The sequence below is a fragment of the Papilio machaon genome, chromosome 23, assembly GCF_912999745.1.
Source record: "Papilio machaon chromosome 23, ilPapMach1.1, whole genome shotgun sequence".
Taxonomy (NCBI): Eukaryota; Metazoa; Arthropoda; class Insecta; order Lepidoptera; family Papilionidae; genus Papilio; species Papilio machaon.
This window is the reverse complement of record NC_060008.1, coordinates 2,504,149-2,576,237: the sequence shown is the minus strand read 5'-3', so window position 1 is coordinate 2,576,237 and position 72,089 is coordinate 2,504,149. Positions and strand designations below refer to the sequence as shown.

At 34.4% G+C, this 72,089-nt stretch overlaps 2 protein-coding genes across 2 annotated transcripts; one reads left to right on the top strand and one right to left on the bottom strand.

Annotated features, from left to right (window-relative positions):
- Positions 1–41,596: 41,596 nt before the first annotated feature.
- Positions 41,597–43,546, bottom strand: LOC106711212 (cytochrome P450 6B1). Its single transcript, XM_014503473.2, has 2 exons — positions 42,214–43,546; positions 41,597–41,760 (listed from the first exon to the last, which is right to left on the bottom strand). The coding sequence occupies exons 1-2, from the start codon at positions 43,544–43,546 to the stop codon at positions 41,597–41,599; spliced, it is 1,497 nt and encodes a 498-aa protein (XP_014358959.2).
- Positions 43,547–51,103: 7,557 nt separating this feature from the next.
- On the top strand, positions 51,104–53,085 carry LOC106711205. Its single transcript, XM_014503468.2, has 2 exons — positions 51,104–51,251; positions 51,800–53,085. Exons 1-2 carry the CDS (start codon positions 51,104–51,106, stop codon positions 53,083–53,085), a joined length of 1,434 nt encoding a protein of 477 aa, XP_014358954.2.
- Positions 53,086–72,089: the final 19,004 nt, after the last annotated feature.

The following is a 72,089-nucleotide window of genomic DNA, read 5'->3' as shown; positions in this document are numbered from 1 at the left end:
AATATGACCCTCGAACTTGTTCAGATATCTATTATTCTAATATTCAGATTTGTGAACATATTTTACTTAATCTGCTGAGTATAAAGAAGAGAAAAACTGACATATGAGAGGGACTTCTGTTGCAGCAATATGGACATGTTATTTTAGCTTCAACTTAGTTAAAATAGCTTTAATGCGTTGCTTCGGACATCCCGAATCCGCTGTAGCAATCAGACTTCAACATTATAAGATAGTCACCGGAGAGGTTTTTATTATTAATAGTCAAGTCTTCTAAGAAAGCATAAAATATGGTCCCGATTGTCAACATATTTCTTATCAAATTTCTTTTCTCCTTCCTGCGGTCTTGTCTTTTGTCAAGTATCATCTACTATTTCAACATGCGACTCGTTTGATCCCAAGCCTCTTGAATATAACCAGCATCTGAAATAGAATGGGAGAGTTTACTGATAAAAATCAATCTCTTTTAAATATTGAACACGTTTATATTGAAATATAATTTTGTTGTTGTCCCAATTATTTTTGATTCTTACTTCTATTAATATGTATACCTGACCACTAACCGCAAAGATTCTATAGTTCAATGAAAACTTCATTCATATCTAGTAAGTTTAAAATGTGATATGTTTCGAATAATAACAATGATTTTTACACGAATCTAACACAATAATTAAAGCCAGCAAAAGCTTCCACGGACGCGGTCTACTTATTTCCTTTATCCAACAAAAACCACTGAGTATAATAACGAACGAAGAACCGCCTAATCTCGAAACTAAAATCAATACCTTTTTACCTCTACCCCTTGAAAATTTTCCAAACTACCCTCGACTCCCACCCCGATTTCAATTTAAACGACAAAGTATTATTTAATTTCTACCGTCTTTTCTCCATTGTAAGCTACGGGGGTGTGCTACCCTCTCTTAAGACGTCGCCCCTCTCGCTCCAACAACAACGTGTTTCCTTCCACACTGCAAGTGCGACAAGGATAGGTATAACCAAGATGTTGCTGCGACGTTTTCTTAATGACGTCATATAGATTTATAGATGTACGACTGCGGGGTGGCGTCGCCCGTCGGGCGAGGAGGCAAGAACTTTTTGCAACCCCTTTTATGAATGTTTTAATTTTTTTTTGGACTTTTTTCATACTTTATATGCTCAATTTAGTTTTTTTAGCACTGAAAAATTATGCAACACATAGTAAATAAAAATATGCTAGTTGGGTAACTTGTTATTAGCGATTTTTTCTTATTATTCACTGAATAAAGACCCCTAATCTAACCACAAATATTTCATGACAATGACGTTTTATAAAATGTAATATTTACAATGTCATTTATATTAGCAAACAAAAAAAAAACGAGTTGTTTAAAAAATTGATTTTGAAGTTTGAAGAATCTCCGGTATATTTTTTCAAATCTTTTATTAAGCTAACTTAATATGCCAATATTTTTGAAATCAAGGGAATCTTAATGGAGCTTAAAATATGGCAACTAATATGCATTATCAATTATTTATTTATAAAACTCACCCCCATTGAACCTAGTAAGCTAACAGTGCGAGGTTTTATTGTCTTAAATTACCGTATTTGCTTTTAATCCATTTAAATTCAGGGTGTTCGTATAACGTTAGGTATAAAACGTGGAGGCGTTCTGTTCAGAAATACGAAAAAGCCGATGTAAATCGCGTAATCTTGAGACCACGACCTCATGACGTATGTGAGGCACGTCGCGATACAAGTCCCCTGTTCGTATTGAGCTGTTATATGACACAGACTAAAAAAATGATAGTATAAAGTGAATATTTTTATTGTACAAAAATTTCTGAATAACTGTCGCATAAAGTCTTCATGGATTCCAATTTTCAAATAATACGTTCATAATACTATAATGTTTTTTTAAAGGAGGAGATTACTATGGTTTAGTTTTTTTTTTTCAATTTCGACAAAACGTGCTCACGAAAAATAATCGATCCAAGAATAACATTTTTGCCCAATGACAAAAGTAAATAAGAAAACTTTCTTGTCTATATTTTTAATCTATGGCTACAAGGCAGCGTGCCAGTCGGAACACAGGCATGGCGGCAAATGGAGGAATCTTGGGCGGACTAATCCAGCAATTACGCATTTTAATGGCGTTCGTTCGTCGCGCTCGGGCTTTTAATATTCAGTTCCTTGTTTTAGGGCTCATGGCTCAGTTCACCTTTGCTCTGAACCCTTCAAAATTAATGTATTTATTTTAATTATTATCCCAATGTGTACTTTAATACATGTCGTTAGCGACGACTGAATTTTAACTAAGGAAAAGACAACATACAAGATTACAGCAACAATGGTTACGAAAATACACTTCTGTATGTCTATCTCTTCCCTTTAGCCGAGGGAATAGTGGATAAATGTGTATAACTATTATCTAAAAAACTCACAATACTAAATCGATGAAATCATTAAAGAAAATGTAAGTTGAAAAATACTGAATTTGATATAAAGAGAATAAAATGGTAGTATAATACAACATCAAAATGAAATCTAGCAAAATTCTCCTGCAAGCGATCACGTCTCACCTAAAACAAGAGCACATAAATTTTCAGGACGTCAAAAAACATAACACGAAAACTAATTAGCCACAATAAAACTAAACGTAACAGGGCGCGTCTCGGGAGCGACATTAAACGAAAATCCCCATTTGGAAAACGGCAAAAGGTTGGTGGCCGGGGCATAAAATTCTGAACGCGAAAGACGGGACCGGCATTATTAAAACACCAGTTTCGCAAAGTTAAAATTAAACATGAAAAACGGGGTCCGTGCCTCCACTCGGCAGGCGGGAGTCGCGCCGCCTCGCACTATCCTCTATCCAGCGCTTCTCCAACTTTATTCCTTTCACAAATTCCAAAAAATGTTTAAGCCAAATCTAACGTAAATCAGTTTATGCCTGCATACAACATCACATTATATATCCGGAATATGTATTAGGAGACTATCAAAATAAAAAAAAAAATCTAACTAATTTTGTACTCAATAAAGCTCCATTTATATAATACGAGGTAAAATTATATGTGCTTTATTAAATAGTAATATATTTTTTATTTTATAAATTTTGAAACATAACTAGAAGCATACATATTTATATAATTTTTCATATCTGTTAATTAATAGATAGTAGAGAGAATTTTTTTTAAATACAGTGAACATTTCTAGTAACAATTCTTTGAAGGATGTGAAAGTTTAAGAAACTCTGTCATACTTTATTTGGTAGCGAAATTTGTAAATTTATGTAAATTTTCCGCGTCTTGGTGGAATGAAAAGTTACACCGGATGTGGTTTAAGACTTCTAACTTTAGATATGAGGGAGTAGGCATTGTTTTGACATTTACTGTTCCCTCATTTGTTTAACAAATGATTTAAACATTAAAATTTAAACACAATTAAAGTTCAGATATGGCTGAATATTTTTGTGTTATGTTCAGCAGTTCTGGAATTTCATGATCAGAACTATTCAAGAAGTTAGTCTTGGGAGTTGTAGATACTACTTAAGTATACTATGCAAATAAACAAAGACAGTTTTTCATCAAAATCAAATTATTATTTATTCAAAGAAAATGGAGACTAAGTAAATTTTCAATGCACCAGGGACCGTCTAAGTCTAAATAGGAATTAATTGCATTTGACGAAAATTCCATTAGTAGTGAAGTGGGGGTTGCGAAGAAATGGTCTAGTCTACCTTTGTATATGTAAAGTACATTTAAATTTAAATAAATTAGTGTTCATGAACTTTCGTGTGTCTTTATCTGTATTAAATAAGATTAATAAATATTTATTTCATTATAACGTGTGATGATTTCAAAGTTATTTTTTGTATTATTAGAAAGATATAACATCCAGAATAAAATGTGAATTATTTTTTATTAATAACTAATAGTTGAAGGCGACTTCGTCGACGCCGAATTTAAAAAAAAAAACTACAAATAAATATAGAAAACATATTGTATAAAATGTATTGTATTTCACCTGGGGATAGTGTAGCTTCCTAACAGTGAAAGAATTTTTCAACAGGGTTCAGTAGTTTAGTACCCAATTTAATGCAAACAAAAAAAAAGAATCAAATCTTTCCTCTTTATATTAGTTTACTAGCTTTTACCCGCGACTCCGTCCGCGCGGAATAAAAAAAAAATAGAAACCGGGGTAAAAATTATCCTATGTCCGTTTCCTGGTTCTAAGCTACCTGCCCACCAATTTTCAGTCAAATCGATTCAGCCGTTCTTGAGTTATAAATAGTGTAACTTACACGACTTTCTTTTATATATATAGATATAATATCCATTCTATTAGGATCTCATTTATTCATTCCGCTTGTCATATTCGCATTGGTAATATTTTTTCCTTATTTCCTCACTCTATAATATTGGCAACATACATATATCTATTTTTTTTTTTTGTAAATGGGTCGTTTATTAATTTTACTATTAATTTAAAATGTGGTGAGTGGAATAGCTTATTTAACGGCTATTATAAGTTGACGATAGCGTAAAGCGATGCATTCACGTCTATATATAGCGGGGTTATGTTCTACATAAAACATTGTGATTGCGTTTGACAGAGCGCGCCGCGACTCGCAAGTTTTAATAGAAATTTAAATTAGCTTAGGTTGTTTCTGCCGTTCGCGACTTGAGATGTTGCACCTAAATAATATTCGAAAATGATGCAAAGAATGGAACTAAAGAACGTGTTTTTAAAACTTTAATTTGAATGTTGTGTTTTTTTTAAGAAACAATCATAACCTAGGTCTGACAAACACAGACTTGGTAGCAATGAGTGCTTGAATAAAGTCCCTGAGGAAGTATGTAAGGAAAAATTTTGTAATGTTTTCTAAATAGACAACAAAACTTTTTCTTGAATTTGAAATACGCACGAAAATACCGAAGCATAGAAATTCTTTTCCAATTATTGACATTCTCACATTAAAGGTTCAAATTGCGCGTTAAGACTTTTTAGGCAACTTAAAAACTCATCGAAATAAGTCTGTACTAGAATTGTGAAACGAGTGCGCTCGAAGTCGAGGTATCGAGCGCTACGGCGACGACGAGCTCGCTTGGCTCAAGTTTTGATAGAATTTTCAATTACCTTGCTTTGTTTCAAGAGTCTCGCTCGCGATGTGTCTGAACAAGTGTTCGAATAGTTAGAAATAAACATACAATGTAAATATTTTTTTGTTTAAAATTTCATATTCTTGACTTAACTTGCTATATGATGACCTAATAATATAAATCATCTTCTTTTTTATGTTTTTTTATAGAAATATATAGGGGGCAAACGAGCAGCGGGAACACTAAGGTGTTCATCGAAGCCCATGGTCATCTGCAATACTAGAGGAATCGCAGATGCGATTCCGGCCTTTAAATGTTTTTATATGCTGTAAATATGTATAATTATATAATCTGAATGTTACTGTATAATATAGGTATATATTTATTATTATAAGTAACTTCTTCTTATTCTCTTTCCATTATGCCATTTTCCTTCTGTATGTAACAAAATGTGCCTTTATTGGACAGGTATTTGAAAACCACTCTCAATTGTCCTTTATTGAATTGTCTAAAAAAATCCATTTCCAGGACTTCATAAAAAACGTATTAGAATGAATCGAGTGTTCCAGATGCTATCACTATCCAGGCTTTGCCAAAGAGTTGCCGATTGCCGGGCCTGCAGGCGAGTTCTAATTTTAAACTTCCCCGATCCGTCTTCAGTGCTCGTGGCTCATTTTTGCCCCCTTTTCTCCCCGAGACTCCCAGCCTCACCCCTCCCCTGCCTCGCCTCCCGCGCGCCCCCTCGCGAAACTTTGACGTTTCCGTGTAGCGGCGGAACTAACTCACGCCGAGAACGCTCCGTGCGGTCGGCGCGAGCTTTAATCAATTTTTCAACTTCATTTTCGGCTTGTTTAATTAATTTTGGGCAAATCTTGTGTGTGAGAGAGATAGATGGGTATATTTCATGAATATAGATGCCAGAGACTTAGGCAAGAAATAAGTAGATAGAACGAAGCAGAAAAATGTCAGGATGTACGTAAACATACGGAACTTCGTCAGCCGTGACACTTGTATTAGTGCAAGATACTAAAACACTCTATAGATACTACAAGTATTAGTACAACTGACACGTCAGTGGAGTCCAACTGTAAAAATAGTGTTAGACAAGCGAAATGTTATAATCTTCACTTAATATTCTTAAGGGTGTAGAGAGAGTGTTAATTAATTACTTCACGGCACTTTACCATTACCGTATACCAGAGCTTTTCTTTTCTTTAACTACTATTGATTCAACAAAAAATTCGTTAGTGTGATCATTTAAATAACAAAAAGGGACCCACATCACACTTTATAGAGCTCGTTATCAAGCAAAATATTACAAAAGCCGAAACTATCGGTCGAAACTCACAGCGACATTTCGAATAAAACGACCCAAATCTACAGGGTTATCACCAAAACGAATTCCAATATTATTTTTACTTTAACATATTTTTTCGCAACATCTCTTTCAATTCAACAAAATATGAAGAAAAACGATTTACAAGCAAGGGCAGGACAATCGGAACAATCTTTGATACGTTACCAACGTCGTCGTCCGTTAAACACGTGAGCCTCGAAAGGGTAGAGGTCCCGAAAAATCACAAAACATCACCAGAAGGGATGGGGGCTAAAATAAGATATCACGTGTATTTATTTTCCGACTGGTGACAAACAATATTAATAATACAGAATAAAGTAAGGAGAAGTATTCAATAATTTATCGTGTTTATAAACTGATCAGAGCACTACATATGTACTAGCTCAATTATGACAAAATGTAACATACTCATCGTGTTCATCCCTAATTTATATTTCTTAACGATTGCCAGCCCTGTATTACGACCGTCCGCCGAAAGAACTTTCCGATTGTAATTCGCAGAGTTTGTCCGAAAACTATCCGGGTAAAAAAGGTCCGCCTAACCAAACATCGACCCTTATAAAATAGCCGACCGCGTGCGCTAAAAAGCGCCCAAAAAGGCAGTAAAACTAAAGGAATTAGAATAGGCCCCGGCAACTACTTTTCAAAACACTTTTCGACCCCCGAACTGAAATATATGAAACCCTATTTATATTTTCTAGCCTGAGATAAGCAGGGCCGTATTTACGTATTATTTTAAATAGAACCAAGTTGTTTAAATTGATATATGTTGAGATTTGGTGTTTTTTTTTTTGTTATATACAATTCAATTAGAAACGTACGACGGTGTTCAGTAAATTATAAACTACAACTTAATTAGACTTTTATGTAGTACGACATAGTTTAAGTAAAAGCCTTAGCACCTTTTACATTCATCAAAAAATAACGTAACTATTACATAACCTTCGTAGTATTGCCTCATTTTATAATTTTTTCGATGTCAGCTATAGTACTACTCAGGCATCAGACATTTAGTTACAATGTCTCATTTATTTATTAATGCGATAGTTTTATTAATTCAGATTGATATTGTAAATTTACAACTAAATACGTCCCTGCACAATGTACGAATAAATACCGGAATTCGGAACACACGTTATGCCGCGCGGTTCGATACTAATTGCTACACAAGAATTCATTTTTTTCATTCCACTGAAGTTGAAGAAACTAAACATATGTGATTTGTGTATGAGATTATCATTAAAGAGTTTTTCCTTTAAAACATTCGCTGTGTATATTTCTTAAACCCTGGATTTACATTCACTATACGTAATTTATAATATAACAATTTTATTTACAGTCATCGATAATTTTAAAATTAAGTCCTTTCCTCTACCTACTTACTACTTTTTAAGTTTTTTTTTTTTATATAAGAGAAGGGGGCAAACGAGCAGCGGGAACTCCAAGGTGTTCATCGACGCCCATGGACATCTGCAATACCAGAGGAATCGCATATGCGTTGCCGGCCTTTGAGAAGATGATACGCTCGCTTCTTGAAGGACCCTAAGTCGTAGCGGTTTGGAAATACCGCCGAGGACAGACCATTCCACAACGCGGCGGTACGCGGTAAAAAGCTACGCGAAAACCGCACGGTTGTGGATTGCCAGCCATCGAGGTGGTGTGGATGGAACTTGGCGGTCTGTCGGGTCGTCCGATGACGGAACTCGGCGGCAGGAATTGTTCCAAACAACTCTTCTGAGCACTCCCCGTGGTAAATACGGTAGAAAATGCAGAGGGAACTAACGTCCCTCCGCAACGCCAGAGTGTCGAGCCGATCAGTAAGAACTCGGTCGTTGACGATTCGAACCGCTCTCCGTTGTATGCGGTCAAATGGAAGAAGCTGGTACTGGGGTGCTCCCGCCCAGAGATGCGAGCAGTATTCCATGTGGGGCCGAACTTGCGCCTTATAGAGCTGAAGGCGATGGCCCGGTAGGAAATACTGCTTCGCTCTACCGAGCACACCCAGTTTTTTGGAGGCCAGCTTGGCCTTGTCTTCCAAATGACCGCGAAACTGAACGTCGTTCGATATGTCAACGCCGAGAATACTGATACTGGCTGAGGCTACCAGGGGAGTGCCCTCGAAACGAAGATCCACGACAAAGGGTTGTTACTTTTTAAGTGACTACTAGAACCGTATAAAGTACATACATAATTTCTACAATTGTTTACACACACTCACACGCGCGCACCATCTTACGTGTCTACATGCACAAGCAAACACAACAACAATTGTCGTGCCTATTCAGGGCACGAAAAGGAAACGTAATTGCCGGATATTAATTCGACAGCTAATTTCTATAGCCCCCTATATCTACGATAAACGAACCCCCTTGTAGGGAGGCAATAAATTTAGAACACCCGCTACGCAAGACGCTTTCTACTTGAATTTTCTCTTCGCATTCCTAAGATGTAAAGCTATTTTGAGAAAATATTTTGTTGTTGGTTAACAAAATGATAAATATTTATATAAATATCTCAAGATTGACTTAATATTTGTTTAAATATTAGACCTAGAAACACGGCACAAGACACATTGCTTCCTATATTCAGGTATCGTTAAACTGAAGGGAATGAGTTTTGTTGATACCATTTAATATCTAGCTTCTGCATACAAACGAAGGAAGTCAGAGCAATAACTCGTAAATAATAATGAAAGAATACATTTTCGATATAATAGAAGTCTTTGAACAAATCTCGCTAACACAAAATCAAAATGGCGTCGAAAGTTAGGCTACATTCAAACAAAATCGTCGGCAGCATTCAAATCACGAACACCTGACAAAAGTACTGCATTCCGACTCCGGCGAACACCTCTGAACAAATTCAATAAAGTTGAGCCGAAACTACGCTAAGGGGAATACATAATTTCTTAGTGTCTCTTTGTAAAGGGCTAGTGATGTAATAAGTTTGAAAGTATAAATATCGACATCAAACAAAGTGTGTTTATTTTGAATTTTCAATTGTTTGACAGAATTAGATTCCGGTTAGTAATAATTTGTTTGTTTTAAGTATTTGTGTGTTTTTTTAGAAAACGCTGGGGCTAAAATTTTCTTTCCTTGCTGTTTATTTATGCCTTTTGACCGTATGTTTTCGTTACGTTAGGGAAGACAATTATTTCAGAAATACAGTCAAAATCTGTTATAACGACATCGAAGGGACTACTCATATTGAGTCGTAAAAACCGATAGTTGTAACAACCGGTGTCAGGTATTAATAGGAAAGATATGTATGAAATTAAACCGCATTTTGTTTACTTCAATACAAACGTATAATATAAAAGAACAATATCATTTTTCCATCATTTTTGTATGCATCTAGTGTCATTGCGTTTTATTACGTAGCGATTATTAAAAATTTTTGCATAGCAGTGTAATAGGTGACGCTGAACGCTAGTTGAAAAACAGTAGAAAATAGAAATGAAACAGAAAACATTGAAATCAATGTGAAAATAGCAAATCTGACTGACTATTATACTGTGCCAGATGTGGATACTGTTACCTATAATTGTTTACAATACTGCTGAGCCGGTCGATCTACAGATATAATTCTCCGAAAAAATTAACCAAATGTGGTCGCTTAATGCGGTATGTCGTAGTAAACAATGTCGTAAAAACCAATGTTTTCGATAAAGCGGTCATATAACATTCAGCCAGGACCTTTGATTTTGGTTAATTTAACCGGTATGTTGTTCTAAACGATGTCGCCATAAACGGTTTTGACTGTATATATATAATGCAATTAATATTAAAATTCAAATAAATTTTATGCCCTTTCAAATTAAGTATGAAGTATTATATTTCCCATATTTAAAATTATGAATTATAGTATTTTTATATATTATTGACATATAATATCGACAAATCGATAACTAATTGGACACCCCTAGAGCTCGCCCAGTAGCGTTACTATTTAAATCTAGTTACAAGTTGTGAATATATTTTGTAATTAAAGGTGAGTCGGGACATGAAAATTCCTGCTCAGGTGCGCCCGCCAGCGAGCAGCGAACAGAGACCGGCTTAATTTGACTCTTCAAGAAATATTGTTATTTAAATTGTTGGCAATGAACGTCTCAATGTCTTTAATACGTTTTATTTTGTTACCTGTTTAGTTTTCATTGCCGGTATCTCGTTTTATATAGCGAGGCATAAGATCTTAAAACATAACTGCCATATAAATAATCGTTAGTCGGTTACTAAGGAATCCCAGTGTGTAGATTTCTCATACTAAGTGTACACTAAGGGGAAACACTTAGCGACTTCTTCAGCAGCAGGGTATTCTGATAAAGATTCAAGTAATGCATAACATTGTTAAAATAGATGTACAAAACATGGGTAGAAATTATTGCACTGATCCATACTATAATGTGTCTTGAAAGGTACAGTATCGCGGTGATATAAACTAATAAGTTTACGTCTTGTAAAAACCAACAGCTATGTTTACCCTTTTCTTTAATCTTCTTGTACAGACATCGACAGTATGGCGTATTTTACGCCTAAACTTTAGTTTAGTCTACATAAATCAAAAACGTTACGAAACGGCGTAACTTTGAAGTTTAACGAGACCGTAAAACGCCCTTGCGCCTCAGAAATATTACACGTAAATTATTAACAAACTCTTTGGAAAGTTGATTATACACATTTAAATTTTCAATTTCAAACTTGAGCGTTCCCCGCGTCCGCCATATTGTATTTAATTCGCGCCAAGTCGCCTTAATTTTCAAATTTCGCAAACTTGGAACAGTATGCCGTTGCACGTTGAAATTCTAGTTGGAATTGAGCGCGTTCCGAATGCGCTACACGAGTTTTCCACATTACGCCTTCTGCTCAGATTTCTGAAGGCAACAAATTGACTTGACAAAGTTTTTGTATGAAGTCCGCCTAAACATGATGAACAATTTCACCAGCGGTTTTAAAACATACTGTATATCTTCAATTTTTGACCAAACAATATAAACGAGTAGCTATTAATATATTTGAAGAAATTAAGTTAGTTATTAATCACAAACCGAATACGGTAATTCAATTTGATGTCGTTTGATTGTAAATTAAACATAGTTCGAAAACACTTATCATATCATACTTAGGAATTTTATAGCATAAATATTGGACACAACCAGCGATAAATTAAGTACTTATTTGAATTAAGGAAAAATTTAATCGAGAATCGTCATTAATTCGACAAATGTTTATTTATTTTTGTATTTCTTTATCTAATGGTTTTTTTTCTAATATCAAAGAAAAACAAAACCAGCCAGCGTCAAACTTAAAACGCAAATCCAATCCGCCGAGTTCCTATTTCAAACGGGTAGACGCTTCCTCCATTTTATAGGGCTACCATTGCTTTCATGAATTACTAATCATGATTGCTTTGCTTTTAAAGTCAGTTTGTGTATAACACAATAAAAGAGAGGACATCGCATTAATAAAAATTATCAAATAATTTAATGTGTCTAATAGAAGATAACTTTCTTGTTAAGAAACGTCTATTCCTCTTTAATCCTTCAAGAAAATCAAACATTACACTAGTGTTTGACAATACTTTGGCTTTTATCCTAGAGGTTGATAATAATGGTCGTTCCGATAAATCTAAGAATAGGGTTGCCTATACACTTATTTGTATATAAAAACTGTAAAATAGATATACAAAATACCGTTCAATTATTTCGTCATTCGCTTATTTGTAAAGTTAATATACACTTTAAAAATAACTGTCTATAGTCACTAAATCGATAGTCACATATTCAAAACGATAATTAAATGATCGGATTTATAAAGTTTCCCTCATAAATTCTATCTAGTAGCAACCCTATCCATCCCGGATTCCCGGTTCCTTGCCGAGAGAGAAGTAAACAAAATTTCTGCAAGGATATGAGGGCCCCCTCTGGAGGGGGGACGCGGAAGGGGGGCGACTAGTTAAGGTTTTTTGTCTGTGTACGTTCCGTTCAACGGACGGGGTTATTTTTATTTGTGTGTGTCGCTAGTGCTGCGGTGGTGTTAGTTTTCAACCATAGAAATGTAATTATGTAACGATATTTCTACTTCCGTATATATTTTAAATATAACTTCTTATTTTTATTTGTACATTTTAAAAGTAATTTACTGAAAGTAAGAGGATCAGAGGTCAGAAATAAATATATAATCGGAATAAATATTTAAAAAAAGTTCGACAACTTCTAGTCTTAATTATGTAATATAAAAAAATGACTACCGTTATATACTACATATTTTTAATTTTATAAACTACTAATACACAATTTATATCATATACATTACATTGTACCTACTCAAATCCGTTAACACCAAGGAGTTTTATATCACAAAGCACTAGCACTTAAAAAAATATTTAAAAATGGAACGTCAAAAAACGAATACTTCAAAAAAGCTGTAGCTGTTCCCATTCGCTGCTTAGTATCCACCCCTTTTTTCACCCTAAGAATCGCTTTAAGGCGGGCACTTAGGGGTTGGGTAGGGGGTGGTTTTTTCACCCTTTGAAGAATTGCCCCAAGGCGCGGGGAGGTTTTCGAGCGGGCGCGCTTTGTATGTGTGGGTCTAGTTGTAAGTATTATTAAACGAATTGAAAAGGGTACGGCCAGAGTTTTTGAACGGCGCCGAGTCTCGGTCGATACTGCGGTCGACGCGTTCTTTGCCTCTGTAATTACACTATAAGTCATTATATAGTTTCATAGTTTTATTTGCGTTTCACTTCGCTTTTATGTATTTTCGTTTGTTAAATTCATTGCGTAGTCATTAAAGTTTATTGTTAAAACAATATACAAAGTTGAGAATTTTAATACATAAATGTAAAGTAACTTGAACATTTCAAGTTAATTCGTAATTTTAAATATCCAAATAAATGCTTAATAAAGGTTGTTTTTTATTTATATAGGCGTGTGAGCCTGATGTTTATTCATTTTTTTAGTTTAAAACTTTAAAAAAATATGCTAAACATAAAATACAATATAAATAAATTGAAAATAATATAACCTTCTTTTAAGAGACCTTTATCGAAGGCAGGCGCCTGAAGCCGGGAGAGGGTTCTATCACCCCTACAGACTAAATATTGTATTATAAAAGAAGCAAGGAGTTTGGAGATAAGAGTTTAAACCCTCTTTCGTTTACACAACAAGTACGTACAGGCTGGTTGTTTCTTAACGAGCGCCTTAATATTTATATATCGCAATTATTTTTAGCTGTTTTATTGCCTATAAACTAAATGTTTAATAAATTTATTATCAAAAAAGACAAAATTCGCTTATATGAGAACATTATTATTAATATTTCACCTTTAACAAAGTCACCGCTTTCTTTATTGCTTTAAAATGGATGTCTCCCGAAGTCGTTACTAAAATTTAAACCTATATAGATTGTTATGTTCTGAACAAAAATGACTGATATCAGTGTAATTTTTAAAATTATATGGTTTCAATGTTTATCAAGAGCTCTATACATTTGTATAAATTCTCGTAAGACGAATGTGGCCTTTATAAAAAAGAAATATAAAAGGGAAAAGTAGACGTACAAATACGGTATTCACTGCTGTAAAATTTTACATATGCAGTTTTTTTTCAGTGACAACTAATAAAAACAACAAAGGAACTATATTACAATCAAACACCATAACTATATCACACAAGGAAAACTGTATAACTCAAATTCACACCCTATATAAACATTTTCACCCTTGCGAAAATCTTCGCGACTCATTACTTGCGGGGTGGTGGAGAGACATTCGGTAGGGTGGAGGGGAGGTTCGGGAATCTTCGTTCAAATCTGTGACATTTTATCTAAATGGGCCCGGGAATGGTTGTCGTTGGTACTAATGACCCTGAAGAAATGGTAAGACGTGGATAGAGGCTGAGTTACCGACGGCGGTTGACTTAATGAGAGAGGAGTGTGCTCTTTATACACGTAAAATTTTCAAAATGACTATAGCAACTACATAAATATTACCGTTCCTCTCATTTTATTTTTAAAAAGAAAGGAAAATTATGTTCGAATACAAATTTCATTTCGAATACACCGATAAAGATAAAAAATAAAACAAAAATCAGTAATATATATGTGAAAAAGAAACATACTATATGTGACCGTTTGTTGTAATATTTCGATTGAGAGTCACGCTATCTTAGTAGATACAGATTGTGTCCGGATACGAGTCCATAAATAAACTATCCTGAAGTAAAATTAGGATAATTTTTTCTTGCAACATAATAAAATATATTCCGCGGTGTCATATTAAAAATGCTATTACAGTAGAATCTGGGTAATTTTTAATGTTAGTTACAGAGTATAAATATGTACTAAAAATGCAGGTAAATAATATTTTATTCGAGTTACAAAGTCCAAATAATTTGAGATACACGGAGTATTTGTGTATTCAGTGGAAGAGAACGACATTACAACTTATCAAAGTTCGAGTTACGAAGATTACTCTGTACCTGCTTTTTTTATATCTGTAAATTAAGTAACAAAGCAAAAATAATAGTATACATTATATCTTCTATACATATAAAAGAAAGTCGTGTTAGTTACACTATTTATAACTCAAGATCGGTCGAACTAATGTAGCTAAAAATAGATGGGGAGGTAGCTTAGAATTTGGAGACGGACATAGAATAATTTTTACCCCGTTTTCTATTTTTTATTCCGCGCAGACGGAGTCGCGGGTAAAAGCTAGTTATATATAAGGGCATTGTAGTTGGTAGCAATGATTTTTCTAAACTATTGTTAAATGTTTGACACTTCAGACAAAATGGAAACAAATTTCCAAGCGCCTTTCATTATATAAAATGAAACGATGCTGTTAATTAAAATATGTACAGAAATACTTATTTGTTTTCAATGTTGTACCAAACCAGCAAAATAATTATTCAATGTGCACATCACTAGATGGATCGTTCCTGCATAATCTGATTCCGAGCTCTAATCTAATGTATATCGATATATCCAAAGATTCAATAAGAATCGACTCGAGCGCCGCAATCAAATCGATACGATTTCATTAAGTCGGCAACACTACAATAACATCTTGCGTTCCAAATTTAAATCCAACGGAAATTTTGCTCGAGACGCGGCAATCTGCCGCCTGAGCAATTTAGCTTTAACTGAGTCATTTGGTGGGGACGTCTTGCGGGGGGGAGGGCAGATGATTCGTAATTTGTTTTCTAGCTCTTGGCTCATTCCACTTGCCTAAGAGATGTAAGTATCTGACAATTCTGAACTTCTGCATAATTTTAATGACACTTTAAGCGACATTTATCTTAAAATATATTCTCAGGCATAAAAAAATCACACAAAAATATTAAAACTATAGTCATAGAGCCAGACAGCTTGACAGCTGTTTTAGTCATTTGCAGTAATTAACTCATTGTTGCAGAATGCCACTAAAAATCGCTATCATCTACTATCAAAATAGTTGAACGAATGTGTTGATGTACAATATAAATTTAATTATATGTATGTTTTTCTGATTTAGAATAATAATAAAGATAAATAATAAATATAATTTTCATTATTAACCTTTTACCCGCCGCGCCACCTGACTGATGCCGCCGCCTCGAGAAAATGCAGGCCGTTTCATTACGTTTTCTCGTTTAGAGCAAGGTGAGATTAATGGCACATATAGCGGCCGGCGAGCGAGGTGAGGCGATACGATGCTAAACTAAACTAAGCTAAGCGATAATCACATACAGTGAATGTTTGCAAATCTTAAAGATTCGGATTTTCTTCTTATTATTTTAATATAGTCTGTAAAAAAATAAATAACTAATCAACAAAAAACAAAGTCAAATTGCTTTTGGTTGAAATAAGAGTACAAGAAAGTTTTTTCTTCTAAATAAAACTGACCTCTTAGAAGCTATAAGACCCGGTGAAATTCAGATTTCAAGTGCAACAGTAATCTCTACGAATAAAGTTAACTCTATCTTTGTGTATCTCAGGAGGTAAAATAAAATCCTGTGATGGGTTATTTGTTACCTGTTTTAATAACGGAACTATGTTATTATCGGACTCAATCTCACACTAACATGTAAAAAGGATGAAAAATAGAATTAAGGTAATATGTAAGTATTAGATGTTAAAAAAGTCATCCTGTTTACCTTTCATTCCTCTTTGAATTATACGACGCTGGAAAGCGTAAACGCTGTAACCCCGAAAGTATGAACTTTACAGGAGAGCCAAAAAATGATAACTCGTGAGCTGATACGCCTACAAGCATGCGGTATTTAGCAATGTTGTGTAGTTTGTGCTAACCTATAATAAAATCATTATCCTTTGATTATGGTTGAAATTATTAACGTGTGAAAAACATATTCGCGATTTCAAGGGTTACAGCTTTTATGCTTTCCAGCGTCGATATATTTACGTAGTTCCATATTACGAGTATCTTACCAATATTATATATGCGAAAGTTTAGATGGATGGATGTTAGAAGGTATCTGAAGAACGGTTAACGGATCTCGATAACATTCGGCATGGATGTAGAATAGTCTTTTACAACATATAGGAAACTAATTATTTATTTTTAATTCCATTCGGACGGAGTCGCGACCGACAGCTAGTATGTTTATAAAAATACAATCAGCACTGATTAACATGATTCACTTCACTTTACAATTTAATATCACAGTTTTTTTTTTATTTCGTCACGAACTTTATTTCTTTTATTGGTCAAGTTGTTTCTTGACCGATCAAAACTGTACTGTTAAGAATGTTGACAGTATACGTCCGATGTGGGAACGTAAACAAGTTCTTGTCAGTTGTCTTAGGGTTGAAGCGTCGCAGAGGGTGACCGGGCGTACCGGACAACGGTCAGTGTGGGAAAAATGGGGTTGAATAATACTTACTTAGTATTAATATTCAATTTAATAGATATCTTCACAATGATTTGTCGGTTATGGAAAAAAATAAATTCAAGTTCACTTGCTTAAGATTTTTTTCGTTAATGTTTTATACTGAAGGGTTTTTAAATTATTTTAGTTTTTGAGTTTCCAAACAGATCAATTTTTATTTTTTTAATATCGTCATATTGCTAAAAATATTAATACATATTTTTTTTGCACAAAACTTTTCATTTGTGTTAAGAATATCTTAGAGAGGTAGGAACGCATACAGGACAAGCAGAAATTGATTTATATTTTTAAGGAAATGTTATAGGTGTGTATTTTATGTCCTGTATAGTTAACTAGAACCTTCCTGGGGAAAGTATATGTACTACATATTATGTAGTATATAGTAAAAAGGTAGTTATATATGTAGGTGTATAGTAAATGCTCAGGTTGGTGATGAAGGCACTAAATTAGAACTCTAGCAACTTTTGCACAAACTTTAGGCTTAAAGTATATTGTAACTTATCAATATTAAATTATTTTTTATAACGTTGATGTTCACCGTCTATTCTATTGTTCGTCATCGCTTGAGGACATACTGACCCCTTAATTTGTTTGAATGATAACTTGTTCCTTACGAGTCATTTAACGGGTTTACTTTCCCATGAAACATCTTTGATAATAATCAATATATTTAAGTGTTGTGAAACATTTTGAATACGTCTTTGAAAATTCTATAAAATATTGTAACACATCATAAGTACCTACTACATCTTACTAATATTATAAATGCGAAAGTTTAGATGTTTATTTGAAGGTATCTCCGGAACGACTTATCGAATCTTGATGAAATTTAGTATACATGTAAAACATAATCTGGAAGATCACATAGGCTATATAAAGTTTTTTTTTAATTCTAAGCGGATGCAGTCGCGGGCATAAACTAGTTATTTTAATAAAAATAAATTTAAAAAACGTTTATTTAAGTATATACGCGAAGTTGAAAATATTCCAAAAATATTAAATAAGAATAATTAGATGAAAAGTACAAAATTATTGATAAGTTAACGTGTTCAATGATGTTCAACATTAATTAGAATTTGAATGACCAATTAAGTAAATGAAAAACATAAACAAATATAACAATTATTCATTCATAAATAATAATTTAACATTCATAATTTATGGTAATTTATTTAATTATACATTTTTCTTATTAGTGTTAAGCTTTTTTGCATTCATTTCAAACAGAATACTCTTAGCCCCATCTAGTGACGAGTTGCCATAAACAGGTACGGAGTAAAATCTAATATTTTTTTCAAATAATTTTTGCTTTTTTTCTGTTGTTTACTGTCACAATTTGATTAAATAAAACTTTATTTTAAATTAACATTATAGAAGATGAGTTTGAGCCTGAATGAGCTTATCAAGAGTCCAATTGTGTTTAATTTAAACGCCATCTTATGGCTTATATCAACAATAATTTTGTTACGACATCTATACTCTAATAGATTAAATAATTATAAGAAAACATGCATGGTAGCTTAAATGCTTTACTTAAAATTTTCTTATTGTTTTTTATTTGCGAAAATTTAATTTATAGCAAAACAAAATATGAAATAAGTTTTTGCATATCTCTTGTATATCCTATTACGGTATTTCCACTAAAAAAATGTGTCTGAAACTCTTATAAACAATAGCATCAAAGAGTTATTATTTTCATTTTAGTGATACATTATTGATACCGCTGCATTGTTAATCTGAAATAATTTAATCGAATAAACATTTGTCTAAGTAAATCTATAAGAATAACTGAAAAATTACTCATAAATAAATAAATAATAATAAAACAATAACCAAGAACCTTGCTTTTTTATTCTAATTGGCATATAACGTATAAAATATCTTATCAGAATCCTGAGCAAGAAGTTCATCTAACATTTATCTCATTGTCAGCCAATATTTATATGTCACCGATCGTTTGTGAAGTTCGTCACTTTATAATCTCACTGGACTTATTAGAAACTGACAGAAATTATAAAATTAACCAATCATTGACCATTGACATATTATAATTTGTTGACGATTTAAGTCGCTATGCCTGAATAGAGCAGAAAATATTACAGCAAAGCCTAGTTAGAGTGTTTAAAAATTGTATACCTATTAACAACTAGTTTCATTGTATTGGAAATTTCATCATTATCATCGTCTCCCTGACCTTGTTCACTTCACTTCACTTCACCAGGTTTCCGGCCTCCAAATCAATCTACCTGCAGTCGTCTCCATCGTCACCCCCTTCTTAATCATGTCACTTTTCACGCAATCCATTAATCTCTTCGCCTACCTCTACCGGTGTACCCCTCCACACTCATACTTAACGTTCTCCTAGCCACATTCGATTTCCCTCCTTGTAACAAACCTTTTTAACCAAGCTAACCTTTTACTTCTCAATTTTTCTCCTACTGGTGCTACTTTCAGACTTTCTAATTGTGATATTTCGACGTGTGACGTCATACAATAACAAATATCGTAGCGCACACGTTGTGTTCAAGTTCGGTAACATCAATCCGTCGTAAGCTGAGCGTGAGCCGAGTGACCGGTCACTGACCCCGCACAATACTATATATAGAGCAGAGGAGTCGACACTGGACATTGCTACTAAAATTATTGTGAAACAAAATAAATTGATCAAAATAATGGCAACATAAATATAGACTGGAAAAAATCATTGCTTTTCGAGAAATACAAATGTTAAAATTATTCAACAAAGTAATAATCGATAAAAACTATAAAAATACCATATTGATAGATGTAATTTATATTTAAGCACATAAAAGAACACATTTCGCGACTGACTTTGAAAAGATGTCGAGGTAATGTTGGCTTTACTTCATTTATCTCCCTCCTAAATATACTGCATATATTATTATACTAACTGTCGCCCGCGACTACATCCGCGCGGAATTAAAAAAACGTAATAAGTAGCCTATGTGTTCTTCTAGACTATGTTCTACATCTGTGCCAAATTTCGTCAAGATCCGTTGAGCCGTTTCAGAGATACCTTCAAACAAACATCCATCCATCCATCCATCCATCCATCCATCCATCCATCCATCTAAACATTCGTATTTATAATATTAGTATGATTTTACAAAGTCTGAAACCTAGTAGGTTTGTTATAAGTCATCTAATGGTTTCAGATATTGATTAATGACGTTATTTAAGCTGAATTGATTTATTACAACATAGAATACTTGAGTCGAATTTATATAATTTTAAATTATGCCTACTCTATTGATTTCTTCGTCCATCACTTTGGACTCGGGTCACAACAAACCATATTGCTACCGACAATTACCTGCCGCATACATGTTACCGCGTCGTGAAGATGTTATGCTGTACTAGTGGTGAAGTTTAAGAATTCCTTGTCACATATAACTTATTTCCAGCTCCACTTAGTTAAGTGGTCAGTTAAGGAACCATTAAACCCTTTTAAGTATATAACTCCGATAAGAGTTCGATATAACTAGACTAAATTATAAATTATACTTTTTAATTACTTTATTATTTCTCTTACTTTAGAACGGTAACGAAAGGTAAAACGGTAAAAGATAAAGAATTAACATTCTGCACAGTCGATAATTCTTTAGTTTATTCAACCAATATTGTTGACTTACTTATTATCTGGGTCTCAATAACCAAAAATACTGATGGGACTTTGGGATCATACTTGCATATTTATATTTTTCTTGTTTTTGTTTCTCATTATTTCATCATATTCGAACCGAAGTATCCTTTTCTCAATGTTCGCGTGTTGCAGACATAAGACATGATCTTTAGTTCAGATGAAAAAAGGGATAGATAGGAAAGGAAATTTTTTATTTAATATTAGGTCCTTACATATGAAATTGGCGTTTTGTATGAGAGGAACAAAAAGTCGAATATTTTTTAATATAATATATTTAATTAATCAAAGTATGAACCATTATTTTCTATGCACTTTTGCCATCTCATAGGTAGTTCATTGATCCCTTTACTAAAAAAAACCAGTCGGAGGGGAATCAATAAAATCTTTGAAGGCGACTTGGACTGCCCCATCGGAGTTGAATTTTTTCCCTTGCAAGAAGTTATCCAAATTTCGAAAAAAATGGTAATCTGTTGGAGCAAGGTCCGGGGAGTACGGAGGATGTCTTAGACTTTCCAATTGAAGCTCTTCTAATTTAGTAGCCGTCTGTTGCGCAGTGTGTGGTCTAGCGTTGTCGTGAAGCAGCAGTGGCGTGGAGTGATTGACCAGCCTAGGTTGTTTAGCCGCTAGCTTTTCCATCATGGTTTGCAATTGCTGACAATAGACATCAGCCGTAATAGTCTGGCCAGATTTGAGAAAACTGTAATGAACAATACCGGCACTAGTCCACCAAACGCTTACAAGTAACTTTTTGGGGTTAATTTTCGCTTGGGGCAGGATTTGGCTGGCTGGCCAGGATCCAACCATTGCGCTGAGCGCTTCCGATTATCGTAAAGAACCCATTTTTCATCACAGGTAATGATTCGGTTTAAAATACCTTCATTATTGTGCCGGTTCAGTAATGTAACGCAACAGTCGACGCGCGTTTGCCGGTTTGCTTCAGTCAATTCGTGAGGTGCCCACCTTTCAAGCTTTTTAATCTTCCCAATTTGCTTCAAGTGAATTAAAACAGTTTTATCACTAACATCGCAGCCTGCAGCTAACTCGGACGTGGTTTGCGATGGATCCGCTTCCACAATAGCCTTCAACTCTTCATTATCAACTTGAGTCTCAGCCCATCCACGGGGCTTGTTCTGCAGATCGAAATTTCCAGAAACAAAACGTTGAAACCAAAAACGAACTGTGTTTTCTTTTGCAACACGACCGCCATACACATCATTCACCCTTCGAGTCGTTTCCGCAGCACTAGTGCCACGGCGGAACTCGTACTCGTAAATAATGCGATATTTTAAGTTTTCCATTTTGTAAAATGAGTGACGCAAACAGAAAAAAACAGATGAAAAAAAACAAATGAATGACGGTCATCGAACCACAGATACATGAGTCTATAGCTGTACAAATTTGAATTTGGAATTCCTTACCAAAGAGGAGAAATTCGTGATTAAAGTGGCCAGTACGAAAAACGCCAATTTCATATGTAAGGACCTAATATATTACGTCCCTTTCTACAATCCCCATAATAGTCTTATGAGACTTTAGGAATTTTCTCTTTGGTCATTTGGATATATAAAACTTCTCGGATCATCGGAGTACTCAATATCTAAATCATTGAATTTATATGGTACTAGCTGTCGCCCGCGACTCCGTCCGCGCGCAGTTAAAAAAAAAATGAAAAATAGATGTTAGCCGATTCTCAGACCTACTGAATATGCTCACAAAATTTCATGAGAATCGGTCAAGCCGTTTCGGAGGAGTACGGTGACGAAAACTGTGACACGAGAATTTTATATATTAGATGGAAAAATACATTTCTAACACTAAGTAAATAAAGTTTTGAAGGACCAATACAAGACGATTATAAAGAATATAGAGATGGTAAAGAATGACAGTACCACTGATGTATATAATGATCACTACGTAGCGACACGAGCTTCAAGTTTTTTCTGTATATATAATTTTTAATTACGCATGTTTGTTGGTGTATATTAGAATTATTTATTTTAAATTCTATTTAATTTAATTTTATTATATTCCTAAGAGGCAGGCGGCCGGCTGTAAAAAATTAAACCAAAAGTGTAAGGTTTATTAAAACTTAAAGTTTTGGTTAAACTTTAAGGTTTATAAAACTTAGTGACTACGTGACTTGGATAAGGCCTGGAAGATGATGATGACATTGATGTATAAAATAATTCTACACACCTGTCTTCTGTAAGGTATAGATATTGGGGAATCTGACGGTAATCTGATTCCCTTAAAATCGACAGTCGTTTGATCGTTTTGTAAGCATTGAGACGACGACGCGGAAACAATAACCAATTGGATAGAGCAAGAGCCCGTGAACCCCAGACCTTCGTTATTTTATAAAAGCTGAAAGTTTGTCAGCGCATGCTCCCAACACAGGTTAGAACGATGGACTATTATGAAGTTTGGGTTACCGTGGCTTTGGCAGGTAAACGGTACTAAAGGTGTGTAAAATACCGATCTAAATTCATCAAATAATAAAGTGTGATTTTTTGGTATTACCTTCAGAATATTATTAAAAATCACGTTATTGATTGCCAGACACTTAACATCGTGGCAACCCCTTGCCAGACACCCCTAATGTTCATGAAATTATAATTCTACTTATGTTATAGTATAAAAGCTGATTTTTATATATAATACTTAGGTAATAATTAGATGATGTTTCCTCATCAGCCAGACATTTTTGATAGTTCCAACCCCTTGCCAGACAATAATGTAGGGTCGCTGTAGGAGCGAGCGCGAGACAGTATATGTATGGTGGGTGCGAGTGAGATGGCGAGATAGGTCTATCGCGATCCCTCAATAACAGATTATAAAAAAAAAAACAAATAAATAATACTCAAAAATTTAATTAAAAATATATTAATAACATTACTAGTTATTATAGAGCAAGAACCCGTGAACCCCAGACCTTCATTATTAGTAGTAGTAAAAGTAGTATCCATTTCAATGGAATTCTCTGCATATATTCTCTCCAATGAATCAGTATATAATTCATGTAAATGAATCAATAAATGACAGCGGCCATTGTTGATAATATCTTCTTCTATGATGCTACAAATTTCATTGAAAGATTCTTGGTGGTACTCTCGATAATGATGCCAATCACTTTTAACAGATATTTTCGCCAATGAAGATATTTTATTATTAAACTGAATCCTACAGTCAGTGTGATAGTATATTTTCGGACTTGCAATACTTTCCAATCTACTTAACAACTCATTATACTCTTTTTGATTTTCAATGCTAGACATTATACGAGACTGAAATTGGTTTTTATCACCTTCATGGAGTGGAAGCATTTTTGATCTCACTTGTCTCTTTTTTTTATTGCAAAATAAACAAATTTTTTTTACTTATATCAACACTGGTAGATAGAAAGTATTGCAAGTCCGAAAATATACTATCACACTGACTGTAGGATTCAGTTTAATAATAAAATATCTTCATTGGCGAAAATATCTGTTAAAAGTGATTGGCATCATTATCGAGAGTACCACCAAGAATCTTTCAATGAAATTTGTAGCATCATAGAAGAAGATATTATCAACAATGGCCGCTGTCATTTATTGATTCATTTACATGAATTATATACTGATTCATTGGAGAGAATATATGCAGAGAATTCCATTGAAATGGATACTACTTTTACTACTACTAATAATGAAGGTCTGGGGTTCACGGGTTCTTGCTCTATAATAACTAGTAATGTTATTAATATATTTTTAATTAAATTTTTGAGTATTATTTATTTGTTTTTTTTTATAATCTGTTATTGAGGGATCGCGATAGACCTATCTCGCCATCTCACTCGCACCCACCATACATATACTGTCTCGCGCTCGCTCCTACAGCGACCCTACATCATTGTCTGGCAAGGGGTTGGAACTATCAAAAATGTCTGGCTGATGAGGAAACATCATCTAATTATTACCTAAGTATTATATATAAAAATCAGCTTTTATACTATAACATAAGTAGAATTATAATTTCATGAACATTAGGGGTGTCTGGCAAGGGGTTGCCACGATGTTAAGTGTCTGGCAATCAATAACGTGATTTTTAATAATATTCTGAAGGTAATACCAAAAAATCACACTTTATTATTTGATGAATTTAGATCGGTATTTTACACACCTTTAGTACCGTTTACCTGCCAAAGCCACGGTAACCCAAACTTCATAATAGTCCATCGTTCTAACCTGTGTTGGGAGCATGCGCTGACAAACTTTCAGCTTTTATAAAATAACGAAGGTCTGGGGTTCACGGGCTCTTAGACTAGGACCTTTACAAAAAAGTCGGTCAATAGTACAGGACTGTTGCTTTAACTATTATGCCGTTAGTAAATTATTTTGTAAGAAAGTTTTGTAAAGAAAAAGGCAACTTTTATATAAGTGGAAAACCGCTAAGGACCCCGACTGTTCGACAGATATTAGTGCTGAAGGCTCCAATATAGTTAAAGAATTATTACCGCGCTAAGAATAATTTATTTGTCACTGAGTCCCTTGTTCTAGTTAAAAGAAATTTAAATTCAGATAAATTTTAAGTTACCGTTAAGACTTTTAGTGGCAGTTAGATGTATTGTCTATTTCCGGTTTTCTTATATTGGTTTTCTTTTTGATTATTAGCCATTTCGTCAGCTTAGAATCGAAAAATATAAAGTAGGTAATAATCTAGGTATAATAAATCCACATACATCAGCTATTTCCAGTAGAAGTCACGTTAAAATCGGTCCTGCCGTTTCGGAGATTACCCGAAACAAACGTGGATTATTCGACAGACAGACTTACATTAAAAAAATTGGTGTTTCGTGTACAATTTTTTTGGTATTAAATTGTTTTTTTAAAGCACCTATAGATTACATGAAGTAAAATTATTAGAATTTCATTTATAGGCTATGGTATATTAAATTTGCTGGAATAATATTGTCTATTGAAATTACGTTCATGAATTTCGATGAAAAAAGTCACACTTTACGTTCTTCTCATTTTCTCTTAAAAATGATAACGTTTAAATGTATTATATAATAATTCAATATGTTCTGTTTAAACTACTATAGAAATAATAATTAAATATTATACAATAATATTGAAAAAGTAAAATAACATATAGGTACTAAAACAATTTAAAAATATGCTGCTTACCCGTACTTAAAAATTTATTTTTACATAAATAGAAAAAAAAAGTCAGACATCTTGAAAATAATTGCTCCCCTAACTATCCGGTTTCATTACGGGAAGCAAAGGCGCAGCGAAAATCCAATAAAACGTTCCCTCTTCCAAACTTTCTTCTAAACTTGTTCCACTATTGCCGCAACTATTCACGCCCCACCTTTTTTGTTGTAACAAACTGGATATATTCATCCCGTTCTCTCTCATTAAAAGCACTATAAACACACGAAATGCACTGCTCAAACCACAAGCATTGTTATTATAGTTTTAGCACTGCAATCCATAATGTAGTAAATCAAAATAACTAAAGCAGTACCTTAAACCTTATGAAGACTTAACAGAGCTTGATTTTCAACGGGTGTTTTTTTTTATTTAAGCTTTTTCGTGTTCGAAACCTGAAAGGAATAGTGGAACATTTTTCCGCGAGCGATTCAGTAGCGTAAGATGACGCCATAAGAGCTATAGTGGCGTAAAAATGTTCAACTTGAGACGTTCTAGAAAAAAAATACGCGACTGGAAGCTTCCATATCGACGTCTTGCGCAACATGGCGGCCGCGAGAGGCGTTCGAAATTTGAATTTCTCTGAGGAATTGGTGTGGGCTGTTTGCTTTACGGATGTAGTTATGAGGACTCATTGTTCAATGAGAACAGCTGAATCGCTTTAAAGCGCTTTCATAAATTTCTATTAAGATTAATTTTGTACCGTCTAACGCTTTAAATTTAAAACTGTCAAATATTTGAATACAATAATAATTATTTTTATTACTTCTATACGAGTAATTTAAAATCAATTGAATATTTAAAATAATAGCATACATCTTATAATTTATTGGGTAGTCAGAAATAAATTAAATGAAATTTGAGTTTTTCCTTATTTCATAGTCTTATTTCGTAATTTTTAATGATATTTAGTCAGTTAGTTATTCTGGTAGCGTTCAATCACTCTTAACCCAAGGAATAAAAATTGTTGAATTCTTACTTAAAATTAAAACCTACCAAAAAAAAAAGAAAATAAAACTGGTTCTGAAGACTAAACTCGTTTTAAAATTCGAACTCTAAATATAATTTAAAAATAGAACGATTTTAAAGAACCGGCCGAAAAGTAGGGAACAGGTTGGGACACAATACTATTGCGTTCTATTTTTAAAATATCTGTTGAATGCCTTTGAATTTCTTGAGGTCAAGTGTCATGGGAATCAATATGAACTGGACATGTATCAAGTCAACAAGGGGATTCTATACTAAGAAGTTTCGATAACACTAACCAAATGTGTGGAAAACCGTGGATGTCTTGGTATTAGGAAATTTTCAAGAACCGCTTTGGTCTTTCTTAACGTTGTGTTTTTACCATCTTCTATTATTATTAAAATTACCAAAGCTTAAGCTACCACACGACTGTTAAATGCGAAAAAGTTGAATATATTTTCTTTATAATTTTCATAACAAAGTTCTTAAATTAATCAAAAAAATTACACGTTCATATAAATAATACCTAAAATAGGCAATTAAATACTTCTTATAGGCTTCCGAGTAATACGGCTTATCGGAATAATTGATCTATTCCCACACGTGGGACACTATTATCAGTTTAAACTGGTTCCATGTCTTTGACGTTTGATTTAAAAAAAATGTCAAGAAATACCACGAGGTGCTTTATCGAGTTACGGTAACCTGTTATTCGGGACAGGTATTTATTTTTATTCTTTAAAATATATCAAGTGCGTGTGAATATCTTTGAACAAAAATGAACTTTGTATTCGGCCAGTAATTGTACAATGCTTAAAAAAAGTATTTAGATGAATGAGTAAATTTAGTTCGGTTAGTAGCAACTTTATATCTAATGTAAAAACAATTGTCATAGATAAAAACACGCATTTTTATGGGAAGATAGTTTATTTTATACTAGCTTTTACCCGCGACTCCGTCCGCGCGGAATAAAAAATAGAAAACGGGGTAAAAATTATCCTATGTCCGTTTCCTGGTTCTAAGCCCACCAGTTTTCAGAATCAATTCAGCCGTTCTTGAGTTATAAATAGTGTAACTAACACGACTTTCTTTTATATATATAGATTACAAGGTGGTAAACGAGAAAGTGGCCACCTGGATTCGCCGAAATAGCGAAGAGACTGTTGCTCACAGACATCTGCAATAGCAAATGTGTTGCCTACCTATAAACGAAGTTGGAGGGGACGCACAGAAAGAAGAGATTTCCCATTCCTATAGTTCCCCTCCTCAGCCAAATCTAATTCCTCTTCCTATCATTTACTTATAAGAAAAGGGTGATAAGGGGAAGAGAACAAAAATTACGCCTCCGGTACTCACACTCCACAGAAGAATGCCTTTCACTATTCTTGTTTGACGTCGTAACAAATTAAATCAAATGTTGTTATGAACAATTGTGACTCATAAACACATTGTGACGCTATCGCTGACCTCGTGCGCCTGTCGTTGACCGCTATTGACATATTGCCCCTACCATTGTCTACCGACGACGCCATCCAATAAATTTCCTCTATTCTTAAATTTTATGCTCTGAAAATTCCTCTGACTTAGTATGTTTTTAACTACAAAGATATTTTTTCATATTAAAAGGTGCCAAACTAGCAAACGGCCACCTGAATTCGCCGAAATAGCGAAGCCGAAATGGTCATAGCAGTTGCAGATGCGTTGCCTACCTTTAATCAAGGAAAAAAAAATCTTCTTGGAGATTTAAATCAGTTCTTTTAATTGTTGAATTAAATCCGTCTAGATCAAGTTAAAAATAAACCATTCTTATGTTGTTTTATTTCATAGTTTTAGTATCGCAATATATATAAAATACTAGCTGTCGTTCGTGACTCTCTCCGCGTGTAATTAAATAAAAAGCTTAATAAATTGCCTATCTATTTATCTAATAATCTATTTTTCTATCTATTTTGTTTTGTTGATGTTTCTATCTATTTATTCCAGACATTTATAATGTTAGTAAGATTTGGCAGGTAATATTTTACAGAACTGTTTAGGTAACAATTTATATCCAACAAAAGATTAGTATTTTTGGTTTTATCACGAATTTGATTAAGAAATTGGTTAAACATATATTTGGTACAAACTTAGAGAATTTTCATTGAAGCATCGCAAGTACTAGAAATGTACCTTTCATTCGATCGAGAATATTTATAACTGTTATTTTATATTTCATTATACAAATAGTAGTGGGCGAGAGGCGTCGGTCAGTGGCATAGGCATTCGGCGTTGACCCGTCCCGTACCTACTGTCCCATTCACGAACACAAGTAAACAATTAACAGCTGACACTCACTGTCGTTTATTTTGAAAGATAAACTGTTACTGTATTACTCTCAAAAATACTGTTAGACACTGTTTAGTTAAACATGTGTTTTAACCCTTTGTCTGCCGCTGATTGATATTATTGAGATCAACGTAGTTATATGTTTCACCATAAATATATGCTTTCGGCATAAATTATTTGTTGTTATGTATTGCTTAATATCGCATATCGCAAGCCTACGCATAATAATGTTTCAATAACCATGATTTGTCCAAAATCCGCTAGTAGGTAATAAGGGTTGACGTATGTTTAAGCTAAAATGTGAAAAACTGTCTAAGTTTTTTATGGTAAGTACCTTTCGTTCATCGTTATCGCTACTAGAATAGATAAAATATGTCAAAATGTGTAAAAAAATATGTGATATGTACGTGAGTTGAACTTGTTGTCACTTCAATACACTTTTAACTTTTAGATTAGCGACATCGCTTATAGATTGTTACTTTGTCTTCGGGGTCTGTACTAATAGATTTTTTTTATATTGAAACAATTAAAGCATAAATTAAATTGTAGGTATACCATTTAGTAAAAACTTTATAGTTTCATATAAGATCTTTGAAAGACATTCGACTTTATTTTGTATTATTTTTCGGTGTACTGCTCAGATTTAAATAAGATACTTAGCCGATTATTATATTTACCTACTTCCTTGTTCTTCGTAATTTCTACCTAATTTCGTAATTGTCCTAATATTATTATGATGATGTCCTATTATTAATGATGCTGCGTTGAGTGAACATCGTTTTAATTTTATACATAAAGAACCAAGACACATAACTAAGATACATAACCTACATACATATTTCAAAACTTTCTCATTTAAGACGAAGGATCTCGTAGGTACGTTAGTTGATTAGACGGCGGCCTATCAAAAGAAGCTCCCCGCAATCCTCTTTCGGCACATCAAACGCCCGCATCCGACCTCCTTGCCGTAGGAAATTACCTACAGCGATAAGAACTCGTCTCTGTAAGAGTTATGTTTCCCTTTTCCTTGTGCCAGCCCCCTTCTTATCGCCGACAAAAGGTATCGGCTCCCCTCCAACCCCTCTTTATAGAATTTTCGGGCTTTCCACAAACTCGGGCGGGGCCGCAGTCCCCCCTTTTTGCGACGTACATTTTCATTTCCTTCATCTTTCTCCGCTTTCGAGGCGCGCAGGGTCGGACTTGGAATTAAATTAAATAAGACCATTATTTTTTATCTCACAATACACTAAGGCTGATATGTAAGGCGTCTTTACAGCGTATAATTACTTAAGTTTAACACTAAACCAACTTCAGTATTGACAATAACTTACACGTAATGGACAATCCATCACTTAATATTATATAAAAAAATCATATAATACTAATGATAACATTTTGATATTATTACCATCAAAGTATAAACATTTCAAATACTTAGAAAACTTACTATAGCTATTTAGGACGCACAAATAATCTAGTGTAGCTTTTTCTTAAACTTAAAATTATCATTTACTCGTTTTAGTCGTTAGCTATATTAGTTGTCCCATTCTTATCCAAACTATGCTTTTAAATAATAAATATTGAAAAGAATTTAATTTAAAATTAACGGAGTCCTGCCCTGCACTCAATTCCCCGTCTTACGCCCGCAACCTTAGACACCCCCTGCTCCCGCGTTCTCTCCCCCAGCAACCCGCTCTCCCCTCCGAGTTCGTTAGAGAACTTCCATACTTTGTAATATGCAAATGTTGTGTCTAAGGGGATACACCGCGAGGCGTCTTAAAATGAATTAATGACTCAGGTGATTTAGCTAAAGGGTGTAGGCAGGTAGGCAAAGGGTGGAAGTGTCTCGGAAGGTAGATTGTAATTAATATTGTATAAATATATTGCTTATTTTAATTTATAAACATTACTTTGTCTTTATTTTATTTTATTTTCGTTATTTGCAATATCTTCTATACGTTGTTATTTGAGATTTAGTCCACATTAAATTTATTTTGATACTTAAAGTTATAGGTAAATAATATTTATAATCAACTTATCTATATGACTTGGTAACCATTAAGCAAAGGCGTATTTAAATATCATTACCTAGTAAGATTACCGTAAGGTTCTTTGCCGAGGCACATGTTGAAAAAAATATTGTCTCTTTAAAGAAAAGAAGAAAAAGTAATAGTTTTTCGGTAATGAACATCCACGTAATCCGCGTACAAAAGAAATGTATACTTTTTAGAATTTCTACCATTCACTGTCCACTTTAATTTTTGATATTATGAAGTAATCATTGAATTCTTATGAATGAATGATATAATATCGCAATAGACCATCCCACGATCTTTAGGGTCAAGAATTCGGACAACAAAACAAACAGGTTGCCGACGATCATGTTTGTAAAAGAAAACTGAATTAAAAAGGGTAGATACAAGTTCACTATTCTCAAAAATCAAGTCTTTTCTTAAGCTTTATCTATAACTCGTTTTATTCGAGAATTACTTTGTCGAAGTTTTATGCAACTTGTTTTCGATTTATAAAATATTTTGTTTGATGAACTTGTTTCATGGGAAATACGAGTATAGTAAATGGATTTAGACTGCCGAAACACTTGTATAACATGTTTCAATACTTTAATAATTTATTTTAGTTTCGATTAATACAATGTATTTTACAGCTGTTTCGGAGATACAAGGATACAAAATTTTGTCAATTATGGATCACTAGCAATAGCTAATAACAATTAAAAAAAAACTTAGTATCCTTTGTGTTCTTCCCGACTATGTTCTACATATGTACCAGATTTCATTGAATTCAGTTAAATCGTTCTGGATATACGTTAGTAAAACAGTGTTTTTTTTAAATAGATTGATTATTTAAAAATTTATTTTGTACCGAATTTTACTCATATATTTAATGCAGCTTCTTGTAGCAGATATAAAATGAGATTTAATCGAGCTAATAGATGCTAGTAAGGGTAGAAATTTAAGTGAAAGTGACGCCCTCTGTAAGCGTCAACCAGCCGTCGCGGAAAGATCATTGCCTCATGGCCATCTCATATTGCCACTTAAGTCAACGGTTCTCAAACTTAAGTTATATAATTCTGTATATACAAGTTCTTCAAGTTCCATATTTAACTAGACTAAAACTAAAAACGAAATATCTGTAATAATATTTGGAACTTGATTTATAGCTCAAAATATTGTGAAACTGAAATCGATCTAGATCATTCATTCATATACAGTTTTAATAAATGTTATCAACAGAGAATATTCACAATAGCAATTCCTGATCTATTTTTTAGAGGACATGTTTAGGTTATTACCATTGAATCGTTCTTGTAGTTACTATCATAAAAAATAATTAAAATTATTCTTCCATCAATTGTATCGTATAATTAAGTATTTAAAAACTGATCCCATTCCCCTTTTTTGTTTTGAAACAAATGAGAAAACACTTAAATTTGAGAAGCAACGTAAGACAACGACTTCGTTTCAGTAGGGTTCCGTTATAAGTCGTATTAAATACCCACGCTCCTATTCTCGGTGAGAACGTCTCCTCGGTATTGCCTTAACTACGGCAAGGGGGATACGGCAGATAAACATAGTGGGAAGATAGTATATAGTAAGATAGACAAAGTTGTTATTTTTTTATTTTTGCAGTTTTTGTACGAATTTGGATGAATTAAAGTTTCATGTATAATAATTTTTCTTTATTCTGATTTTGATTTTCAGTTCTGTTCGGAAATTTACCTATATAGATGTTTAAATAGCTGGATTTATGTAAATTTAAAATTCTGATTATTTAGAATTTATTTAAATTTTCAATTTTGAATTAAAAACTTATAATAAAAATTATATTGCTATGACCCTCTCAATTCAATACAGGATAAGACCTAAGAATAACATAATGATATCCCTGTTATTCTGTATAAAAAACAAAGACAACAAATTAGTCAGTAGTACTCCGAATAAAAAAATTTGAAACTAGCTTTTACCCGCGACTCCGTCCGCGGGGAATAAAAAAAATGCATACAAGATAAAAAAGTTCCTATATCCGTCTCCTAGTTCTAAGCTACCTCCCCATCAATGTTCAGCTAAATCAGTTCGACCGACCTTGAGTTATAAATAGTGTAACTAACACTACCTTCTTTTATATATATAGATTAGTATAAACAGAAAATAACGAGTAATAATAATAATAATAATAATAATAATAATAAAAAACTCTATGGCAACGTTTGACACTGTCAAAACGAAAAATTTCTCCCAGTAAATTAAAATACAATTTAAATATTTAAACAATCAAAACTAACAATAGAAATGGAAAAGAAACAAACACAAAAGAAGCCAGATCACAAAATTCATAAATACAATGAGGAGAAATCCAAGAAGACAGTGTCGCGTTGCCGAATGTGAGCTCGCACGCCCAACAACTTCGCGGCCTGCTCTGGTCTGCGCCACGACGGGGGACTGGATACCTGTTGCTCCCCCAGCCCTGATGACATCCAGTGGCGCAGCCATCGTCGGGCCGCCTTTGCCGGCCACTTCGTCTACAACACCGATGAGTAGTGGCCGCCCACCACCGGCTCGCTTGGAATCCTCGGGGGTTACTCCCCCGCCTATGGCTCCCGCAACCGGTGGTGTAGTGCGCCGCATGAGATGGCATTTATTAAATGAAAGTGTCATGCGGGCCTACTTCGGGGCGACAGAGGGTGGAACCAACCTTACGGCGTATCGGCCTAAGATGCTGTCTTTGTTTCAGACCCTTCACCCAAGTGTGTCTGTGACTGCCCAACGTCTATCGGATCAAGTGCGGGTCATACAACGGCGTCACCTGTTAGATGACTCTGTACTTGAGCGACTCTGTCACGAAGCGCGACCCCTTCACAATGCAGCTGAAGTACGTAGTGTTGCACCTGTGGACCCCGTGGCTGCTGATGTGCTAACGGAACCACCAAGTGAAGAGGTTTGTGTTAGTGATCAGGATATTGAGCGTTTGAGGAGAACTTTGGAAGATGTGATTTTGAATTATAGATCCGTATCAATCAGTGACCGTCCTCGCTTACCACGATTGCCCATTAACAAGCGGAATATATGTATTGTAAATGCTGTAGACCGCTTGTTATCTCCGTATGTGGATTCTAGTCTAGATTTATGAGATACCCATTCAATTCTCAATTGTGGGGCACTGACTGCAGTTCGGGTGGCTGGAGTGGGGATTATAAATCCCAATTCAGGTTCTCGTCGTGGAGAAGCTCGCCCCGTATGGCAGTGCAGAATTGAACGGCGCATAAATGTAGCTAGAAGGCTCATAGCGAAGCTTCTTTGTTTTCGGGCGGGTAATAACCGCCCAAAGGTTATGCGTTTCGTGACTCAGGCGTTTGCTGGGACTGGTATCACGTCCAATGAATATATGTCAAGAGTCATGGAACGCATAGACTTCTGGAAACAAAAAGTGTTCGCATGGGCTAATCGCCTAAGAAGGTATAAAGAAAGATCTGAGAGATTTATTCAAAATCGCATATTCCAGAGAGATCAGAGGTGTATTTACCGTAACTGGGAGCAACCACAAAGCCAGGGACTTGATTTACAGCGACCAGATGCTACTGTGACTACTGCGTTTTGGAGCGGTATCTGGTCGGTGCCAATCGAGCACACTGAAGGCGAGTGGTTGAATGTTGTCAGACGCTCGTGTGAAGCGGTTACCGAAATGGGACCTGTAGTTATTACAAGTTCTGACATAAGTGCTGCAGTTCGTACTGTTCCTAATTGGAAAAGTCCGGGCCCGGACGGACTGCAGAACTTTTGGCTAAAATGGTTCCGTAGTTCGCATGAGCGCCTAGCAGCTCAATTTCAATTAGCAATAGAATTGGGCACGCTTCCAGATTTCATGACATCAGGTATAACACATCTGATCTATAAATCTGGATGTTCTACGGACCCTAAGAATTACAGACCAATAACATGCTTGCCTACCATCTACAAGCTCCTTACATCCATTCTGAGAATCAAAATTGAAGCACATATTTGTACAAATAACGTTTTGTCAGCAACTCAGAATGGATGTAAGGTTGGGTCCCGTGGTACCAAAGATTGCCTCCTCATTGATATGGCTATTTGCCAACAGGTTAGACGAAGTAAAAAGAACATTTCTATGGCCTGGATTGACTACAAGAAGGCTTATGATTCGGTGCCCCATGGATGGTTAAGTAAAGTGCTGGAAGTATATAAAATACATTCTACACTTCGCACTTTCCTTAACTCATGCATGGGACAGTGGACCACAAGCTTTTCCAATCCAGGGCAGGGAAACCTTTCTACTTCCTCTGGCCGGATTGGAATCCGGCGTGGCATCTTTCAAGGTGATAGTCTGAGTCCATTGTGGTTTTGCTTGGCTCTGAACCCTTTAAGCACACTGCTAAAGAGTTCAGAGCTAGGTTACCGTCTACGTAGAGGGGGCGAGATCATATCACACCTTTTGTACATGGATGACTTCAAGTTGTACGCATCGAAGAAGTCTGACTTAATGACTTTGCTTAAAATTACCGACGATTTTAGCAGAGCCATTGGTATGACGTTTAGAGTGGACAAATGTGCGGTCATAAATGTACAAAAGGGGAAGGTTGTAGCTTCTGAGAATCTACAGCTTACTCAGGATGTGGCTCTCGTTTCCCTCTCGGAGAATGAAAGCTACAAATATCTCGGTATGTCGGAAGCATTAGGTATTAATGACAAAGGTATGAAACAACTGGTGAAAGAACGGTTCTTTTGCCGCCTGAAAAAAGTTCTAAAAAGTCTTTTATCGGGTGGGAACAAGTGCCGTGCTTTTAACAGCTGGGTCATGCCAGTCTTAGCCTACTCTTTTGGCATACTGAGATGGTCGCAGACAGAACTGGATGCCTTGGATAGAAAAGTTCGTCGATTGCTTACAGCATACCGGATGCATCATCCACGTTCGTCTGTAATGAGGATATACATCCCGCGGAAACATGGGGGTCGTGGCTATTTAAATGCCAAGACCCTGCATAACCGCGAGGTGCACAATCTTAGGGAATATTTCCTTAAGGTGAACGTGGGAATGTATCAAGATGTTGTAGCAATGGACAAAGGAGTCACGCCGCTTTCCTTGGCTACCACGAATTGGCGAAGGTTACCGGTACTAAGTGTCTCAGACCGCATTAGTGTATGGAAGAGCAAGGAGTTACACGGTAGGTTCCATCGCGCCTTAACAGGGCCTGATGTGGACCAATTATCCTCCGTGGCTTGGCTGCGCTTCAGCAACCTCTTTGGGGAAACTGAAGGTTTTGTCTTTGCAATCATGGACGAAGTCATCGTAACGAACAACTACCGAAAACATATTCTAAAGGATGGTACGATTGACATTTGTCGGGCATGTCGTCGTCCCGGTGAGTCTATTAGACATATCGTTTCCGGTTGTTCTCGACTTGCGGACGGTGCATACTTGCATAGACACAACCAAGTGGCCAAGATTATCCATCAGCAACTTGCCCTTAAATATGCTCTTGTGGATACTGAGGTACCTTATTACCAATACCAACCTTCTCCTGTTCTGGAAAATAGCTATATCACGCTCTACTGGGATCGATCTATTATTACAGATAGGACTATTACTGCCAATAGACCCGATATAGTAATAATAGACCGGTCTGAGGGTTGTGTAATGTTAGTCGATGTCACTATTCCACATGACGAGAATCTCGTGAAAGCTGAAAAAGAAAAATTACTAAAATACTTAGACTTGGCTCACGAGATTACCGCCATGTGGCGTATGAAATCGACTACCATTATTCCGTTAGTCGTATCGGTGAATGGACTGATAGCGAAGAGCTTCGACCAACATCTTAAGAAGCTCTCGCTAAACAGTTGGATTAAGGGCCTGATACAAAAGGCAGTTATTTTAGAAACCGCACGCATAGTTAGGAGGTTCCTGTCTCTGTAGCCCTGACCACTGGTTGTTTGAGTAATGGGATTCCGCAGCCGGTGGTATACTATTTTTTATATAATATATTTTGTTAATTTTTTTTTATAAAATGTATTATATAAATAATAAGATAATAAATGAATAAGTTAATAATAATAATAATAAATAAATGCTGTAGACCGCTTGTTATCTTCGTATGTGGATTCTAGTCTAGATTTATGCGATACCCATTCAATTCTATATTGTGGGGCACTGACTGCATATCGGGTGGCTGGAGTGGGGATTATAAATCCCAATTCAGGTTCTCGTCGTGGAGAAGCTCGCCCCGTATGGCAGTGCAGAATTGAATGGCGCATAAATGTAGCTAGAAGGCTCATAGCGAAGCTTCTTTGTTTTCGGGCGGGTAATAACCGCCCAAAGGTTATGCGTTTCGTGACTCAGGCGTTTGCTGGGACTGGTATCACGTCCAATGAATATATGCCAAGAGTCATGGAACGCATAGACTTCTGGAAACAAAAAGTGTTCGCATGGGCTAATCGCCTAAGAAGGTATAAAGAAAGATCTGAGAGATTTATTCAAAATCGCATATTCCAGAGAGATCAGAGGTGTATTTACCGTAACTGGGAGCAACCACAAAGCCAGGGACTTGATTTACAGCGACCAGATGCTACTGTGACTACTGCGTTTTGGAGCGGTATCTGGTCGGTGCCAATCGAGCACACTGAAGGCGAGTGGTTGAATGTTGTCAGACGCTCGTGTGAAGCGGTTACCGAAATGGAACCTGTAGTTATTACAGGTTCTGACATAAGTGCTGCAGTTCGTTCGGTTCCTAATTGGAAAAGTCCGGGCCCGGACGGACTGCAGAACTTTTGGCTAAAATGGTTCCGAAGTTCGCATGAGCGCCTAGCAGCTCAATTTCAATTGGCAATAGAATTGGGCACGCTTCCAGATTTCATGACATCAGGTATAACACATCTGATCTATAAATCTGGATGTTCTACGGACCCTAAGAATTACAGACCAATAACATGCTTGCCTACCATCTACAAGCTCCTTACATCCATTCTGAGAATCAAAATTGAAGCACATATTTGTACAAATAACGTTTTGTCAGCAACTCAGAATGGATGTAAGGTTGGGTCCCGTGGTACCAAAGATTGCCTCCTCATTGATATGGCTATTTGCCAACAGGTTAGACGAAGTAAAAAGAACATTTATATGGCCTGGATTGATTACAAGAAGGCTTATGATTCGGTGCCCCATGGATGGTTAAGTAAAGTGCTGGAAGTATATAAAATACATCCTACACTTCGCACTTTCCTTAACTCATGCATGGGACAGTGGACCACAAGCTTTTCCAATCCAGGGCAGGGAAACCTTTCTACTTCCTCTGGCCGGATTGGAATCCGGCGTGGCATCTTTCAAGGTGATAGTCTGAGTCCATTGTGGTTTTGCTTGGCTCTGAACCCTTTAAGCACACTGCTAAAGAGTTCAGAGCTAGGTTACCGTCTACGTAGAGGGGGCGAGATCATATCACACCTTTTGTACATGGATGACTTCAAGTTGTACGCATCGAAGAAGTCTGACTTAATGACTTTGCTTAAAATTACCGACGATTTTAGCAGAGCCATTGGTATGACGTTTAGAGTGGACAAATGTGCGGTCATAAATGTACAAAAGGGGAAGGTTGTAGCTTCTGAGAATCTACAGCTTACTCAGGATGTGTCCCTCGTTTCCCTCTCGGAGAATGAAAGCTACAAATATCTCGGTATGTCGGAAGCATTAGGTATTAATGACAAAGGTATGAAACAACTGGTGAAAGAACGGTTTTTTTGCCGCCTGAAAAAAGTTCTAAAAAGTCTTCTATCGGGTGGGAACAAGTGCCGTGCTTTTAACAGCTGGGTCATGCCAGTCTTAGCCTACTCTTTTGGCATACTGAGATGGTCGCAGACAGAACTGGATGCCTTGGATAGAAAAGTTCGTCGATTGCTTACAGCATACCGGATGCATCATCCACGTTCGTCTGTAATGAGGTTATACATCCCGCGGAAACAAGGGGGTCGTGGCTGTTTAAATGCCAAGACCCTGCATAACCGCGAGGTGCACAATCTTAGGGAATATTTCCTTAAGGTGAACGTGGGAATGTATCAAGATTTTGTAGCAATGGACAAAGGAGTCACGCCGCTTTCCTTGGCTACCACGAATTGGCGAAGGTTACCGGTACTAAGTGTCTCGGACCGCATTAGTGTATGGAAGAGCAAGGAGTTACACGGTAGGTTCCATCGCGCCTTAACAGGGCCTGATGTGGACCAATTATCCTCCGTGGCTTGGCTGTGCTTCAGCAACCTCTTTGGGGAAACTGAAGGTTTTGTCTTTGCAATCATGGACGAAGTCATCGTAACGAACAACTACCGAAAACATATTCTAAAGGATGGTACGATTGACATTTGTCGGGCATGTCGTCGTCCCGGTGAGTCTATTAGACATATCGTTTCCGGTTGTTCTCGACTTGCGGACGGTGCATACTTGCATAGACACAACCAAGTGGCCAAGATTATCCATCAGCAACTTGCCCTTAAATATGCTCTTGTGGATACTGAGGTACCTTATTACCAATACCAACCTTCACCTGTTCTGGAAAATAGCTATATCACGCTCTACTGGGATCGATCTATTATTACAGATAGGACTATTACTGCCAATAGACCCGATATAGTAATAATAGACCGGTCTGAGGGTTGTGTAATGTTAGTCAATGTCACTATTCCACATGACGAGAATCTCGTGAAAGCTGAAAAAGAAAAATTACTAAAATACTTAGACTTGGCTCACGAGATTACCGCCATGTGGCGTATGAAATCGACTACCATTATTCCGATAGTCGTATCGGTGAATGGACTGATAGCGAAGAGCTTCGACCAACATCTTAAGAAGCTCTCGCTAAACAGTTGGATTAAGGGCCTGATACAAAAGGCAGTTATTTTAGAAACCGCACGCATAGTTAGGAGGTTCCTGTCTCTGTAGCCCTCACCACTGGTTGTTTGAGTAATGGGATTCCGCAGCCGGTGGTATACTATTTTTTATATAATATATTATGTTATATTTTTTTTTTTATAAAATGTATTATATAAATAATAAGAGAATAAATGAATGATAAAATAATAATAATAATAAATTTTATTTATTTCAAAACACAATTATTACAAACAAATTTTAGGTTGAGGCACCCTTTTAAGTAAGTACATACTTGTGTCAGGATGCCCCGTTCTTCCATAACATATGAAATTTTATACATTTTTATTCTGTTACATTTCGTTGTGACTTAGACTAATACATTGCATGTGTGTTTGCTTTTAAGTGTTAATGCGCGCGTGTTTGTTGTGTTGTGTTGTGTGCGTTTAAACTGCAAGTGCATGAAAGTGTATGCGTGGAACTAGTAGTGTGAGTATTTTGGTCTATTTTGTTTCTGAATATGTCTGTTATGGTGTGTTAAGTAACATTTCTACTTCATCATATTCTAGTTGATTAAGCCAATTCGTAACAATATTTTTTAAATCATGTAGGTTCAAATGTAACATATTTAGAATTTTATTGGTTTTATTGTATATGTATTCTGATTGTTTTTTATATTGACGCCAAGAAAAACATGTTTTTACCATACCTTCATTGATTGCTTTTTTGCTTCTTCTAGTATCCAATTTAGAATTATAGAAAACTGATTTGTGTTTTGTTATTAACAAGTGTAGTATGTATAATTTCCTAATGCTCAACAACTTGCTGTCAGCGTAAAGTAATCTCGTAGGATACCTGTAGGGCTTATGGTACATGACTTTTATTAGGGATCGTTGGCTGCGTTCTAGCTCTAAGAGCTTAACTTTGTTAGTACCACCCCAAACAGGGATGCAGTATGTCAGAATCGACTGCGCAAGAGCCATGTACACTTGATTTAAAAGCTTACTAGAGGCTATGTTTCTGATAGTTTTAAAAATCCAAATCAGTTTTCGTATTCTGTTTGTAGATAATTCAACATGATTGTGCCAAGATAATCTTCTAGTCTAAGCAAACTAGGGTTGATTTTGTCAGGTTGTCGAAAATGAAACTAATTTATTTGAGCACAATATGATGAATAGAATTTATTCAAAATTAATTTATTTAAAGGGCACAATCAAACATTTGTCATAGATAATACAAAAAACTTATCTGCGGACAATGTTTACAAAAATTCCTCCTTTGGGTAGAGCAAACAAGCGCATTGGATCAAATTTAAATTCACCGGAGGACTTGATTGACGGCTCCACACGGTATTTCGACAAAACCTTCACAACGCAAACTTCAATCTGCCACTTAGCAAACCGCATACCTGCAAGGACAATAATTTAAATGTTTCTTTTATCTTTCAAATATTATAAAAGTGAATGTTAAAATTGATGTATGGATGTTTGTTACAATAGATAGGGAACTAATTAAGTTTTTTTTTTTAATTCCTCGCGGACGTAGTTGCGGGCGATACCTAGTATATAAGAAATACTTTTACCCATTTTCCTGTTACAGATAGCATCAAAATACACAATTTATAAAGGACACATAGGAACGGACAAATCCTCTTTCGCAACATCCCTCCTGTGTAGACAGCGGTCACTTCGCCATTTTAGATATTTTAAATAACCCTATTTCCTATTTAATTCAAATAGAAGTCTTCAAACACGTTTTTATGAAGAAAAAAAAGATTTAAATAGAGAAAATAGACAAACAGTTTTTGTAAGAATAATAATAAAAAGAGAGAAAAGGAGAACCATAAACGAATTGTACATACCTAGGCAGTTTCTAGGACCAGCACCAAATGGTAAGTAAGCGCAGGGGTGTCTGTTTTTTATATTTTCCGGATTAAAACGTTCGGGGTCAAATATTTCTGGATTAGGATAGTATTTAGGGTCATTTTGAATGCTCCACGTAGATATAACGATCGTTTGCCCTTTCTTAATAGCGACGTCAGTACCGGGGAACACGTAATCAGTTTTAGCATTGCGTAGTGTGAAGTCTCCGACGGGATATTTCCTTAAAGTCTCATCAAACACCTTACTCAAATATGTCATCTCGCTCAAGCATTCGTAGGTTATATTGCCATCATGACGGGTAAGAACTTCGTCTATTTCAGCAATAAGTTTATCTTGTATATCAGGATTCTTCGCTAGTTCATAAAACAGGTAGGTCATTGTGGAGGCGCTAGTCTCGTAGCCAGCCATGTAGAATATGAACATCTGTGCCGAGATCACCCCTTCAGTGAGCTCGAGAGATTTCACATCCTCGTTGTCGTATTTTCTTAATAACTCGAGCGTTTTCTTTTGCCTTAATTCCTGAATTAAGTCAACCATATCCTTTTGATATGATGACGTTCCTTTTCTCATTTCGAGTATGTTTTTTGTTAGGTTGTCAAAAAAATTGCTGACAACCTTCGGGAAAAAGGACCCGTTAAATTTTTTCAATATACCCGGGTACATCATATCGAGCTCAGCGCTGTAGTTAACGGTGAATATATACTTGTCAAGGTCTTGCAAGGTTTTCAACATGTTTTCATCCAAGTTGAGACCGAATACACAGGCTGCGATATTAGTTATTGTGAATATCTGAACTAGATCATGAATAGACTGTTCCGGTTTTGTTTGACTTACTTCATCGATGCATTTTATAAACTTGTCGCCGACTTGCGACATCAGAGGCAGCATGGTCTTAAGCTTTCCGGAGGTGAAGAGTGGAGTGAAACGATACCTTAAAGATCTCCACCGGTCCCCATCTGCATGGAAAATGTTGGCTCCGAGACCATCGATACTGAATTCGACTCCTCTGTCCGCAAATGATTCGAAGTCCTTGATGAGCACATGCTTGATTATGTCCAAATCACGTATCAAAACAGATGGTGTTGTCATTCTGTAAATTCCAACAACTTTTTCATTGGGAAATTCGTCGTAAATACTTTTGTAGACCATTACTTGAGGCTTTCGTCTGAGAACGGAATCTTTTAAGTTGCCAAAGAATGGTACCGGTTTGGGTCCAGCGACATTCCTTTTCTTCCAGTAATCAAAAGTCCTGGTAAAATAATAATACAAAAGGCCTGCCAAGATCGTAACAAGAGTTATAAGATACAACATGTTGAATATGGCCAATACGCACAATGTACGTTGGTGATATCGAAACCACAATATATAGAGTTTAAATGCTTATCATGCTTGCGAAGCATAACTTTAATGATTTTGACTCGTTGTCGTGAATCGACATAAATATTAAAACATCGACAAAAATATCTATAATTTTCCAGTAATTATCTTTACTCCCTTACCCAATCAAATAGTAAAAAGCATCTTGCCCCACTGATTAATCCCCCAGTTCAAATACTGACGAGAGAATATTTAGGAACGGTTTGCACGTTGAACACTGGTCAGAGGAATTCGAGCAACTCGTCGTCTTGATATTCACTGGTCTTCGTGCAATCGATTACGTATAGTTTGATCACTGACACGCGTACCCTTTGTCAGCCGTAGGTGGTGTTGTAACTTACAGGCCGTTACTATACGATCACGACGAGCACTTGTCGGACGTACCGATCTTCGTGCGCCGTTGTTACAAGAACTCTACCTGAACCAGGTCTTCTGGCAATACTGCCGATCTCTGGGAAGCGATTCCATACAGGTTTTTGGACAGCTTTTGGAGAAAAACCCAACTGCAAACCCATATAACGCTGAGAACGTCCTTTTTGAATCATAGTTATGGCTATGGTTGCTGTAATTATGTCCATGTAGCTTCATACTGGTATCATGATTAACGCGAGATGACAAATGAATCAATTAAAATTGAAAAAGTAAATTTTGTTTTGCCTAAAATAACTGAAACAAGTTAAGAAGACAATCGAAGAAAAACATAAGAATAACATCTAATTTTTTTTTTTACTTAAAAAGATGGCCAATACTTTTCAAATTAGGAACACGAACACCAGCATAAAAGTGATCAAACACCAAAGAGTTCGTAATATCAATATAATGCTACTAATAGGTTAATTATAGTTTACTCGTATTATAGTGCACTTAAATGTAAATAAACTAATGGCCCTTATTTTGTTTTGAGTAGTATATACAGTCAAAACCGTTTATGGCGACATCGTTTAGAACAACATACCGGTTAAATTGACCAAAATCAAAGGTCCTGGCTGAATGTTATTACATATCTTTCCTATTAATACCTGTCACCGGTTGTTACAACTATCGGTTTTTACGACTCAATATGAGTAGTCCCTTCGATGTCGTTATAACAGATTTTGACTGTATTTAAAAGAAACGAAAGTATTAAAATGTTTCCGTTTGTTTTTTCATTTGTTTTGAACCCATAATAATTTGTTGTTCATTCGAGGATAATGTTATTTTGTTAAGTATCATTGTTGATTGAAGTTAGTTTTCTTTAAATTGCTTTGGTTTATGTTTTAAATACGGGTTCATTTGTGTTCATCTGCATTGTGTTGTTCTAAAATGTGAAACATTTGTATGTCAACATCTGTCATGTATGCTTTGCTGTGTTGTTAAAAAAGAAATTCTTGTAAAGTACTGTAATGAGTACTGTGTGTTTTTTGAAGTAGGGAAGTGTTGATATTGAATACTGTGTATTTTGTAATACTGTGTATTTGTTTTTTTTTGTGTTTTTGTTTTTGTTTTTTGTAATACTGTGTATTTGTTGTAATTCTTTTAAGGGAGAGACTGTAATAATATATTGTGTTAAATGTAGATAGGTTAGTATAACCTACCGTCTGTATGATTGAAAATAAATTTGTCCCAAACCAACAGCCGTTTAATTAACCGATACACTACAAATAGAAACAATATTGCGTAGTCATTCCACGTACGATTTTATTTTGAAACTGCAAGTTGTGACAAGATGTGAAATATGTTCCAACTATAAAATATCATGACATTTGATGACTTGCTCTTTTTAACTACCGATTATTGGACTGGTCGTCGTAAAAATGTTGTTTTCGACATTGTATTGAAATGCTTTTACTGCTTATTTTATTAATGTGGCAAACGAGCAAGCTGCCACTTGAATTCGAATAACGAAGTGACCGCTACCCATTGACATCTGCAATTGCAGATGAGTTGCCTACTTTTAATGGGAAGGTCCAAGTTAGGACCTGGTGGGTACCTCACATGCAGTCAGATGTCGTTTGATAACATCTCTGTATCTTAAGAACTGATCTCTGCCCTGCCCTGAACTTTCCCTTTTTAAGTTGAGAGTAAAACACAGATTTAGGCAGTGCTTTAGAGTGAACGATATATGAATATTTCATTTTGATATTACATATAGATATTACAATTTTATTGACCTGTATAGATTGTATACTATGTATAACTTCAGACTTTCGTGGTTTTTACTAATATACTGTTCGTAAGAAACTCTCACACTAAGAAACTCAAACAGCCTAATCGTATATACTATACTATGTGTCCACAACCGTGGGTTACACTTATCGGAATGCCCAAAAAGTTAAGACGTTTTTTACTACATTAATAAGTAATCCATTGGGCTTTTCCAATTCAGTTTTGTTACAACCACTTACCTAATAATATTTTAAACGTATTTCACTATTTACATCTTTATATACAAGAAATAAAACCTCTAAATAGCAACTAAAATAACGTAAGATTGAATTTATTATAATTATTAAAAGGCATAACCAGGCATATACTATATAATTTGTCTCGTACAATTTCGTTAAATGTGCAATTAAATGTATCTTTTTTATATTAGTAGAACTTAATTTTAAACGTAGAGAGTAGGCTGCGCACCCCACCTCCCCTATTACCAACCTCCCTTCGGATTAACAAGTTTCCATTAAAATTATTATAGCGCTGTATTATAGTTGACGCTTCTTGAACGTTTATTTACGGAAAGATGACGCGCTGGTATAGTAGTTAAAACAACACGCTTAAAATTTAACATACAAATAATTTTAGGTTCGAAATTAAATTTCGTCTCGGTTCGGTCTTTAATTATATTTGCAATTATAACTTCTTGTTTCTATTTGTGTAATTGAAATAGTATAGAAAAAACAAATTCAAATGAGATTTGAAAAATTATAGGAATCTATGAGTAAATGGTATTCAAAATATTAATATCGAGGATAGATCCGCTAAACTTGTATGAATGTTGAGTGTGTATGGATTTAAGTACAGTTTGTCGTAATATCTGTCTATCATACTGAGATATACACGTGCATATTGGTTGATACATTCACAAATACAAATACAAATATATTTTATTGTGCACTATCATGGAGTAACAAAAAAAAAAGAAAGTAGGTACATCATGATTTTCACAAAAGTAGGTCTAATGAGACCTGCAATGGCTAAGCAGCGATCTCTGCCAGACAACGTTTGGGTAGAAATTTAGCAAAGTAAACCAAATCGGTAAGGTGCACACGAACAGTGAAGAGAAATAAAAATAAAAACAATAGAAATAATAATAAATATATATTCGAAGGATATACAATAAATATTTCAGTAAATAAAATAATATAAATATCATTAAAATTCTTATACATTAAAATACGTTTATAAAAACTTTATTTTCATATATACCAATTTAAAAGTAACCGCCATCTTGAAAATTCAAAATCCTCTGCCAACATTAAAACTGTAATAACAATAGAACTATCTTCTTACCAATTAGATTGGTATCGTAAGCCGACACATCTAATACCAGTTACTCGGTACATAACAGTTAAAATTTAACTTTGTAAAACTAATTAATTCTACGTTATATAAGCGAACTTTTGAGTGCCGTCTTGGAGTCTCAGGTGGCGCCCCCTATACTTAGGGGTGGGTCGGGGGTGAGTTCACCCGCGACACATCTCTATTTTCGCGGCTTCTAAGACGAATAAGTAAGGCAACGTATATTTGAATAGTTGTGATACGTATTTGCATATTAGGTATATACTTATATACTTTTCTATATCCTGTACATATTGTTATTTACATTAAAAAATTCCTGGGGGAGATAAATAACCTATTTTTTAACTTAATAGTTACTTGATAAAAACAAATCGTTAACATGTAAGGATACGTTTTATAAGAATGTACATGTATACACCTTTATCATAAGATTTTTTTAATCTACTAACATTCAGTGCTGCAGTCAAATAAGAATATTTGATCCGGTGGGAGAGGCGCTGCTATCGCGGTTGGTTCTGTCTGAATATATGTAAAAACTACTTAGACCTTGAAAATGACGTAAAAGAAAAAAATACATGACAACTACAGTGCAAAGTACTCTTGAATACTTTGGACATATTGCCCGGAGAAACCCCGATAACCTGGACAAATTGGTCGTGGTTGGAAAGATTGACGGTAAAAGGTCACGGGATCAACTACTCGATGGTCCGATCAAGTTCAAGATATATTGGGACTCAATATCACGACTGCCATGAGACAAGCTGAATACAGAACGGCGTGGAGGCAGCTGGTCGACGCATTTGTAAAGGCATATCAAGACGAGCACGATCTTCAGTAATGAAGTATACGAAGAAGAAGAAGAAGAGAAGGCAGTGCAAAGAAGATCGTCTGATATTTTTTGACGTTGACAAGAGGGCGCTAGTTAGCTTTCCTAATTTAGTTTGACTTATGCCCACCTGTTTAGATACCCTTGTAGGTAATTTTAATTGTCTATGGTAAACTATTTTTGTTGTTTGTCTTTGTTTACTTTTGACGTCATCTTTTGTATTGCTTAAATGTTCTTATGTAATACGGGTATACGGTGGTGTAATTAATTAATTTTCAACACCAACATTAAAATACGCTGTGCTAAGGTTTCGAATTTAAATATGGATGTTAATTTATTTTGCTTAATTATAATAAATCAGTATTCATAGAATTTTTACACATAACACCCATGAAAGGACAAAGTCACAAAACTTTATCATCGTCAAATAATAAGGATATCGTCGCAAGCGAAGCCGGGGTTAAAGCATAATAGCTTTACCAAGCACGATCTTCGTGTAGAGAACCTTAATAATTTGTTTAATAAGATTTATTAGTTAGCAAGCATTCCGCCATCGACCGCCGTAGTTTTACTAAAGACACGTACTTCGGCTAATGCCTTTGAAATTAGTTAGGGTTGACACTAAATGCTTTTAATTTTATATAAAATATCCGAACTGTTTTTATCACTACTACACATTATACGTGGTGCAGAATATTGTCATACAAAACTAAACACGAAAATAAAAAAAGTTTAATCTCATATAACATTTAACTTTTAAAATAAGAATAATGTGCTTGTTAAAAATAAAAAAAACACTAAATGAATCGAATAATACACTCTTCAAAATTGTTTTAACCATTTATGTTACATGAATTTACAACAAAGGTTACATAAACAGTCGAAATTTTAAAATTAAAAAATAACATATTTATTAAACTTTTTATCAACCCTAACACAAGAAAGCAAAGCAAGGAGCAAAGTTAGATTGAAAGGCGAACGAAGGCGACTACGTGCGCGCTATACCACGCCAAACGGACGGCCGCATTCCGTGCACGCGGCGCGACGGAACAACTTCCCCGATTTTGATATTAGATGTTCCTTAATCGATTCGTGTTTCTGAATTCCTGACCTCCCCGCGAACACACGCACTGGAACCTACACATTCACTCTTACACTAATCTAAGTACGTAATATTAGCCGTTAAAACAGCTAATTATTACATAATGCAAACATATATGAGTGCAGTGGGCAGACAAAGGCTATACACAAATACATATAAATAAAATTAGAGTGTCTGATGTAAGATCCAAAAAAATATCATATTTCGTAAACATGTGTTTGCGCTATTGATAACAAAAACCATTTTTTAAATGGTTACGTGTAGAGGGATTTTGACGGGACTTTAGCGGATACCTGAAGCAAGCGGAAATGTTTGAGGCTACTTTTTTTAATCTGTTGCGCTGATGCAGTTGCGGGCGACGTCTACTGATAAAAATATTTTATCGATCTAAAGTATTAGATTTCTTTTTAGTATTTACGTCTTTAGTAAATATCAATTTAATTAATAAAAACCGCTAATTTTCCTCGCAAAGTCTTAATCCATCGCCACACGTAAAATATTCTCAGCGTATTAGCAAATTGTTTCCAAAGTTATATAACGACGTCTTACAACACACGCGAGAGACGTTCTTATATGATCGTACCTAACTAACGCAACACGAATTATATGTAATTATGTAAATAAGTGGCGAAGTAGAGAGTTATCACGCAGCGCCACCCTCCCATCCGACCACCACACCACCCGCCCACCTTCTTCCAAGGAAACCCCCGCGAAAACTACCAGCGATATTATAACTCCTTGCGCTTGCTCGCTTGTATGGACAAGGCTTTTTTAGTTTAAAACGTTCACAACAAAAATAATAAAATAATAAAATAATAAAATAAAATAAAAATATTGTGGAAAAATATTTCACTCTACTTCATTGTCTGTCTGTCTGTAATACCCAATTATTACATATTTTAGTACATATACTTAATATAGTTAATATTTTACTCGTTAGCATTTATTAAAAACCATATTTTAAGGCTTTAAGATAGAGGCTGGTTAGGAATGAAACTATATTTCCCTATAGTAGATAGAGAGCATATAAAATTATGTGTATCTTTATAAAAAAAAATCTATTTAAGTTATAACTTTGATATTAAAAAATAAAAGTCATCTCCATATTAAGGTGCGCTCACCACCGCGACTGCTAAGAAGTGTTCAGAGAGGCGCCATCTTGAATCTCATCCCGGCCTCGGCTCGTTACTTACGTTACGTACCGCGAGATAATGTATTAAAATATTATAATATCTACCTAGACCCCCTCTTTATGTACCACACTTTAAAGTTATATAGCTAAGTATTTCCATGTAAGTTTGTTAAAGTTAGAAAATAAATATGTATTTACAATTAATAAAATTAATAATGTAAGTAACATGGAAAAAAAGTCATATTTCGCGAATATGATGTATTTGCTGTCTGTCCGCACATACGCATTTGAAGGGACTGACAGATGAACTGATTTTGACATGAGTTCGACTGGAAGGTAGTTTATGTATGCGGGGAGTTTTTTCGTTAATTTTTAATTATTTTTAAGTCGTGAGCTACCGCTGGTGTATGTATAAATATATAAATTGGTATGAAATACATATACATTGTGTCATATTGCCGCACATAGATAGCGTAAGTGGTAACTAACCTTGGTGGTGAAGTAGTTTGAGAAATCTTGTTAGGCATTAAATAACACCTCTGTAAATGCATAGGCTATAAGACGTGGTATTTTGTGCCTATTTGATTTTCGACATTTTGGCGCTGACAGTTGCGATGTATAGCGGTGGTGAGAATTCCAACTAATAATAGATATTGAATAAACTCTCAGTAACATCAACAGGTGCGTTTAAGACGGAGGTAATCAAAGACTGTTATTTCAAAATAGTGACCTATACATTTATAAAGATCAGTGAGTCGCATTTATAAAAAAAAATATTTAAATCTTGTCCTCCTATTCCATGTCAATACTAAAAATATTTTTGACACAATCAATCATTTTATTTACTTACGTTCGTATTTGATTAATATTATTTTTTTTAACTTACTTATTAAGTTTTTTTTTATTAAGTACGCTTAATTGTAAATAATGGACATGGCAGATAAAGACAAGATTAGTGTGATGGAGGAATCAATAGGGACCATCAACCGGCCGCTGCCAGATGACTTCCGTTCTTATGTACCTTGGGCTTGCAATCAGTTAGAACTGGAATATGCAGTATTCGTTAACAAAATTCATCAAAGTATGTATGGTATTTAATTTTTTTTGGAACGAAGTTCCTTATCGCGCGTTGTGAAAGGGGGCTAGACGGAAAAAATTCTTACGAAAAGTTGTCACGACACTTTTTGCTATAGTAAGTATGTTAACGACGAATGAGCGCTACTTCACCATGGCAACGACGTGACAATATATAACGAAAATTCATAGAAATAAAATGTACTTCTTGTGAAGACTTAAGTTTTTTATTCATAGAATAAACATTGGTTCCTTCACTAATTAATTGAAAGGAACTTCGTTCCATACGGGTGTCCCTTGACACCTCTCAAGTTTTTTTAATTTTTTTTCATTTTCATGGTATAAATTTGTCAAATTGCAGTAAGTACTTAGTATTACTAGATAATGGCCACCTTCAGACTTCGTAAAATTGAGATTCTAAAAAGGTGCCTTCAAGGCTCAATCTTAACCGGTATTAGGGAATAATAGTGAATCGATATCAATTTAAAAGAAGTATGCGTTCCTTGGAAATATTTGAAAAAATATTGATAAGTTTAAATAATGACTGAATTTTAGGTGAGCATCATGACATGGGCGTAAGTGATCGCAGCAAAGGAAAAACGAGGAAAACAGTGCGCTCCCGAGCTGACGGCTTGTCCGATAGAACTGAAGAGAAGACCGGCACCACGCAACAAGTCAGCTTCGTTGAAGAAGCTATCAACATTATCGCTGTTCACGATTCCAACGGAGATTTAGTTCAGATTATATTCTACAAGAACAGACACATACCACGAATTGTAATCAAAATTATCGGTCTCATAATCAAATTTCATCCTCAATTGAATAGTGTTGAATTCGATCAAGGGGCTAATTTATACACTATATATGAATTTGAAAAGATTTTACCACTCTCTAATATAACGGAAGTTTGCTTTGACGGAACATTCATTCCTGACGCGAACTATGAAATTTTACTAGACCACGAATTATTGCGATATTTGTCTTTATCCAGATGCAAAATAGAAGATGAAATTATACACAATATAGCTCTGAAGTTGGTTTACCCGAATCCAGCGTCTAAATCATTAGCTATACTAAATTTATCATCAAACCGTATAACCAACGATGGTGCCAAAAGTTTGGCATTTGCATTACGTTCCAACAGATGTTTAATATATCTGAATTTATCCGGCAACAAACTTACAGACGAAGGTGCCGCAAGCATTTTGGACAGTTTGCAAGAATTTTGTTTAACTCCTGAAGAGATATTAGCTTCAAAGTCTCGTTATTGCTCATTTTATCTGAAGAGAAATAAATTAATAGCTAAAAAAGTAAAGGAATTGAAAGAAAGTGATTCAGATAAGTCTTGGGCGAAGAAAAAAGGGACGAGATCAGTTCCTTCAAGTGTAAGAAGGAAAACAAAAACTGATAGAGAAGTATCGCTTCACTCCGTTCACGAAATGCTCGCGGGTAATGTTGCAGGTTCAGATAGCAATCTCTTTGATAGAGCTACGACAATTGTTCAAATGGCCTTTGGAGTCTTCATCGATCCATTCTCAACTAGCAATACTATTGTTAAAGACGAAGCATTATATTGTCTAGGAAATAATTCTTTGTTGTGTTTGAATCTAGCGTATAACGATCTGAGTTATATTTTTGTGAGGAAACTGCTTGGTATCTTGTTGTATCAGAAGCAGGCGGATAGAAAGCCTCGTGGCTTAATCAATGTGTGCATTGAAGGTAACAATTTGCCATTATCATGTGAGGAATACAGGCTTATTGAGAGCATCATCGAAAGCGGTGTTCAACGCAATCAACCAATCAACAAAAAACGACAACAATCAAAAGTATTATCTAGATAATTATTAAATTATCTTAAATATTATTTATCTATTTTATAAGATTTTAGATGTAATTTAGATGTAATTTATTTTTAATTAATTTAGTTTTGACGTAATTTTAATTATAGTTGTAATGTTATTTAATATGAATAATTATGTTAATTATTATTCCATTATCTAATAAATGTGCCATAAAATATAAGTTATTCAGTTATCTTTTATATCGTATCCTTTCTTAAAACATGGTTGAACAACATTCTTAATCACATTGTATCAATTTATGACAATCCTCACAAATATTACTTCAAAATATAGCGAGCGTGACCTAAATTTCGTTACTTATTTCCTTATTTCAGACAAAGTATTTCTACAACCTCATAATTAGTTTACAAAATAACAGTGCTTCATACGGGTAGAAAAAAACTTTATACAAGCAATTTAAATATAAATTATTTCTTTGATTATAAGACAAAGTACACCGTAATAAAAAGGGTCTATAAAGCTAAAACTATTACAAATCAGTGCGGAAATTCGTGCGCCGCGCTGGGGCGGGCGCGTCGATACCCGCGCTCGGAAGCCATCTTAAAATATGGCCTCCTCCCGCCGCCCCGCCGCCCGCGCCTCCTTAGACGAAAGCTTTTTCACAACCACGAGCCTGCGAAGGGAATCCGGGATCGTCAACATTTTAGCGCTTTGTTACTTTTGTCACTTTAAAATATTTAATGCGGTTCTTTGTTTGAACCTAGAGGGCTACTCTATATAGTAAATTTATGTTGTAATGTCATATTTTAATGTTTATGCCGGGATAAAAAACATCTTTTTCAATTTTTGTAACTGATTAACTCCGCTAGGTCTCGCGAATATTGGATGAATACCATCAAAAAGGATTAACAAACGAAAAATTTAAACGTATGTAATTAAATATTTTAGACGGGCAACATTAAGTAAATAATAGTTAAAAATGTAATTGTATTTAATACTTTAAATCCTAGTAATCTGGAAGGTAATTGCTTTGTAGAAAAATATATTAATTGTTTTCGCGGAATCGTTCCCTTCCATCTATTTCCCAGTTTAATAAAACTTTAAACACGCTTTGTTCGATACCGTCTAAATCCTGTCTGTCAAACTTAAATTATGTACTTTCCTAAAATATTTTTCTTCTAATTACGAAGACAAATTAGTAGATTAGAAGTAACGTGTATTTATTATAAAAAAACATTAAGAACAAATCTCTATAATCTAGACCACATATAATAGACACAGCTGGGAGATCAAAACAATGCGGTTTGAATTCTAATACAATGAACTAAACGAAGCATTGACTTGGACTTGCGAGCTAATCTTACACAGATAATAAATTTCTTGCCAACTTCGCCGCAGCGGCGGAATCAATACGGCATAAACGCACACACAGCCACACAACGCACACGGTTGCAACTTAAAAACTATTGAAATGAAAATATAAACGCACACGGCTGTATGAACCGTGCACACAAACGCAACGCAGGTGTACACACGAACCTCCTCCCTCCCGCGCCACCCCCGCCAGCCGCCTTAGACGTTGGCTTTTTACATGGGTACAAGCAGCCGCGTTGGGGTACTCAACATTTGGCAACAATTTAAGACACGAAAAATTACATTGGGATTGAAAATTTTTAAAGGTAGTAAAAATTATGTTCTCGAATTTCATTCAAATTTATTTATCTTACTAGTATTATAAACGCGAAGGTTTAGATTAGATGGATGTTTGTTTGAAGGTATCTCTTGAAGGGCGGATCTCGATGATATTTGGCAAAAAGGTAGAGCAGTCTGGAAGAACACATAGGCTACTCATCAAGTTTTTTTTTAATTCCACGCGGACAGAGTTGCGGACGACACCTAGTTTATACACAAACAGTCAAATTTTATGATAAATAATTAGTACTGATTTATTATCATGAAAATACTCACATTAGGTTAATAATACTTTTCTAACACCAACAGAGCAAAAAGTACACAAGTGACTGTCTCATATTTTTATGTCGTACTAAAGTCACGAATGTCTTATAAAATTAACTTGTTCAACAACTACATACCCCTTTTACTAAAAAGATCTAGTTAAAAAACATAATAATTGCTAGTGTATTCACACCCTTGAGGTAATAAAACGTGAGTTCTTACAAAATCTTTTCTTAAAAAATAATTCACAAAATCTAGTTTCCCCTAAAAGAAAGTTAAATCTTGTCTTTGTATTTTTCTTTAGCGACAGGTTTTTGGAAAGGACGAGTTGTGTGGGAATTCGATCAAATGTTTGTAATACAAGTTGACCAACCTGTTCGAACATTTAGGGTTGTCTCGATTGAATCTAGTTTACTCAACAAGTTTATATTGCCGTGAGATTTAATTTTTATATATGGAAAAAAAAAAATTATTTCTGTGAATTGAACGTAACTAGTCTTAATTTTTTTTACTATCTGAAGTTTCAAAGAAAGAAAAAGTGTTTCAAGTTTTCAGTAAAGTAAATGTTTGTATACTTATGCTCTATAAAAAAAAATATTTTTTTCTGTTGCTAATTGCAACATAAGCTGTTTTTATTACTACAGTAATAAATTTTTCATTCAACATTTCAAGGTATTCTGATATTCACCAAATAAATTTAAAGATTATTCGACTTATTTTTTTCTTAGCATTTAAATTATAGCCGATTCAATAGATTCCCTGTTTAGTTATTGCAAGTCCTAATTTTTTTGTTGATACTTTATGTTTTTTTTTATATAGATCCCCTTAAGAATGTTAACAGGTTTAGAAAAAAGTTGTAGACATTCCCATGAACAGATATCAGAACAAGTTTTACCCTCAACACTATATTGTACTTATGAGATAATGAAGAACTTGTTTTCTTTACTGTACAGGTGAATTGAAACTACTTGATAAATACTCTGAAACCCTTTAGTCCAGTTACAGTCAGTAGATATACGATTAGATAGCGTGTTCGTTATATTTTTATAAAAGTATTTTTTTAACAATCATACCAGTTATCTAACTACATATTAATCTAAAGTATTTCGTGTATAAAATCTGAATTGTAAGTTGAAGAAATGTCAACTTTAAATGTTGTAAGAAAATTATTAAAAAATTATAAAAAAAATTATAATAATAAAATAAATTTTAAGATTATCCTAGATGACATAAATCAAAAATTCTTATTATGAACATAAACAAAGGCTTATTAAGGCCATTTAATTATAAATCCGTAATGAATTCTTAACACAGTAGACGTATTAAAATTTTAGTTCCCCTCGCCACCGCACCGCGCAGACACCGCTGCGTATCGCGGCCGCCCCATCTCCGCTGTCTTTCTAAGGGGACCACATAAAATAGTTATAGAGGGTAGGGGGGAGCTACTTAACCGTTTTTAGGAGACACCCCGCCCGGTAGCACCCCACTACTTCAACCCACTTCCTGCTTACCCCCGCCCCTTACTCCAGGGTGGCTCGTCGTATAACTATTCGTATATTTTTGCAAAAGTGAATTCTTATGGAGGGTTGGCGATACCTGGCCATTGCTTATAACTCTTAGATGCTAGTGTGCGTTATAGTGGGGGCAAAAGGGTGATACAGATTCGGGTCACGCGATTTAGTTTTAATTTTCGCGGGATTTTCAGAAGGAAATGTTGGGGAATGTTTTCGTTTTTGCTGATGCGACATGCATCGTAATGTTGCGTTTAAAGGATTTTGCTTTATGATTGTCGTGATATTTTAGAATATTTGGGTGTCCTTTTAACTCTCACTGAGGTTTTAATGAGGTAGACGTTGGTCGAAGTTGAAATTTACTATTGAATTTTTATTATTTCCAATTCTTAGATATTATTTGAGTAGCCTTCAAGTTTATTATCTATAGTATCTTGAGTGAGTGTTCATTACCTAAAATACAAGTACAAATAATGAAATGAAAACTCATCGTTACAGCACTTTTTATACATTCTTTAAAAAAACATATCAAAGACGTCCTTTTTTATCTTTTTAAAACCCAAGCAATGATATTACTTTTAAAAATCAGATATGCTGTTTGGGCTTTTTCAGACTTTAAATTTTTTGTCGGAACGTCTCTATAAATATTTTGACATGACAGTTTCAACTTACCATTAGGTTTTTCATTATTTAACATAACATTTACCGGGGATTTCTGATAGGGGATGACGATATGTTTTATACAAAGATTTTGGAGTTCCAACGGTTCGTTAATTATTCCACATTTCAATAATTGTCACACGCCTTGAATATTGATAACTGGTTCACGAGTTGGTACATAAATTCATCTACTGATTAACTGGAAAGCGTTCATCTTAAATTTTATTAGTCAATTCGTATGTAGGCAATAAATGTTACCTTTGTCTTGGTTCGCAAGACGATAGGTAAAGCAATATAATATGCATAGGTGGGCACAGTTAATCAAAAAGTTAACTTCGTTAATCGTTAATTCGTTAAATAAAAATTTAACTTCGTTAATCGTTAAAGCGTTTAATTTACGAAAATTTAACGCAAGTTAAAGTTAACAGTTAAAGTTAATTTTTGACTTTCAATAGAACTTAGGCTATTTTTTTACTGCGCTTACGAAATCTCGGGCGATCGCTAATCCTATCTATAGTTTAGTTATATAATACTAAAATATAATTTAGACAATAGGAGCGATGTACTAATGCCTGTACCATAATAATGACATAGCATGCACTAGTTACACACATATACTACACTGACAATGATGGACAATTGACTTTTTCAGTCAATTTTTTTATCGACAATCCGACGTCACGAAATTAGAGAGCTAACTAAATTTAGACAACACAAATTTTCTATTAAACAGTAAGACATGTGATAATATTCAAAAGAAAACAATCAAAACTTTTATGCAGTATTTACATTTATCTGTTACTATTTGCATCCGGATATTCATTTGCTCATACAACTCCTCCAACTGAACATTTAATTTTATGTATAATTTGGTAATATTTTTTTATTTTATTTTAGTTAAGGACCCACGAACAGACTTATCATTTTTTACGTACTTTTTATTTATTAATATAGATTTATTAATAAAACTTCTAACATCAGAGGAAACTTATTATAACATTGATAATTAAACTATATAACCAATCCAGTGATACATCTCAACACATCAAACCATACAACTGAGATGCCTTCGATAACTTCTATCATCAAACGACTCCGTCTATCGATCTATCTCCGACGATCTATCGTCCGATCTATTGTTATATGTTAAATAAAGTTAAATTACTCTCAGTGCAAGAGCATAAGTTACACGACATAACGAAAACAACCAATCGCGGGTGATGTCTTCTCTCTTTCTTATCACCTACAAAATCGTTATAGTTAATTAGTAAGAATATGTTTTGAATTATTTTCAACGACATTCGATTAATTTTAAAATAAACTTTCGATATACGTAAAAAAATCGATGTCTTTTTGTAAAGGTCACTTGTGGCGACATTTCATTTATTAAATTTAGTATAACAAAGGGTGTGTTCCGATATGCACTGCGACCACTGTTGAGTGTGACGTCAATTCAGTATACTGTGAAGCCGTTCCTTTATAGCCAGTTATACTGGTTACGATTTAAAACGGAACGCAATCTCGTATACTGTCAGCCGCATTTTTTGACGCAACATTCAAATACACTCAATTCAAGTCTTCTCGTACATTAAAAAAAACTGTTTTGGAGTACTGTCAAATTAAAAACATTTTAATGAATATTAATTATAAATTGGATTTATAATGTAATAAAAATAAGTACTTTTTCATAAAAAAGAATATGTTTTTCATTATCAACACAGTCTAATAAGGTTAATTTTTGCAATTCTTCCATTGTTTTATTTATTAATCCAAACTAATTACAGAACTTTAACATTTTCTGATTAAACTGTAGCTTTGTTTATAAGATGTCAGGCACTCGGGTGGTTTTGACTGATCACGTGATCAAAGTACTGCGAGTACCTTACCTCGAAAACGCCAGTGCTCACAGTAGAATATGGCGGCGATTTATGACGTCATATATTTCCCTAGGGTACTGCGGCAGTGTACTGGCAGTCCATAACGGAACGAATATTTCTACAGTGATAGCACTGTGCAGTGCTCGCAGTGCATATCGGAACATACCCACAGTTTAACATTATTTCACTAACATAATTATTTTATCTTTTTCCTCATTCTTTCTCGTTTTGTCGTATACTTTTTTTTGTAAACAAACAAATTATCTTCGCTATTGTCTTTGCACAGCGCACGTGCATCCCCGACCATTAGAAGGGTTGGGGCCATAAATCCATCGAGTTCGTTATCGCATTCTCTGTGCGGCTGACCATTTGATCCTTTGTTCATATTTTTAAAATGTAAAATTATTTTTCGTTGACTATGAAGAAGCAAAAAACAAACGACGGTAATAAACACCTAAATCCCTTTTGTTTTTGAGGAACGTTTATTGCGTGCACATTTCGTCTTTCGAATTTTTAAATTTATTTTTCATTGTTTGTTTCTTATCTACGCAATGACAAAAAATCCTATTTGTACGCTTTTTCAAATGAACCATAAACTATTTTTTTTAAATATTTTTTGTTGTCTTTAAACTCCAAAATTAAAATAAACATTTTGTCTGCAACAAAGTTTAGTTGTATTTTAGGTACGACGTTGAAGAGTAATGCACTCTCGATTATTTTGATTGCTATTCAACGCAGAGTTTATCTTTTTTAATAGATTTTGCGTCTCACGTATAACAATTATTGTATTAAGAGTAAAGTGTTTTCGAACCTTATGTTGATTTTATAACAAAGTCTTGTTCTAAAAAAAGTGATGTTAAATAAATGAAAACCAGTTTTAATGTGAATAAAATGTAATAAAGACTTTTCGAGACATTTGTGTAAATATGAAATAATTAATAAACTTTGAAGGTGTCTAGCGCCTAAACTTCGCAATGTTTGATAGAGGTAAGTTTGTTTAAATCGTCACTATTTTCTAACAAGGATTCTGTGGTACTCTTTTGATCACGTCTATCCCGGCCGCTCGGTGTATTGTATGACATGCATCACACTCGCTCGTTCTCGTTCTCGTTCACCATTCGACTCGCCGACGGTCGCCGAACATAGCCGAACTTACGAATGTAGCCTGATGCATAATTTAAATAAAATGACAACACGTCAATAAGTTTCTATTGTAACAATTAACGGACTAAATTAACGGAAGTAGAATTTAACGGAAGTTAACAAGAGCGTTAACACTTTTTGAATTTAACTTAAAAGTTAATCCGTTAAGGAAAATGTTAACTTCGTTAATTAACGATTAACGGATTAACGAGTTAATGCCCACCTTTGATAATATGTATGTACGATGTACGCGCGCCGCGACCGAGCGGGCGAGGTAAAATTTTAAGGGGGGCGCGTCTTCGGCTATGGCGTAGAAGGACGTTAATGAATATTATGAATTAAACGGTTACTGAAAATGTAAAGCTTATGTAATTTGCCACATAATATGTTTAGAAGAGAATTCATAGAGATATCAGGTTGTTTGTAGAGCTTAAAGTGTCTAACATTGACGCTTTTCGTGATAAAATAGACTTCTAACATCCAGATTTATGATCTCTTATTTCTAGCACTAAGCAAAAGTACTATAACTGATTATGTGGTTAGTTATGTCATCAATACCAATTCAGAAGAAAGAAAAATGTTTGCCCTTCCAATACAAAATGGGAATTCGTAATCTCTGCATATATCTCTCCATTACTAGCGATTCTTTTATTTATTTAGTTTTTCTTTAAAATTTTCAGCAGCATCTCTTTTATGTAGTATCGTATGTGTCTTGATACAGCATATAAGTCGATCGCGGGGTGGTTTTTACATTCGCCCCAAGTCTACCCAACCCATCGCCACCGCCCGCCGTACCCATACCAAAGTCCTCTTTACAACCGCATACTTAGGGCTGTTTTTCGCGTAACACGCGACACCGAGCTCTGCCCGGGGCGAGGGTGTAATCTTAATATTAATATCGCCTTGGGAAGCTCCTTATATGATGAAGTTTTACGTCGCTACATTGTAGCTGTGTTGGTAGATTGCTATGTGGGATTATGTAGGCGCTTTATGAGATATTCAGGGGAGAAATGTAATATTTTACGCGCACTGTTTGTTATATTTATAGTATCAATGAACGTCTTCTGGTTTATTACGGCTATATTATATAACCATTGTACATAAGCTTCATATAGAGAAGAACGGTATTATACTTTATTGTTTAAGAATATTCGTTTTTTTTCTAAATAAATATCTACAAATCTATCATAAGAGCTGTCATGATCTATGGACCTGATTGTTTCGCAGTTAAGGCGACAGACGAATAGCAATACATAGCGGAAAATTGATGGATGTATTCGAGGTAAAATAAACGTATAAGATAATAAATTATATATACTTTGATATCATTATAGATAGGTAGTCTGAAAATAACACCAGTGATAGATAAATATAGAAACATAAGAGTTAGCATGATATAGGCACATAATGACGAGGGAAATATTGCATGTGACACACAGTTGGGGTAAGCCTAAAAAGAGATGAATGGATTGCGAAAAAGGTGACATAATTAGGAAGATTGTGATAACTGAAAGTACAGTAGATCTCTCTGAAGGAAGAAAACCAGATACTTCGACCGATGTTGAAGAATACCATACAATTTGCCACATACCCTACCTATGTGGTTTAACATCCGACTAATGCCTTACTAAAAATCAATCTATTTGAATGAATTGCTTTTATTTGTATAATAGAATTTTACATGTAAATAAATTTCTGGTCCTTGAGAAAACTTTGAATGGACTCACGTTCAATGAAATATTATTAATCTTTTTAACAAATATTTCCCTGCTTCACTCATTTAATTAATCAAGAGAAATAACTCAAGTTATTTAGACTATTTTATTATCTTTTTGTAAGGTTTTTCGAATATGTCTTTATCGCAAAAATGATAACATCATCAAATTTCATGTAATTTATGCTTATTATTTTATCTTAAATAAAAATAAATAAATTGAAGTAACCGTTGGTTTCTGAGAACATAATTTCTGTAAGAAAACATATCGTCAACCCTTTCATTATCTTTGACAAAACACAGATAAGTTGAGTTCCCTGCTCCCCTTCTATGCAATGTAAGTATTATCCTGAATCATATTTTCCTTCTTATACACTATGAGATTATAATCATACAAATATTTCTGTGTAATTTACAAAATGATTCTGTGGAACATAAATACATATAAATTTCTGTGTCGGGACCGCGTGCTCGAATGTTGGTTCTGATCGTAATCAATTTAATTGGAAATTTCCTTTGATTAAACTCAAAGACGTTGTTAGAAGTTGACCTAGTGAAACAGGTACCGTCTGCAAAACAAAACATTTTTCATTCATATATTTATTTATTACATTCCCTTTTCAGTTTTTTTTTGTTCCGTAGTAGGTACCACCGAATGTTTAATATATGTACACAAAATATAGAACATAACATTCATTATTATTATTATAACTAGTATAGTAGTATAAGATAACCTTAATATTTATTTTACTCTTCTTACAATAAATACCTACAGAAAAGAAAATTTATCGAAAACTTTAAGTTCATTGTTCAAGCCATTGCATTGGTAGTATTACTCTATTTTATTTTTTGACATTTTTTCTGCAGTGTTATGTTTTTAATAGTTTATTCTTTTGCGATCGTTACAAAATACGTATATCTTAAAATTTCCACCCAGTGAGTCTTGCGGCTGCTGAGATTATAGCAGTAAAATTTATGTGAGGCTGAGGCCCGCATAGCGCCCGCTCGCTCGTTCTCCCGTTCGCCCGTTAGCCCGCGATTGTTGCCCGTGATACCGACTTACAACACTACTGTATTCTGAACGACACCAGAATAGGGCACCGGTATAAATTAAGGAACGATTTTAAAATCGGAAGTTACATTGGAAAGACCACAGACTCTTAAACTATGATTTTTTTTATTACTGATTGCTTTCTTATTTTTCTTGTTCTTCAATTAAATAAAGAATGTTTTATAATGGATACTTTTTGAGAAATGTATTTAGTTTCCTATTAGAAGTACTGTCCAGTAAGAATATTAAGTCTATTTTATTTGCAATCCTTGCAAATCACATGTCGTGTACATTTTTAATCAGATCAAAACTTTTAATTTGTTGTGTTAACAGTACACAATAACGTAAAAACCTACTTAAAAGGTTGTACAAGAAGTAAAGTTGTTGAAATTTGGAAAAGGAAACAAACAAAATAAATACAAATAAGACAGATTTTTTCAAACCAAACTTAGCTGTCTTTCCCGCCAAAGATCTGTAAGCTATCTTTCTATATGTCATGTTTTCTTCAAGATTATTTCAATAATTATGTAAGAAGCGAAACGGTGAATAAGCAAGTGTACACAATCAATTCTTAATTTAACAATCTAAGTTTACTTGTAATACAAAATTTAATAAACGTCTAATGTGTGTATTACTCATAATAACACAAGAAAGACAAAAAGTAAAACTCACTGCATCTAGTAGTAAATCACGGAGCCAGTTCCCCTCGACGTGGAACATATTTAACGGGCATTTTTCCCGTCCATCCTCGTACGGGCCGGTCCGGAGAATACAAATGGCCATTTAAGTGTCCGAAGGCATTTTTTGTCGGAAAACTGCGGGAGGTTAACAGATTTTTACCCGCACATCCCCCGGGTTATGTCGCTGATTAATTCACTGTTCCCGCATCCGTGTTAACGTGATTTTTTTTAACCTTTTTTATATTTTTTTTATATTCCCGACACTGTAATTTGTCCGACGATTTGCGATGGAGTGTTTCCACTTTTTTTTTTTTAATTTTTTCACGTTGTTGACTTTTCACATTAATGTAGCCTTTAAAACGGGCTTGTAAATTTTTCGCACGTCACTCAGGGGATCGCTGGAGTGTTTGTATATTGGAGTTTTTATTGAGGCACTTTATTTTGTTGTTTATCACTGGTCTCATGGTGTTTTTGGTCGAGATTTTTAATATTGATATTGTAAATATATTCTGCTGTTGAATCGTTTTATTATAATGTTTTATTGATTCTTATTGAATAAAACTCTTACTGATCTCGAATAGGTACTTTGACATATCTTGACATAAATTACAGTATATTTATTTATACAGGGACTTTGGTCTCAGAAACCGACGATAAGAGGTTTGGTTATTGCCAACGTGAAAGTTATTTTATTCAGTTTCTACTGAAATTATTCCTTCCTGGTTTAATAGGTACTCTATGGGACTACGTAACTAAAAGATAATTGATTAATTGTTGTTAACGTAATTTATTCCATAAATAAAACTTCAGTAGTCTATATTTTGACTAAATTTAAATTACATTCAGCAATAACAATAGTTTAGAAATAATCTCGATGTTTTTAGTTGTGTTTATCAAATCCCTGTAATACATATATCACGAATAATTGCGATAAGAATTTTCGTAACATCATCATGACAAAGTTTGTATAAGATTTGTCGTTGCTCTTTACATCCAATTGGGGCCCTGTAAAAATTTAATACAAATTTTGTTGATGACTTTACGAATACATTTCTCGCTAATTTTCGTGCAAGGCTCTTTGAAGGTTGGAACTTAAAAGAATTCTAGGCAACGTTAACAGTCTAATCGCGACATCTGTTGAGGAGTAGACAACGTGTTTTAAGGTGGAATGATTTTGTGGTTTCTCTTTTTTTGCAAATTTAAATAGAATCTTTTCATTTTTTATAAAACTGAGTAATGATTCGTCATTTTTGAAAAAAAATTATGATAATTTTAGTTTTACTACTCTACACCAGGGTACAAAATAGTTTAAACTTTGAATAAGAGATGGCAGGCAAACGTTTTGCATTAGTGTTAATAGATGGCGTTATAAAATAATTTTTCCAAAACTATTCATTCATAGATGGCGCACAAATCCTAAGCTCGTGCTACTGTACGATAGATGGCACTGCGTTGAGATCATGGAATCTATTTTTAATTATTTTGGAATTTAACGTTACAACTTTATTATTATCAAAGCAGCTTGTATTTACGAAATTTTAACATGCGTATGAATGTTATTGTAATGATAAATTTTATAAATAAATAATTATGAACAATTTTCTATCATTGTTGATAATTACCTCGTGATTTGGTAAATCTTACTACTTAATTAAAATGCGAATGTTTAGATGGATGGATGTTTGTTTGAAGGTATTTCCAAAACGGATCAACGGACCTCAATGATATTTGGCTTAGATGTAGAGCATAGTCTGGAGGAACACATAGGCTACTAGTTAAGTTTTTTTTTTATCCGCGGAGATGGATCCGAAGCGACAGCTAGTGTGAATATAAAAATATTGTTATATAGTGAATTCATCACTTTTTGCAGTGTTTATTAATTCATTATTCTCCTTGTTAAAAGTAGTAATATAACATTTTTCCATACTTTTACCTATTAACAAATTTGTTTACTCTCAACGTTTTTATAAACATCACATTTTTATATTAATTGAAAATATACCTAACAGTAGAGAAACACAGACGTTAAAACATTTAATTATTTGATTAACTTTTTATCACTATATTTAAAGTAATAAGTAAGAAGAAAAAAGAAAAGAAGTAAGATAATAGTTAATAATTTTCAATTAATCACGTTTACTGTAACATTATGACTTTTAATAAGCTTTAATATTTTCATACGTCATTCTTTCCGTGATAATGTACAACTTTTATTTACGATACAACATTGAAATCAAAATATAAAGCTTCTCAATATCAACTATGACGTCATCGGACTCGAGTCATGTTACTCAAACTTAACACTTGTCCCATAAGATTTATAATTTTCTCATGATCTCCCTCGGCCTCTCGCGCTTTGTCCGACTATTTAAAAAGAAAGACAAACGTTATTACAACGGTGGCCCCTTCGCAATAATACTATGCAATTAATTTAAATAACAAAGACATTCTATCTGTTTGACCCGAATCTATTTTTCTAAGACCCTATTTTATTGTCTTCGGTGTATTTAGGGTCATCGGTGTAAGTTCTTAATTCAATGATGTGTTGGTTATCTTCATAAAAGATGATGTACTGTTGGTTTCTGAGACGAAAATATCTGAGTAAAACATATCTTTATCCCTTTCATTACCTTTAAAAAAAACAGAGATAACAACATGTTTTAAACGTCTATTATGGTCTCGGAAACCAATGTGTAGTGATTGACGCATTGGAAAAATTTGCTTCATTCTTTTTTATTAAGTAAATTATAATTCGTTGAGGAAAAAAAATAATATCAAGTATAATACGACATGTTTGTGAAATGATAATGAAATTACTATTTCAGTTCAACAGGCTTGTTATATCGCAAATATTAATATAAATGTCAATCTTACTAATATTATAAATGCCAAAGTTTAGATGGATGGATGAACGGATCTTGATGAAATTTGGCACAGATGTAGAACACCGTCTGGAAGAACATATAGACTGCTTATTAAGTTTTTTTCAAACTCTGCGCAGACGGAGTCGCGGGCGACAGCTGGTATTTAATAGACATGTTTATAAATGATAGCGATTGCCCGCGACTTTGTTAAAAGAATTAGTCTAAGTTACTCCTGCACATTAGCTATTTTCCAAAAAAAGTCCCGTCAAAGTCAGTCCAGCCGTTCCAGATATAACATGGAAGAAACGCGAATTTACAGACAGAAAAAATTTTTAAAAACTCGTTTCAATATGACATTAAGCGATAAATTACACGAATAATTGTCAAGTGCAAAATACAAGTTCCAGTAATGATAAGTTGTTTGGAATAACGCTGAAAAAGTTTATTAAGAAAAAAATAAATTTGTTTACAAAATTTAGTTTTTCACAAACATTTTATAGTTATTTTACGTAAATGTACATATTTAACTGATATATAACATTGCATCAGTTCTACTTATATATGTTTATTATACATTATGTAAAATAAAAAACCACCATATGAATTGTTACAATTTATTAAATTTCTTGTACATAAAAATTATTCCAATCCAAATAAACACCTAAATTACTAAGTAAGTAAGTTAAGTAACTACAAAACTAAAGAGAGAAACGGTTGCCCAGGATGTCTACACATCTGAAACTAAACATTTCTAATTCCTAATATACCTGATAAAATCAAGCTTCTAAACTTACTGAAGTGCTACGAGTCAAAGATGTGTCTACGAGTATCTCACAAGGGTTGTATTTAATTAGGTGTTAAGACATCGTCTAGGCGCAGTGCAGTAGCGGACCGGCTGCAGCCGTGAGAACCGGTCATGCCGGTATGCAAATTCATTCCATTGTCACTGCGGACAATTCTTCACCTTTTTTTAATTGTACTTTTACATTTTGTCCGTTCGTGCTGCCCTTTGATTGTAAAGGTTAGGGAATGACGAGTATCTATACGATAAAAGTTTTTATAAAAATATCGTCGGTTATACGATTTTTTTATATTATTTTTATTCGAGAAAAATATCTACCTTTATCTTAAAGTTAAGTCTCGTTATTATGAATAATATTTCATTATTATTGACTATTTATAAATGCTTCTTTAAAAAAAACTAACTACCTAATTAAGATTACCTACATATACGAAACAATAAAAAGTTAGTAATTGAGACAGCTTTAAACACGGTATTTAATTTTTATAAATTTTGATAAAACCATTATCTAAGTCAGTTAATGATATAAAATCAGAGTCTATTTGCTATTCGTGTCAACGTATCGACAAAGTTGTCCCCTCACTAGTAATATCCAACAAACCGCCGGAACCGGTTAGGTCAGTTCCGCAAAAATCACAATAGGGTCCATTGGATACTTAAATAGGTCCAAATATTATAATGCTATCCGTTATTATTAGCGCAATGTGGTCGTTACCTTTTTTTGATGCTTCGCTTCCATTATGTCCAGTCAACCCTTTCCTACCTTTTGTGCTGCCCCTAACACAAGATAACCGGTAAGACAGCTTTTGACCTACTGCACGTAAAGGGTTAACTAACCAGTTGAATTTTGACCACGTCGTTGGATAGTTGTGATAAAATTGTGCTACAGAAATTACTGAGTGAGTAAACTTTATTTCATAGAACTTACTGGCTGATAAAATTTTGTACACCGCAAAGTTTACAAGTATATAATTTGGCTGAGTAATTCGTGTTCCTTTGCCTTTCTTAAACATACTAAAAAATTATTGTTAAATTGTTAATATAATTTTTAAGATTTTACTTAAATTAACTATTCACATGCTTTTGTTTTATAAAAACAATCTTTTTATTAACGTAATAAAGATTGTTTTCTGTACATATTATGACCATTGGTAGAATAAAAAATACGGTGAATCGTAGGCTCAATTTTTTTAATTCATAGCAAGAAATTTCGAAGACGTTGCTCTATTTTATATCCAGTATAAATGAGAGCAAATATAAAAATGTCTGCCGTCACCCTCTCCCCCTCAATCGATTACATTTTTATCCGGCGTCGGCGTCTGCCATTGGCCGACATTTTTGTTTGTATTCAAAGCTTTTTCTGTAGGCGTCTTAGTGGGTGTCAGGGCTCAGGGCCGCCCGCACAATATGGCGGTGGGGTAACTTGGAAGTAGTGGACGATTAAATATTTTTCTATGAAAAGACTTGTGAATTATTAATTTTCAATATCTGACTTTAACAAACAAAGTCTAAATACTGTCGAATTGTATTTTTTTAAATGAATATTCGTCATAACTATTGGTCAATGTTATAACAAAACGTTACTTAAGAATAAAGTCTCTTTTCGTTCAGCAAACTATGTATTATATTTTTGTAATATTATAATTACCAGAGAAAAAAATTGTTCAGTTTCCAGTGAACTATCCATCCATATCCATCTTTGAGTCTAATTTTTTTAATCCTTATCTCTTGAAAGTTTAAACAAATATTCTTGCGTATTGAGAACGGTATGAAATGCATTGATAGTATTTTTGTCTCGTAGTATATATTTATAAACGTGTCAAATAGAAAAAGGGTTCAGCGGAGGCTTAAAGCAGTCCATCAAAACTTCGTAATCATTACACAAATATAATTACGACAGCGTCTAAAGGTGAAGGGGCTGGCAGAAAAACTCCTCGGAAAACTCACCCCGGCATCAAGGGGGTGGAATTGATTTTATTTGCCGGTCGACACGATTTTTTAATTAGGCAAAGGGAAGAAATGTTATAATGAAGAGATTTCTAAGGCGTTCGTTTGATTTCAGATTTTTAAAGATTGACATTTTTTCAGCCAACATCTAACCTAAAACAACTGCTATATTAACTAGGTTCTATGTTTTTTTTAACCTTGTCGAATTGTTTCATGCCATGATTTTTCTTAAACTATCTACACATTCTGTCTTGCCTTTCAGATACAATTAATGAATGTACAAAATAGGAAATTATAACGGTTTCCAATTTTTATAGATAAACTAGCTGTCGCTGGCGACTCCGTCGTCGCGGAATTAAATAAAAAACATAGTAAGTAGCCTATGTGTTCTTCCAGGCTATGATATAGGTACATCAATGCCCAATGTCATATAGCTAGCTATCTTATCTTACTAACATTATAAATGCGAATGTTTGGATGGATGGATGTTTGAAGGTATCTCCACAACGGCTCGATAGATTTCAATGAATTTTGGTATTGATGTAGACAATTTTTTTTTTAAATCCGTGCGGACGGAGTCGCGGGCGTCAGCTAGTGTGTAATAAAATTATAAACTGATACCGTGTTGCTATCTCTATTGATAGTGTATTCTAAATATAAAATATGTACTGAACCGTTTTAAAAAAATCTTTCACTGTTGAAAAGATACATACAGGTAGTGATGGGCAGATGATAAAAACTCAAAAGATATTAACTCGAGTTTTTATCCGAAATGGATAAAAACCCGTTTTTACCCATTTTTATCGGATATTTATCCAAAGCAGTGGATATTTATGTTTTTGCGAATCTAATATTTATTTTTTTGTACCAAAACACACGTATTTCTTTGTTTTCGCTTATCCTGCCCCCACTCCCATTATGCCTATGCCGAGCAGTGCCCAGGTAATCGTCGTATGAACCGCACGAGCATCTAAGTGCCACTATAAGAGCTCATCTTAAGCTAGTATAATATTTGTTAATTAAAAGCTTAAATTAATAACTTTTGACGACTTCATATCATACGGTGTTAATGATATTCAAGGATATGAAATCTAAAATACGTCCCATACGAGTATTACCTAATATAACTATTCTTAAAAATGAAGCCAAGAATCATTTTTTTAAATCAAGACGAAGAACTAGAAGCAATGGGTTTTATTAACAAAATGGCATGTTTTTTGTGTATAAAAGTAATGGCAGACTTAGCTGCGTATAAGGCAAAGGAAGGATTTTGGCAAAAACCTTTTATCTGGAAAAGCGTCAACGAAGTAAGCACTTGGTGGAAAGGAATTGTTCTTTAACAAATTTAAATAAAGTTGCAATACACATACTTTCAGCACCATGTACTTCGGCCGCGTCGGAACGATCTTTCAGTACACACGCACACATTCACAATAATAAAAGACATCGCTTGACTACAGAAAAAGCTGCAAAAATTACTTTCATTAAATATAATTGGAATATGTTTCATTAAATTGAAGAGAGTGAAAATTAAACGCAAGTTAAAGTTATTTGTTAAAAGTTAACCATACCAAAATTATACTGCTTTTGGGGCTGAGAGAAATAGGTAAAACAAGTGAAAAGAAGATCCCTTGATGTATTTTGATAATATGCATGAATTGCACACATTTTTGTAAATTGAATTTACCATTTCACACTTATTATGACGATATTTGTTTCACTATACATTCTCTAACACATTCATTCGTTCTGTTCACACTTGATTATTTTGATTGCAATTGAACCTGGAGTCAGTTAGTGGTATTCGTACCTCAATTATTAGACTAAGTGTAAAAGTATAAATGCAGAAAAGTGTTTCCGATCCTTTTTTGATTTTGTCCTGTTGTTCACGTCTTTCCCGGACGCTCTGATGCATCAAACTTGCAAGCGAATTTCACATATTATTTCCATTATCAACTAGTTTGTTCACAATTCGACTCGCTGACAGCCGCTGAACCGAGCGTGGCGTGGCGCGTCATTTTAACAAAATGACAGCACGTCTCCAAGTTTCTAATGTAACGATTCATCATCATCATCATCAACCTGCCCTGCATCCCTATGGAGGGTCGGCACAGTATGTACTACTCCTTCGTACATCTCTATCAGCCGTCATATCTGAATTTACCCCCTTCATACACATATCCTCTTTTACACAATCCATCCATACTTTCTTTGGTCTTCCTCTACCTTTATAGCCATCCACATTAAGTCTATTTACCTTTTTGTTTATATGAACATCATCCCTCCGCATAACATGACCAAACCACGCTAACCTTCTGCTCCTCAATTTCTCGATGTAACGATTAATGGAGAAAATTATCGGGAGTTGAGTTTAACGGAAATTAATAAAAGCGTTAACGCTTTTTCAAGTTAACTTAAAAGTTAATCCGTTAAGCAAAATGTTAACTTCGTTATTTACGATTAACGAGTTAATACCCACCTTTGATTAGATGCTTTTATTTGAACTACTTATTAATATTTTAAATATAGTTTCAAAAATAGTTTTTTGTGCACTAATTATTATTATCATTGCTATCACATTACTTTAGCATAAGTATTTTGTCAAATTTTAACATTAATATTACATACGAGGAGGAGGTACATAATAATTTCGCATTCAAAAGTTGTTTTTATCATTAAATTGATTAATAAAGCATGTTAAATATAATTTTATTTTTGTTTTTCTTTTATTACAATGTCGTATATTCGTGAAATAACGTGAAATAATAAGTTTATGATAAATTACATTTTTGAATTGCAGATAGTTTTTATCCATGTTTTTGGATAAAAACTCGACAA

Excerpts from the sequence above, each read along its gene's own strand:
- LOC106711205 (XM_014503468.2), top strand. The coding sequence starts at position 51,104 with ATGGCAGATAAAGACAAGATTAGTGTGATGGAGGAATCAATAGGGACC. Across the intron at positions 51,252-51,799 it reads CGTTAACAAAATTCATCAAA|GTGAGCATCATGACATGGGC; the intron begins GTATGTATGGTA and ends ACTGAATTTTAG.
- LOC106711212 (XM_014503473.2), bottom strand. The coding sequence starts at position 43,546 with ATGTTGTATCTTATAACTCTTGTTACGATCTTGGCAGGCCTTTTGTAT. Across the intron at positions 41,761-42,213 it reads TGGTCCTAGAAACTGCCTAG|GTATGCGGTTTGCTAAGTGG; the intron begins GTATGTACAATT and ends TTGTCCTTGCAG.